This window comes from Balaenoptera physalus (genome assembly GCF_965194825.1).
Source record: "Balaenoptera physalus genome assembly, contig: SUPER_5_unloc_1, whole genome shotgun sequence".
Classification (NCBI taxonomy): Eukaryota; Metazoa; Chordata; class Mammalia; order Artiodactyla; family Balaenopteridae; genus Balaenoptera; species Balaenoptera physalus.
The window spans coordinates 556,804-623,936 of record NW_028126538.1 but is presented as its reverse complement, the minus strand read 5'-3'; the positions used below and the strand labels follow the sequence as shown (position 1 = coordinate 623,936).

General features: G+C 42.7%; 2 protein-coding genes and 2 long non-coding RNA genes across 7 annotated transcripts in view; 2 read left to right on the top strand and 2 right to left on the bottom strand.

The window, feature by feature from the left end:
* The first annotated feature begins 15,302 nt into the window (after nt 1–15,302).
* Nucleotides 15,303–23,909, top strand: LOC309662165. 2 transcript variants are annotated; one of them, XR_014264562.1, is made up of 5 exons: nt 15,303–15,893; nt 17,540–17,685; nt 20,202–20,489; nt 22,106–22,214; nt 23,269–23,909. It is a non-coding gene; the product is annotated as an uncharacterized lncRNA (long non-coding RNA). The 2 variants fall into 2 exon arrangements; XR_014264563.1 differs by lacking the exon at nt 20,202–20,489 and having other exon boundaries at nt 23,269–23,908.
* Nucleotides 21,568–33,946, bottom strand: LOC309662163 (stearoyl-CoA desaturase 5-like). Of its 3 annotated transcripts, none has more exons than XR_014264552.1 (2): nt 33,410–33,946; nt 21,568–21,667 (listed from the first exon to the last, which is right to left on the bottom strand). XR_014264552.1 is itself a non-coding variant. In XM_082478870.1 (2 exons), exons 1-2 carry the CDS (start codon nt 33,648–33,650, stop codon nt 31,923–31,925), a joined length of 249 nt encoding a protein of 82 aa, XP_082334996.1. In that variant the 5' UTR covers nt 33,651–33,946; the 3' UTR covers nt 31,907–31,922. The 3 variants fall into 3 exon arrangements, 1 of the variants encoding a protein (XP_082334996.1); XR_014264553.1 differs by having other exon boundaries at nt 21,577–21,670; XM_082478870.1 differs by lacking the exon at nt 21,568–21,667 and adding an exon at nt 31,907–31,930.
* Nucleotides 33,947–56,001: 22,055 nt separating this feature from the next.
* LOC309662172 (protein transport protein Sec31A-like) overlaps nt 56,002–67,133 on the bottom strand; it is a gene marked incomplete at its 3' end in the record, with an annotated part of 18,224 nt that continues 7,092 nt past the window's right edge. The window contains exons 2-7 of the mRNA XM_082478872.1: nt 65,996–66,034; nt 64,426–64,484; nt 62,661–62,924; nt 60,169–60,288; nt 57,670–57,741; nt 56,002–56,178 (exon numbers count right to left, since the gene is read on the bottom strand). Of these exons, the coding sequence (XP_082334998.1) occupies nt 56,002–56,178; nt 57,670–57,741; nt 60,169–60,288; nt 62,661–62,924; nt 64,426–64,484; nt 65,996–66,023 (720 nt within the window). The 5' untranslated portion in view covers nt 66,024–66,034. The remainder of the gene's footprint in view (nt 56,179–57,669; nt 57,742–60,168; nt 60,289–62,660; nt 62,925–64,425; nt 64,485–65,995; nt 66,035–67,133) is intronic.
* Nucleotides 60,297–62,369, top strand: LOC309662167. Its single transcript, XR_014264564.1, has 2 exons — nt 60,297–60,818; nt 62,312–62,369. It is a non-coding gene; the product is annotated as an uncharacterized lncRNA (long non-coding RNA).

The window sequence follows — 67,133 nt, the reverse complement described above, 5'->3', positions numbered from 1 at the left end:
GAGGTACTGGGGGTTAGGGCTTCAACATAACGGTAGGTTAAAGGAATTCCCTACCATTTGAAGTAGTTTAATGTTGAACTAAACACATATTGGTATCACTTTAAGTCAATGGAACTTCTTAATGAGAAATCTTCCTAAATTTTGTACAAATGACCCAATTTGCATATTACTATTTTCAACATATACAGGAGGCCACTGGGTTAGTGCTATTCTCCCAGTAGTCCTAAAACAGTCTAGACTCACAGTTAAATACTTTAATTCCTTTAATTTCATTAATTTATTTAATTCCTTGAAGCTGCTAATAGAATATGCCCACTACCCAGCACTCCTTTGAGGCATTCCTTAATAACACTAAGCATACTTCATTTTCTTCTTTTGTGTTACTCTTGAAGTTTAGAAGCCAATTCATTTGTCAGAACTAAATTTGTGCCATGTATCAAATAACATACTTTTATTTGCAGTGTTCTAGTATTGTATTCAACAGCCATATATTGATTTTGAGACAGGCTGGGACCTGGGACCCTTTGCTGGGACCTGGGGCCCTTTGCTGCAGTGTTGCAGTGCTTGCACCTCGACACACCTCTCCTCGAGCAACAAAATAACAAAGAAACTGTATGGGACTAAAAATAACGACGTGCATGCCCAGTTGGGGCAAATTCTGGACAAAAGATACAAAGAGACCAAAAAACCCAACTGCCACTTTTGAAGATCCCAGAGCAAAAGCAGGGTACTGCACGTGCCGCCTGCACACAACACCACCTAAGCGGTGGGCAAACCACCTAAGCCACCCTTCTGGCCCGACCCCTGGAGACACCCCTGCCCTCACGCCATGTAACAGGGGTCCCCAACCCCCAGGCCGCAGCCTGGTAGGAATCAGGCTGCACAGCAGGAGGTGAGTGGCAGGGGAGCGAGTAAAGCTTCATCTCCTGCTCCCCATCGCTCACATTACTGCCTGAAACATCCCCCCACCCCACCCCCTGCCGGTCCGTGGAAAAATGGTCTTCCATGAAACCGGTCCCTGGTGCCAAAAAGGTTTGGGGACCACTGCCATATAAGCAGCAAGCTCGCCCCCGCTTAGGGAGCACGCAAGCAAAGGAACCTGTTGTTTGTTCTCGCTCCCCCCTGCTGCAGCAGGGGCCCCAATAAAGCCTTGCCTGAATTTCTTGTCTGGCCTTTGATCAATTTTTATTGTTTAAGGACGCCAAGAACCCTGGTCGGTAACAATTTCAAAATACGGTCTTGATGTCACTGGAAGTAATTTTTTTCTGACTTTTTCTCTGTTTTCAACATCTTTGCCAGCAAAAGATATGTTCCCAGATGTCTTCTAAAATGTTTTCTTCCTGATCATTTAGAAAGATTGGGAACGAAAGAGTATTGAGAAACTTGAGCTGTACTTTTGCTGCACAGGAAGGGTGAGCTGTGTTCCATCCTAGATTAATAATATTTCAAGCAGGAGGGAAAAAAAAAAAGTAAAAGCCTATAACTTTAGCAATGTGTTTGAAAAATACTTGATTTCAATAATATTTCTATCATGCTTACGTTGCAGCTGTCTAAACAATACAGATAACAAAAGCATGTCAATTAAAAGCAGCATTTAGGACCCAGTTTCACAGATCTGCATTGGCCCTGGGGTTCGGATTATTTCAGGGCCAGGCGCTGTGAGTTCCTGTGTGGTGTAGTTGTGCTCAGCCATGGGGCAGGTGGGTTCCCTCTTGCTGTAGGAGAAGGTGGTGGGACACACGGAGATGGTTATCTCTTTCTGCTTTTGACTCTCCTGACTTGTTTCCACCAAGAGGCCATAAACCCAAACTGGAAATACTGATTAAGTGCATACTTTTTCCAACACATTGACCACAACTTGAGATTTTCATGGCGGAATATATTACCTAAATGTCTGGAAAGCAAATATTTTAAGTGCACTTTAGGTAGATGTTTGCTTACTTTAATCAAGCAGAAGGAGAGATTATTCTTTTACCTTCTGGAACGTGTTGAGGTAAACTTATCTACAGAAGGGAAAACTTTAGAGTTCACCTGGTACAAAGCACCCGCATCCGGATAAACTAAGGTTGTTACCGAGTCCAAGCTCGCTGTGCTTGCCCCACGACAGGCCAATAAATCAGAGATGACGCATTGAGGGAAAGAATACGACTTTATTCGGAAAGCCAGCAGACCGAGAAGACGGCAGACTAAAGTCTCAAAATAACCATCTTATCGGGGTTTGGATGCCAGTTTCTTCTATAGCACAGAGATGGGGAGGAGATGAGGCGGTAAAGTAAAAGGGCCATAAGTTTTGCGAATATCCCCTGGAATGGCCAGCCTCAGGGAGGGGATGTGTTAATTTCTTTTTAATTGCAGCCATCCACAGGTGGACAGAGTCCGTCTGTTTCTCTGAACAAAGGCACTTTGGATTAACATTCAGACAGAGGAACAGGGTTCCCAGAGGCAGGCCATTATGTATCCTTTTAGTGAACAAAAGCAGCGGAAGGCAAAGGTTAAAGTAAAAGAAACAGATCCACCGTGTAGTCAGATTTGGTTCTTCCCTGTAACAAGGTCTCAAAGAGTGAGTGACTCCCTCCAGGTCACATATAATAATAATATATAAAACAATAAAAATTATTCTGGTAGAGAAAAGAATGCAGAACTCTAGCCACTCTAACTCCTTCGTTAAAAAATGAGATTTATTTGCAGGATAAGAATGATGCTGCTGTTAAAAACAATAATAGAAATAGCAAGTTTGAAAACTTTCACGTGGACCTATTCAGGTGCTTAATTGGCATTTAAGGCCTTCTAAGTATCTGTACTAGCCTCCTTCAGGTCAGCCTGTGTTGCTGGGAAACTGCTTTTCTCACTACTCTCTGGACAAAACTCTGGGTCTAGTTTCCATTATTCCGTGGAGTGTTTTTAGATCCCACCCGTTGTTAAACACACACACTTTTGTTATTAATACAAGAACAGATTTTTCAGAGTTTTTTCTTTGTCTTTTATTGTTAAAATTTTTTTAATTGAGGTATAACTGATGTAACATTACATTGGTCGCAGGTGTACAATGTCATGATTTGATGTTTGTAGATGTTGCAGAGTGATCACCGCAATAAGTCCACTTAACATCCACCACCTCACATAGTTAACAACACTTTTTGTCTTGTGATGAGAATTTTGAAGAGCCACTCTTCTAGCTACCTTTAAATATGCAATACAGTATTATTAACGTACATAGTCACCATGCTGTGAAAGTTCCATCCCCATGACTTACTCATTTTATAACTGGAAGTTTGTACCTTTTAACCTCCCTCACCCATTTGGCTCACTCATCCCCTGCCTCAGGCAGCCACCAGTCTGTTCTCTGTCTGTGAGCTTGACATTTTTTTGTTTGTTTTTTAAGGTCCCATATATGTGAGATTATATGGTATTTATCTTTTTCTGTCTGGCTTATTTCACTTAGCATAGTGCCCTAAAGGTCCATCCATGATGTTGCAAACAGCAAGGTTTCATTCTTTTTTATGACTGAATAATCAAAAACAGATTTTGTATTGGTTCTTTAGTAGATGCCAGCTTCTGATATCAGCTTTTAGGTGAAATTCTTGTTAATCTTTTTATGTGTGATTTTATGAGTCAGAGTTCAGAAGACCATTTGGATTTGCTATTGTAGGCAGATGTTGAAAATTCAGTATTTTAATAGAATCTTGTACTGTTTTGTAGATTTTACTTTTTGGATTTGATTCTCAAAAAGAAATCTTAACCTGTAAAATGTTTCTTACTTCCTTTTCTTACCAGGAAGAGATATTAGGAATCATCTAGGAAACAAATGTAGCAGTTTTATGCAATTTAAGCAATAAAAATGAGTTTCAAAATCCTCCTTTACTACCAGTAAAGCTTGAATTTTGTACTTAAATATAATATTTTCCCCCTTCCCCTTTTACCCAAGATTTACCCGCCTATTAATGTGCTGCCCTCGTTGTCTCGGTGAATGAAGTGGGCTATTGGAGAAGGTATGACCAGAAAGGATCATGCCGATGTATCTAACCAGCTGGTACGTATGTTTTCTCCAGGATTGTGTTTAAAGAAATGAATACTTTCTCAGTTCATTCTGTTGTCTTATACCTCTTGTCTTTCTTCCATATCACTTTTCTTCTCCCCCCATCAAAGTAGAATTTTAATATAGAATATATAATACAGAAGACTGGAATACAGAAACATTCATTAGAGCCAAACAGTCTTTTTCATAAGGATAACTGCTCATGACAAAGATTAAAGATCACATGCTTGAAACCCACCTCTAATGCTGTATGAGGTAGTTTTTAAATAAAAAAGGCATAAGACGATTAAGTTTTTAGTAGTAACCTTTATTATAGAGTATTTCTGAAAGACTATTCTAACTAATTTTTTGTTTAACATATTAGGCAATCACCAGAACGCTAAGGGATACAGCTGTGTATATTCTATGAAATCCTTGGTTTCTATAGTCCTGAGATTGTATACCAAGCATAATTAAAGAAAAATACATTTGACCTTAAAGTAGAAATGATAAATAAACCTACTGATAACACAGATATTTTTTTTTGAATAGAATTTAGAGATGGATTTCTCCTATTGTGTAAGTTGTGATTTTTAAATGCTCTACAAAATGGAAGCTCATTGATATATTGAGGGAGTGTATTTTTTGTAGAGTGTTAGTAATGTCTATGTATTGCATGCCTGAAGACTCCTTTCTTAGTGAGACTACTGTATAATAAAGTCTTTCCAGTACTTGCATATGTGAATTATGTTTGGAAATAATGTGAAATACTGTGAAGATAGCTACAGCAATACACTTATATAGCCCAGAGTACCGTTACCATTTATAAAGGTTCATGTAAACCTTCTTTTCTCTTTAGTATGCGTGCTATGCTATTGGTAAGGATGTGCAGGCCATGAAAGCCGTAGTTGGAGAAGAAGCCCTTACCTCAGATGATCTGCTTTACTTGGAATTTCTGCAGAAGTTTGAGAGGAACTTCATTGCTCAGGGTAAGATTACTATTTTCCTATGAATAGAAACCGCATCATATGTAGTTTTGAGGACTTCTTTCCTAGTCTGAGAGAATTTACATTGGTCTCCATACAGTTTTCCTTCTGATGAGAGAAGAGGTTCTTCCAGCCGCCTGCCATGTCTTTGTTCTTAGCCCTCTGGTTCCTTCCCCTCTACCTTCGATGTCTTTATCCCTTTATTTAGCTCCTGTCTTATTTTTTATCTTCCTTACAACCGGCCTTCTGCTCTCCTACCTCCATTGCCGCTTCTCCTCCCTCTTAACCTCTCTGCAATGCTCTCCTCTGGCTTTGGGGGTTTTGGACTTTCCCAGTCCATCTGTTTTCATCCTCCTGATTTCTTACCTTCCTGCTTCTTAATTGTTAATGTTCCCAAAGGCTTAACTACCTGTTCTTTCTGCGCTTTTTTTCCCCTATGCTGACGACTAACTTCCTGTGTATGAGCCTTTACCCTCTTTCTGAAGCTCTAATCCCACATCTCCAGCTAGGAAGCCTGTGTTTATGCCACCATCCTCTCTGGCTCAGCGTGGTGAGAGCCAGAGTATTTTCCCAACTGACCACCTGCCTAGCAATTCCCTTTTCAATTTCTGTCTACCTCTGGCATGACCATTACCCTAGTTAGCCCAAGCTCAGGAATTGGGCATTCTTAAGCCTCTTCATGTATTCTCCAGTCATCAAATATTTGCTAATTTGCATTGTTCTCCTTTGAAACATCTTATCCTGTTCTCTTTTCATTCCTATTAAAAAAACTTAGGCCAGTGTTTCTCAAAGTTGAATATGCTTTTGAATCTACCAGGGATCCTGTTGAAGTGCAGATTCTGATTCGGTAGGTGTGGGTGGGGCCAGAGAGCCTGTATTTTGACAAGTTCCTGGGTGACGTTGAAGCTGCTGATCTCTGACCACTCTTTGTGTCCCAAGACCTAGTCCAGACCTTTGTCCCATCATCCTTGACCGTTAGTGCCAGCATCTTCACCAGTCTCCCTGACTCTCTATGTGCCATTGCCGGGGTAAATTTAGTATTAATTTTATTGATTGTCCTTCTGTTAAAAAGTCTATAATGGTTTTTATTACATAGCATGTGTAGGGCTTTCAAGCTGTTTTGTTTGGTCTCTTCCCTGCCACCCCTGCTAATGCTGGTAAACTCTATTTTTGACCTCAGTGATACTTACAAACGATGTGTTTGTTTATTTTGGAATAATGCATCAGCTGCACACTTAGGATTTGTGCACTTTTCTATTTGTGTGATACATTTTTTAAGTAACATTAAAATCCCCAGAACATATGATTGTTGGGTTTTCTAAAAAAAAAAAAAAATTTATGCAGAACCTTAATATCTTAAAAAGATAAAAATTATTCTGGTAGAGAAAAGAATGCAGAACTCTAGCCACTCTAACTCCTTCGTTAAAAAATGAGATTTATTTGCAGGATAAGAATGATGCTGCTATTAAAAATAATAATAGCAATAGCAAGTTTGAAAACTTTCACATGGACCTATTCAGGTGCTTAATTGGCATTTAAGACCTTCTAAGTATCTGTACTAGCCTCCTTCAGGTCAGCCTGTGTTGCTGGGAAACTGCTTTTCTCACTACTCTCTGGACAAAACTCTGGGTCTAGTTTCCATTATTCAGTGGAGTGTTTTTAGATCCCACCCGTTGTTAAACACACACACACGCACGCACGCACGCACACGCCCAACGTCTCGCCTGCGGGCTTTCTCCCTTTTCTCTGATTCCCAGGGGTACTTACTGTCTAGACCCTCATTTCCACATTTGGTCACATCCAGTCCTGGGAGACCTGACTGCTTTGTGTCTCTTTTTTATACTTCATGCTCACAGTGCTAGACCCATAACAATAAATTTTGAATAACGCTGATAAGTTGGAGGTACTTGGCCTTTATTCACCTAATCTCAATGTTTTGTAAGGTCCTTAACGAAAAGCACACTGTCTATGAGACTTTGGACATTGGCTGGCAACTGCTCCGAATCTTCCCCAAAGAAATGCTGAAGAGAATCCCTCAGAGCACCTTGAGCGAATTCTACCCTCGAGACGCTGCAAAGCATTAGCTGCTACTTCATCGCTGGCTCGATGCTCTTGTGAAATACTGGTTCTGTTTTCTTTATTCCTTTTGCACTCGCCCATCCCCACCTTTGTGTTGGAGTTTACTGTGTTGCCCTGTAATTAAAAACAAAGAATAGGTAACATATTGTGCCAGTGTTGCAATGTTTCAAACTGCTAACAGACTTTAAAATATCCCCTGTTCAGAAAACCTGGACCTGCAATGCTTTGTTTAAAGTAGCTGAGGGTTGGAGGTGAACTTTTCGTACTGATGTGTGTATTTGTACGTAGTGGTGTAGTTAGCTGCCTAGTGTCCTCATTATTTGGGTCTCTCAGACCTTCCCTGTCCACCCCCTCCAGAGTATCACTATCTGAAGTTCTAATGCTTTGATCTCCAAACTAGGGACAAGATAGGGTCTGAAAGACGCTTCCTCTCTGAGCCGAGACGCTTTCCTGAGCACTTGTTTTTAGATTTCGGTGTGCCTCTGGGTCTGCTCTAAGCAGACGGCTTTTCCTGTCCACCTGCTGTTTCCTGTTTAATGAATAGGTTAGAAAAGGAGTTTCCTTTTCCTCTTTGGTACGGATAAGTTTCAACTCCCGTGTCTTACCGTTCTCCCTCCCTCTGAGTAACACAGAATCATGCAGCTTTTGCCCAACTGGCATTGATCTGATAGTAGTGAGATGCCCTGTCTTGATGATCCCTTACTGGGTTTCCATGCAGAGGAATCATAATGAAAATAATTAATAGAATTGTTGGTTGGAAAGAGTTGGGATACAATTTTTTAAGAGAGAAAAAACCTATATCGGTTCTACATTCGGACATGCTAACAGTGGTTTTAAGTTTCTAAAGTGTTGACCGGATGCTAGAGGCAAGGTGGGGAAGAGAAAGCTCTTCTGTGTATGGAGTTTTATATATATATATAATCTATGGATATTTTAAACTCTGTTAGATAGCAGCCTTTGGAAAATCCCCTGTTTGGTCCTGCTTTCTGACCTATCTGCCTTTTCAGGGTAATCTTGTGGCACAAGTGATAGCATTTAAAAGCTTTAGTCTTTTAATTCCTCCTCCTTCCTGCTGCGAGCCCTGAGCTGTCTTCTATGCACTTCTGACATGTCTACTGTTTGGTCTCTCTGTGTTCTTTGTTACTTGGGTGCAATAGCAACTTCTCTGTGCATTCCATCTTTCTTTCAAGTTGTGTAAAGTTCTTCACTTTTTTTCTCTGAGGGTGTAGGGGGTGGGGGGAGTCAGCATGATTTTATATATATATATATATATACTTTTTTTATGATTATATTTTAATGTAGAAAATGTGCCCCAGATATAAAATGAAGATAAATATTAAATTAAATGGAAGTTACCTAAAGTGACTCTGTATCTTCTAATCAGAAAAGCAATAGCAACAAGCAAATATATAATAATGCACCTCTCTTTGATTGACAGTTTTGAACATCATAACCAGTATTGTGAACCAGCCGCTTGATTCACAATATTATGAACCATGTCCCCTTTACAGGGACATGGCCCATGTTCTGTACCCTCTGCCTTTTAGGCTGCCCTTTCAAGCTCTTTTCAGTAATACCTCTTCCAACATATTGTAGTTTGATCCAAGGTTGAGAGTTGCTAGGGTGTGGGGTTGTTTGTTTGTTTGTTTGTTTTGCAGATCGTTAGTGGCTGTAAGTTCTCTGAAACTTGAAGTTTTGGTTTTTTTTTTCTGTAAAAAATTGACGTTTATTGATAAGAAAAAGCCATTTTTCCCTTGAAATGAAGACTCAACTTTCAACCTACTGGCAAGAGATTCCCTGCCCTGCTTTAATCAGAAAATACAAGGCATTAATGATTAATCCCGCCCTGTTGTGTACCAAATTTTGGCATACCAAAATAATGAGATGCTTGTGACCATAAAACTCTATTTTACTATAAAGTGATCTTCTAAAAGAACAAGGGCATAAAATTCACAATAAAAACCAAACAATTACTACAGTTAATATTTGCAAGAGTCATAAAGAAAACAACCCAACTTCTCACTCTAAAAGAAACACATTTCTTGGAAAACAAAAATTCACAGTAAAAATTAAAAGGCTCATAATAACATTCACAACTCTAAACTAAGGAGAAACCAAGTAAAAAAGAGCTTTGCTAGGTTTCTAGGTAACTCATATCTGTAAACTTCTTTCTTAGAAGATGCTTCAAAACACAGTGAATAAGCATTTTAACTAAGATAATTAATATTCACTCTGCAAAGTCATGGCCAAATCAGGTCAGTTAAGTTCAACCTTAGAAGAAACAAAGTCACTTAAAACTGCTCCAAGTTGAAAAGTGATGTGTCATGATACAATTCTGACAGAAATAAACTATTTTTAAAACCAAAGATAATTGTTTTTAATTCTTCAGAGAATAATGACCCAGAACTGTTAATACATGGGAAAGAGAACTTCTGAGACTGTGCAACTAGAGTGCTCACATGTAACTTCATCAAAGATCTCCAAAAACAAATATTCTGCAAGTGCAGTGCTCAACTCTTCACCATGGACCCACAGCATAGGCCAACAAAGCCTCCTAAATTAAATGCGAGCCAAGCTTGGAAATCTCTTCTTTCGAAAACTCAAGCTTGGCCTTTAATTAAAGATCTAAGCAATGGTTCCTCTAACCAACTTGGCAGACCCAGCAAACAGACTACACAAACAAAGCCTTCTGCTTACTCAAATCCTTTCACAATACAGTACTCTTGGAACAAAAAGCTATACACAGGAACTGGGTCATTCAGCTCAATTCAAAGGTAAGGGCTGTCATTTTCCAACCTACTATTTCTCCTCTAGACAAGTCATATCTCTCTGAAGTTTTCTCTTTAAAAGGTTTGGTCATTTCTGATCATGTTTATCCTGACATGTTGGCATTTTTTTTTTAAATAAATTTTATTTATTTATTTTTGGCTGCGTTGGGTCTTCGTTGCTGCGTGTGGGCTTTCTCTAGCTGCGGTGAGCGGGGGGCTACTCTTTGTTGTGGTGCGCGGGCTTCTCATTGTGGTGGCTTCTCTTGCTGCAGAGCACAGGCTCTAGGCATGCGGGCTTCAGTAGTTGTGGCACGTGGGCTCTAGAGCGCAGGCTCAGTAGTTGTGGTGCACGGGCTTTGTTGCTCCCCGGCATGTGGGATCTTCCTGGATCAGGGCTCGGACCCGTGTCCCCTGCACTGGCAGGCGGATTCTTAACCACTGCGCCACCAGGGAAGCCCAACATGTTGGCATATTAACAGAAAGTCCTCAGGCCCACTTAACACAAGGTTTCTAACAGAAAACTTCAAGAAGAGATTTAGCTCCTATAAAGCCTCTCAACATTCCCAAATGGCTCCCATTTGGATTCTGTTTAAGTAAGGACTTACTATTGCTGTTTTGTTAATTGTCTTATGTCTGTTTTGCACTCTTTCTCTGTAGCTTTATTTCATTGTTGTTTGATTATTTTTTTGTAGTGATTTACTTTGATCCTTTTCTCTTTATCTTTTGTTTATTTATAGTAGGCCTTTTCTTTGTGGTTAGCTGAAGGCTACATAGAAATCTTGTAGTTCTAAACATCTATTCTTTTACTCCCACCCAAACTTTGTGTCCTTATAGTCAGTTTCCTTCTTTTTATATTGTTAACAAATTTTAACTTTTATCTCAGGATTAAAGTACTTTATACAGCACCATTACAGTGTTATTATGCTATATTTGTGTGTGTGTGTATGAGTTTACCATTGAAATTTATGCTTTTGTTTGCTTTTGCATTTCTGTTCACATGTTTTCATTTCAAAGTGATCTCCCTTAAGCATTTCTTATAAGGCAGGTCTAGTAGTGATGAACTCACTTTGATTTTGTTGACTTTATCTCTCCTTTATTTTTAAAGCATAATTTTGCTAGGTATGGTCATTTTTGCTCACAGGTTTGTTTTTTTTTTCAGTACTTTGAATATATCATCCAACTCTCTCCTGGCCTGTAAGGTTTCTGCTGAGAAATTCACAAATTGTTTTCTGGGAGTTCCCTCATATGTGCCAAGTCACTTTTCTCTTGTTCCTTTCAATATTCTCTCTTTGTACTTCACATTTAACAAGTTGATTATAACGTGATTGCGTGTAGTCTTCTTTGTGTTGATCCTATACTGAGCCCTTTGAACTTCTACTGCTACACTATTTATTTTCTAGATATCTTATATCCTTTTTGTTCTTCAGTTCCTTCATTATTGCATTCTTTTGTGGTTGATGTTTTTCCCAGTTTACCATTTTGATTCTCTTCTTATTTCTTTTCTGTATACTTGTGAGGTAGTTTTCTTAGTGCTTATCCTAGGGGTTAAAGTAAACATCTTAATTTTATGAAAAAACAAATTTGAAGTAATAACATTTTTATTTAATAATAACAAAAATTCTGCTTATTTACATCCCACATCCTCGTTTACACTGCACTTGTCACAAATGACATCCTTATGTATTGTGTGCCCATTAATAGCCTTATAATAACTATTTTATATATTTGTCTTTTAAATCACATTTTGAAAAGAGGTGTTACAAACCCTAACTGCAAATGTGTTGGCCTTTTAAACTTAGTGTAGTTACCTTTACCATTGTTCTTTAATTCTTCATATGGTTTCAAGTTACGTTTCATTTCAGCCTGAAGGATTCCTTTAACAGTTCTTATTGAGCAGATCTACTAGTAATGAACTTCGTCAGTGTTTCTTTATATGAATGTCTTAATTTTCCTCTATTTAAAAAAATTCTGGTAAAATATACATAACATAAAATTTATCATCTTAACAATTTAAGAGTGCAGGCCAGAGGCATGAAATATATTTACACTGCTGTGCTATCATTACCATCATCCATCCACAGAACTTTTCATCTTGCAAAACTATAATAGTCTGTACTCATGAAACCACAACTCTCCATTTCCCTTGCCCCCTCACCCCTGGAAACCACCATTGTACTTTCTGTCTCTGTGAATTTGATTACTCTATGTACTTCATATAAGTGGGATCATACAGTATTTGTCCTCTTGTGACTGGCTTATTTTACTTAGCGTAATGCCTGAAGGTTGGTCCATGTTGTAGCATGTGTCAGAATTCCCTTCCTTTTTAAGACTGACTATTGATTTATTGTTTGTATAGGTCACATTTTGTATATCCCTTCATCCCTCAATGGACCCTTGAGTTTTTTCACCTTTTGCCTATAGTGAATAATTCTGCTATGAACATGGGTGAACACATAACTCTTTGAGTTCATAATTTCAATTCTTTTTGAGTATTTAATAGGAACTCGAATTATGGGATCATATGGTAATTCTATTTTTAATGTTTTGAGGAACCACCATACTGTTTTCCTTTCTGTGTGCACCATTTTCCATACCCACCAACAGTGTACAAGTGTATACATACTGGATATTAACCTTATCAGCTATAGGATTTGCAAATATTTTCTCCCATTCAGCAGGTTCGTTTTATTTTTTGATGAAAGAAGTATTTTTAAATTTTGAATACCTAGTTTATCTATTTCTTTTATTACCTCCACTTTTGGTGTCATATTCAAGAACTCTTGGCCAAATTTCATGTCATGGTTTTCTTCCCAGAACTTTCTTCTAAGAGTTTTATAGTTTTAGGTCTCACATTTAGGTCATTCATTCACTGAGTTAATTTCTGTATGTGGTGTAAGGTAAGGGTCTACCGTCATTCTTTTGAATGTGGATATTGTTTTTCCAGTACCATTTGTTGAAATCGCTATCCTTTCCCCATTGGGTGGTCTTGGCACGCCTGTTGAAAATCATTTGGTGATGTATATACGGGTTTACTTCTGGGTTGCTGTTTTGTTCCACTGGCCTATTCTCCGTCCTGTATGTGTGTTTATGCCAGTACTATTTTGATTACTGTGGTTGTGTAGTAGGTTTCGAAATCAAGAAATTTGAAACTTCAAATTTTGTTCTTTTTCCACATTATTTTGACTATTCAGGCCTTTTAAATTCCATATGAACTTTAGGGTGAATTTTACTACTTCTGAAAAAACCTCACTGTGATGTTTAAAGAGATTGCTTTTAATCCGTACATCCCCTTAAGTCGTGTTGACATATTAACAACATTAAGTCCTCCAATCTGTGAACATAAGATGCCTTTACATTTGTTGGTGTCTTCATTAATTTCCTTCAGCAACGTTTTCTAGTTTTCAATGTACATGTCTTTTGTCCCGCTGGTTAAGTTATTCCTCGTCTTTTACTATATTTCATGATATTTTAAATGGTATTTTTTTTTAACTTTCCTTTTCAAACTTTTCATTCTTAGTGTATAGCGAAACAACTGATTTTTGAGTGTTGATTTTGTATCTGGCAAATTTTCTAAATTCATTTATTAATTCTAACAGATTTTTTTTGGTGCTTGTGTGTTGTCTCTGAACAAATACAATTTTATTTCTTCCTTTCCGATTTAGATGCGTTTTATTTTTTATCTTGCCTTATGTATTTGGCGAGGAATTCCAGTACTTTGCTGAATAGAAGTGGTGACAACAGGCATCCTTCCTTTGTTCCTGATCTTAGGGAGAAAGATTTCACCACTGAATATAATAGCTGTTGGTTTTCTATCTGTGACCTTTGTTATGTTGAAGTCATCAACTTGTATTCCTGGTTTGTTGAGTTTTTTTTTTTTTTTTTAATCATAATATGGCATTGAATTTTGTCAAATGTTTTTTCTGCATCAATTAAGATGATCACATGGAGTTTAGTCCCTTCAATCTGTTTATGTGCTATACTACATTGATTGATTTTCATATGTTGAACCAACCTTGCCTTGCAAGAATAAATCCCATTTGGTCATGATGTATAATCCTTATAATGGGCTGTTCTGTCTCTTATTATTTTAAAGGGTTTTTGCATCAGTATTCATAAGGGATATTGGTCTGTACTGTACTTTTCTTGTAGTGTCTTTAGGTTTGTAATTGATGTAATGTTAACCTCATAGAATGAGTGAAGATACATTCTCTCCTCTTAAATTGTTTGGAAGAACTTGAGAAGGATTGGTGTTAATTCTTCTTTAAGTTGTTGGTAGAATTCACCATGAAGATACCTGGTGCTGGGCGTTCAGTTGTTGGGAGATTTTTGATAACTGATTCCATATCTTAACTTCTAGATCTGTTCAGATTTTGTATTTCTTGGTACGATGTGTGTTTCTAGGAATGTGTTCATTTCATCTAAGTTATCAAATTTGTTGGTCTACAACTGTCAATAGTACTCTATTGTAAGCCTTTTTATCTCTACAAAATTGGTAGTAATGTCCCTTTCTTCATTTCTGATTTTACATATTTTGTTCTTATCTCTTTTTTTTTAATAGTCAATCTAACTAGTTTTGTCAATTTTGTTGATCGTTTTCCTCTTTCTACAGCTATTTTGAGGCATAACTGACAAAACTGTAATATATCTAAAACATAAAATGTGATTATTTGATATACGTATATATTGTGAAAGGATTCTCACAATCAAGTTAATTCACATACCCATCACCTGTCATATATTTACTTTTTGTGTGTGAGGACACAAATTCTACTCTCTCAGAAATTTTCAGTTACAGAATACAGCATCATCAGTTAGTCCCCATGTTACACATTAGCTCCTCAGACCTTATTCCTTCATTTTATCCCTCATGTTATAACTGAAAATTTGTATCCATTTACCAGCGTGTTCCCATTTCCCCCCATGCCCAACTGCAGGCAACAATTTCTGCTCTGTGTTTCTATGATTCCAACTTTTTTTTTAGATTCCTCACATAAGTGATACCGTGCAGCATTTGTCTTTTCTCCATCAGGCTTATTTCACTTAGCATAATGTTCTCCAGGCTCATTCATGTTCTTGCAAGTGTAAGGATTTACTTTAAGGCTGAATAATATCCCATTGTGTATGTTATATATGTATATTTGTGTGTGTGTGTGTGTGTGTGTGTGTATGTATCAGATTTTGTTTATCCATTCATCTGTGAGAGACAGGCAGGTTCTTTCCATACCATTACTGTGAATAACATTTCAAAGTTTGTTTTTGTTTTTGTTTTTGTTTTTTTCCCGTACCACGTGGCTTGTGGGATCTTAGTTCCCCAACCTCGGATTGAACCCAGGCCCTCCCCTCAGCAGTGAGAGCACGAAGTCTTAACCACTGGACAGCCGGGGAACTCCTAAAAAAATATTGTTTCTTTTTGCTATATGACCAGAAGTGGAGTTGCTGGATCACATGGTATTCTAATTTTATTTTCTTGAGGAATCTCCATACTGTTTTCAGTACTGGTTGTACCAATTTACATTCCCCAAAACAGTGCACACAGATTCCCTTTTCTCCACATCCTCACCGGCATTTATCTCTTGTCTTTTTCATAATACACATACTAACAGGTGTGAGGTGATATCTCATTGTGGTTTTGATTTGCATTTCCCTGATGACTGGTGATGTGAATCACCTTTTCCTATACCTGTTCCCCAAATGTTTGTCATCTTTGGAAAAATGTCTTTTTAGGTCCTTTGCCAACTTTTAAATTGTGTTATATGGTGTTTTTGCTACTGAGTTGTATGAGCTCCTTGTATACTTTGGATATTAACTTCTTTTTAGACACGTGATTTGCAAATATTTTCTCACACTCCATAGGGATGGGGAGGATCTAAGTTGCTTGTCTGAGGTCACACCGCCGGAAGGGAAGGCTCTAAGAGTCCCAAGTTTCTCTTCCTCGCCCCTCTTGCTTCCTGCCCCTGGAATGTGGGCTCCCCCCAGATGGAGCAAAGTACCTGTCAAGCAGCATCAAATATCCAGTGCAATCAAGACAAGTTCTATGATATGAAAGCAAGTCCTCAGGGCCAAGGCCCATGGTCCTGCTAACTCCCTGGGAAAGAGGCCTCAAACATCACTCGTGATATCAGAGAGAGCCAAGGACACACACAGGGAACGTTGCCCTGGGCAGTGGCCACTTCATGCTTCATGGTGTGTGACCAGTGTGAGAACGCAAGGCCGTAGGAGGGCCCCATGCTTGGCTAAATACTCTGCCACCACCATCTTGAAATTCTTGATAATTATTGAACAAGGGCCCTGTATTTTCATTTTACACCCAGCCCTGTAAATTATGTAGCTGGTCCTGCTTCTGGGAAAGTTGCTTGGTCACCTTCTCCCTGCCTTCCCTGTCCCCAGTCTCAGGACTTTGTGCAGGGCCAGGGCTGCACACAGTCACTGTAAGAGATGCTTTTCCGACCACCGTTTGGAACCAAAACAAAACCAACAAAAGCCCCAGATCCATGCAATTAGCCAATATCTCCTCACCAAGACAAAGCCCCTCTGCCTGGAAAGATGCTGCTACTGGCTTGAGACTCCTTTTCCCCCTGAACATCCTACCCTCCAAGGTCTTGCTGCCATTTTCATGTGACACAAGTCAAATGACCAGGGGCTTTTTTCCCCTCTGCATTTTCCTGCATAGATTTGCACCTGTTTCTGTGGCTAATGTTACTGTTGGGTTTCTGTTTTCCCATCTCTGTCCTCTCATCCCTGCTCACACACTGCACACACAATCATAAATTATATTCCAGACAGGCCAGGAATCTCTCCTCACACACATCCCTAATAAAATGTTTATCTGATGGTTTCAAGACCCTAAGCTGCCTCCAGCCAATTTTTGCTAACATACGTCACCCCTGGGACTAGCCAGAGGTGGGCAGTCAAACGTTAGCATCAACACATCCTTTAGAAGGTCCCTAAGAGGGCTACATGCTCCAGGGCTATTCCTGGAAAGTTGGTCACAACCTGTGGGATGGCCAGACATTCCCCCCAGTCCCAGGAAGGGGAGGATGAGGTCAGAGAACTTGCAATGTCGTGACCCTTTGATATGCCTCTCACAAGGACAAGCTCTCCTCGAAGGAAGGTTATACATAACTGAGTGTTTCTGTCCAGGTGGTACTTATAATAACCAAAGGAATTAATGCAGATTAGTTTTCTTTGGTGTCTGGGTGTGGTAGGCATGATGTCCCAAAGATGTCCACGTCCTAGTCCCTGGTACCTGTGAATATGTTACATTACATGGCAAAGGGGAAGTAAGGTTACAGATGGAATTAAGGTTGCTAATCAGCTGACTTCAAAGATGAGATTATCCCGAATTGTCCAAGTGGGACCAATGTAACCACAAGGGTCCTTAAAAGTGGAAGAGAATCAGAAGAGGAGGTCAGAGTGATGCTATGTGAGAAGGACTTGACCTCTAGGTCGAAGATAGCGCCTGGCTTTGAAGACAGAACAAGGGGCCATGAGCCAAGAAATGCAGGCAGCCTCCAGAAGCTGGAAAAGGCAAGGGAAAAGAGTCTCCCCTAGAGCCTCCAGAAAGGAATGTCGCCCTGTTGACACCTTGATTTTAACCCAGTGAGAACTGTGTCGGACTTCTAACCTATGGAACTGTAAGTTTATAAATTTGTTTTGCTGTAAGTCACTAACTTTGTGATAATTTGTTACAGCAGCAAGAGGAAAATCATGCACTACCTCCTTAGATTCTTATCACCGGGGTGTGTTTAACAAGCAGAGCTAAGCGGAGGCAGGGAAAGGCCCTTGGAGGAACCACCACTGCTTCCCTCGTGATGAGAAGACCTGGCAAAATTATGAAGTAAGCAAAGTGATGAAAAACACCCTTTGTTTTTTGTCCTTGGGTTGTGCCACAATCCAAGGGGATCCCTCATTTGGGGGACTCCAGGTAGACCTACCCCATAAAAGCCTATTGAATCCAGAAGCTCCCAAGTTTTCCTTTCAGCCTACCAAGGGTTAATTATCCTAGCTATTAACTAAAGCATGAAAGTGATCATATTGACTATAGATACACGACAGGATAATGGAAGAGAGTATATAAATGAACACTCATTTACTGTTTATCCTTTTGGGAAATGCTGACATGCTTAATGAGCCTCACTCCAACCCAGCAGCACTTAACCTTTTTAAAGTCACAGGCTCTGCTGAGAATCCAATGGAAGAAAAACGCCAACACACCCAAAACCTATTTCGGGGGCTCATGAAACCCCTGAGGCATCCAGCCTCAGCCCAGAACCCCTGCTCCAATTGCTAGGACAGCTAAGGAAGGTAATTTGAAGGCTGTTTAAGGCCTGTGTCCCTAAAATCACTTCTCCCTGTTGGCTACTTCCTGCCTGTACACAAAGCTGATCGTGGGGCCAACCTAAAAAACACCAGAATTATTAACAAGTACCTCTTTCCCACTGGTTGAAGAGACCTTAGGGGTAACAGACCAGAACCCAGTGATGGGAACAAAATGTTCAAAGAATGGAGACAAGAAGCAGTGAGAGATAACCTGGGCGGGGTGTGGTGGCGGACAGATTTTGACATGGCAACAGCATATCTTGTGGGCAGAGAGGCACAAAATCCCCATTCCCTGTTAAATAGGATCTGACTACCACCAGAGTGAGGTGGATGAGCCCGGGCCAAGGGGGAGACTGACACCCACATCCCCGTCACGGCCACCTGGGTACATCCCTGGGCAATGCTATCCGATCCATCCCCACTCCAGAGACACCCATGAGCCCGGTGCCCAAACCACTGCTGTGTAAGTCGGTGCCTCTCAAGGCAGTGTCACCTGAGGGTGTCCAGCAGGGCTCAGGCATCAGAAGGACATTCTCGCAAGGCCTGACTGCCCCTTACCAGCTCTGGATCTTGGGCAAATGAGTCCGCCCTGCATTCTGCCTCCTCAGATGCAAAATGCAGACGATACCAGGACAAGTCCACAGTCCCTCATCGAAACCCAAGGGTCAGATGTGCTTCAAGGTTCAGAATTGTTCAGATTTGATAAAGGTAATAGAGTGCCTATGCATTATAGTAATACCCATGGTGGGTCTGTCACACAACACATCAATACGAACATTCAGACTAAAAAGGATAAACAGTTTAGGTCAGATTTTGCCACCAAATGCATTCATTGGGTTAAGCTTACCCTCTACTTAGTTATGAAATAATTTTTTTGCAAAGTTTTGCTGTTGTTCAGAACAGCCGTGAAGACATTAAGGCCCTGTAGGATTATTGTTGTGTGGATTAAAACAGTTACAACACCCACCTCCTCTAGCCATCCCTGCACCTCAGGCCCACTTCAGTCCTCGTATTCATCACACTGAGTTACAATTCTCCTAGGTCTGTCTCCTCTTCTAGATCGTGAGCATTTTGTGGTCAGGAATGACAGCTTGCTCACCTGTGTATTCCCAGGCCCATGCTGGGCACATGTTCATAAATGTGTGCAAAACACAAGTTAATTAGTCATCTAAATCTCTCCACCTGCCTGCCTCCAAGCAGGTGGAAAAGCGCACCCCAGAAGTGCTCCCTCCCTTGCTCCTGAACCCGGGTACACATCAGAACATCAATCTGCCTACTCAGCATCATCACGACGGTGCGGGAACCTCCTTGGCACTTTCAAATACTTTTTTCATAAACCCAATTCATGTCCACTAGGAATGGCCCTGACCAGGGAGAGACTTGGGAGATTAGAACTTTTGCTAATCAGCAAAGTTATATCTGAGTCCAGACTCTTGCCTCCAGCCTTTAGACTGAAGAAGGACCTGGCAGCCCCAGGGGGCCAAGGAGGCCCACCTGTCTGTTTGCTTCTCCGGGAGCTGCTCCCACACATCGTGCAGTCTGGGCACAGCACCAATGCGAGCTCTGCTTTCAGGACTTTGCATCTCTCTTTCTCTGTGAAGACTCCACGCCTGCCTGGGTTTGGAAGGCTCTCGGCTGCCTCTTCACACTTATCTCTGAATGAGAGAAACCCAGCCCGGCTCCCCTGAGCAAGGCTGAATGAGCCCCGAGATCTAAACTGGCACGAGCTACAGCTTGAGAACCACTCGTGCTAAAATGGAGAGGGACTTGGAGAGCGCAGCGCCTTTTCAAGAGAACGGAGAGGAAAATTCAACAGCGGGAGGGACTGAAACAGCCACTTGGATTACTGTCCTAGGTGAGGGTGGTCCCCTGTGTCACGTGGTCACCTTTGTCACGTGGCCACATTGACAGGATGCAGGTTAGAATTAAGCCCACTGCCGCCCATCGGATGCACAGTGAACATCTAGAGCGTCTCCCCAATGGTTGTCATCTCTTGGTGGGTCAGAATCATTTACAAGGGTCCTTATATCTCAGGTAGCAGAGGAGCCTAGGTCCAGGACGCCCCTAAAGTGTGCCTTGTCCCAGGCAGAGCTGCACTGCCTCCCCGCCTGCCTGGTCTAAGAAGTATTTGCTCCTCAGCAAATGAAGACGACTGGAAAGCCCCGACCCTCAGAGATGAAAGGGGCCCGAGAGAAGGGCTCCACCGACCTCCATTCTTTGAATGGACACGTTTCCTGAACGCGGTCACGTCTATACAGCGGATTTCCTGCACCAACTCGCTGTCTGGTCCTGGGAGCGATAATAATGATGCCACCGCTACTCGTACTGGGGCTGCCTTCCCGGAGGGGAAGATCGGGCAGGGGAGGCGCTGAGGCTACGCAGTTGGCTGCCGCACCTGAGTCCCCTCCGCAGTCCTAAGAAAGGTTTCAGGGCCCTCTTCCAAGCAGGTGGAGGTTTCTGCCTAGGGCTGTTTGTTTGAGGCTTTCTCCTGAGTTTTTTTCACCTCTTCTGAACAGCCTTCCACCCCAGGGATGACCCAAGCACCTACCCCCACCCCGCCCCGGGGAAACAAGCTCACTCCACACCACAAAGCATTCCGGGTCCGGGTCCGGTCCGATCACAGGTTCTCCTTCCGCTTTAACTCTCCTCTCTCCAGTGAAACTCCCACCCCCTCGGGCTCAGCCCTGTGTAAGAAGCTGTGTGCTGAGAGAGGAGCCCCTGCAGCTATTCCCATTCCCCAAATGCTGCCTCTTATCAACCCTAAGGAATCTCGGGCTAGTGGAATTGGAGGCAATGTAACAGCCTTGCACCTGTTCTGAGACGGGGCACGTGTGTGGGGATGTGACATTAAACTGCTAGGGACACAGCATCACTCCCAGGTCACCTGCCTCCGGGTCAGAGCACCTCCAACCCACAGGGTATAAGAGCTACCCGTGGCACCTGTTAAAATGCAGAGTCCGGGTCGCTCCCAGAGGTTCTCATCCTGTAGGGCCTGGGTGGAGCTCCCGTCTGGGTAGAGCCCCCTGATCTGCACGTTGCACGAGCAACTCAGATGACCCCCAATACACAGTCCGCAGACCAGCCTGAGAACTACTGCCTCGCTCATTACCTATGTCTGCTTCTCAGTTTCTACCCCTTCCCGCTTCTGAAAACTGCCCCTCACAAATGTTTTCCCGCAAAGAGCTGGGGGCAGTTGGTAGGGGAAAGGTGGCCCCCGAGGTTTTCCATGAGGACGATGTAGCCAGAATTACCCCAACTAATACTGGATACTTAAGTATATACAGATGCAATTGTCTTGAATTTGCTTCAATCTAATCCGAAGGGGGGGGGGAAGCTATAAAGGACATTGCTAGGGTACCTGATGACATTCGGCTATCCACTGTGGATTAGATAATATCAAAAAGTTGGGACTTCCCTGGTGGTCCAGTGGTTAAGACTCTGTGCTTCCAAAGCAGTGGGGGCCAGTTCCATTCCTGGTGGGTGAATTACGATCCCATATGCTGCTGGGCATCGCAAAAAAAAAAAAGATAATATCAAGGTTAAACTCCTGGTTTTGAACATTGTACTGTGGTTGTATTCTTATTGTTAGGAAATACATACTGAAGTATTTAGAGATAAAAGGACACAATATCTCTGACTTATTCTCAAATGGCTCAGAAAAAATAGTAGTCACACATATGTATACATATACACATAGAGAATATGATAAAGCCAATGGGATAAGATGGAAATTGTTCAGTCTGCGTAGAGTAAATGGGAGTTCCCTGTACTGTTCTTACAACTGTTCTATGTATCTGAAATTATATATCAAAGTAAAAAGTTACCAAAAAAAAAAAAAATCCCCAGGTGAGGGGTGGGTGTGGGGATAGAGACTCCATTCTCTTTACTTTTATGTATGTTTGAAATTTTCTATCATTAAAACGATTCCCTGTACCAAGCCTCAGGTATGGTTTGAGTGGCACCGACCCTGGGCTGCTGGGAGCCTAGACACCGTCCACAACATCACGGGCAATGACCTGTGAGCTAGGAGTACCGCCTGGATTAGCGGTAAGGTCCTCCACGTTCTGTCCTCCCAACTCCCAACACTTAGCGATACACCTTCACAATCTGACTTTTCCAATGTTATTTTTTTCTGATGATTAATATCAAATCTTTCGGGCGGAATCTTACATAAAGGCAATTATAAACTAGAAAATAAACATCACCTTTTAGACACACATTGCCTCTATCACAAAAGAAGTTTTTATTAGGACAGGTGATTTACTTTCAACCCCAGAACTTAGATTGGGCCCTAATACCTTTCCTTACATGATTTAGGATATAAATTTAAGCCAGAATGACTGACTGATTTTTTCAAAGTTCTCATTCAGTTAAAATAGAAAAGGATAGAAGCTGAAGATTATATGAATCATATGATAACAAGAAAATGCATATGCAGAGATGATATTAAAAATATTTGAGTACACCATAGGGAACTATATTCCATATCTTATAATAACCTATAATGGAAAAGAATCAAAAAAGGAATATATATATATATATATATATATATATATGTATCTCCAAATTACTTTGCTGTATATGTGAAAGTAACACAATATTGTAAATCAACTATACTTCAATTAAAAAAAAACTGACAACCCACAAGGGCACCAACCAATCAAAACCAATCAGAACAGATTTATTTTTAGATTTAAGCCCTGCAGCTGAGCCAGGTATTGGCCCTTTAGCTCTTGGATTGTTGGGAATTCCAGGAGCACCAGGGAAGGCACAGTTATCCAATGATTTTAACCACTGGGCGAACACTGACTGACTACCAGCTCTGTGCAGGAAGGAATATTAGCTCTAATAACTATGGTTTATTCCAACCCTCCTGGGAGCTCTGCCAAGTTTAGGTTCATACCCAGTCTATGCTCAGAGGGTAGCTCCAGATGGAGTCAAGACCCTGGAGTAATTCAAGCAGAGCTCAAAAATGTTAATGACTCACCCACTTGTCAGGAGCTAGGGAGCCAAACACAATGGATTTGGAGGTGGGAGATGGGAGGGGGAGATATGTGGGCATTATTCACACTTGCTAATAAATACCTTCTTTTGCTTATAGAGACTCTAGGGCAAAACAAATGCTTTCAGGGACACTCCAGTGACTCACAGGCTGAGAATAGAGACGATCTTCATTGTAACCATCTGCAAAAGCTTCTTATGAATGTATTTATTAGAGGAGGGAACCGACAAACTACTCCAGGAAAGTTACATTTTAGAAATTCATTTCTAATTTCATGCATAGAACTTTTAAAGAAGTAAGAGTATTTTCCACTTCTACTCATGCCAAGAGAACATTAAGTTGGATACACTACTTGGGGAAAATCACAGCTGTTCCTCTGAGTTATAAAAGGTAGGAGGGTAGAGACCAGGTCTCTGTTTTTTTACACAGTGCCTGGCTCAAGACCATAGCAAATTAATTGCCTGCTTGATAAATGTTTTTTGACGATGAGGTGGAGGATGCTTTGGGAGATGGCCTTGCTCATTCAGGTCACAGGCTGCATTTACAGCCATTGTCTCTTTAGGGAACCGAGCTAAAACCCATACAGCCAAATTGCCAGGGCATGATGGTATGCATACAACAGACAGTGATACAGGAAGAAAACAAATTTAAACCTGAGTTCTAAACTCTATTCTTGTAACTCTTCATTTCCAAGTCCACTGGTATTTGATTTTTTTTTTTTTTTTTCCCATTTTAAGGGCAGGGCTTCCCTGACAGCGCAATGGTTGGGAAGCCGCCTGCCAATGCAGGAGACACGGGTTCGAGCCCTGGTCCAGGAGGATCCCACATGCCGCAGAGCAACCAAGCCCGTGCGCCACAACTACTGAGGCTCGCGCGCCTAGAGCCCGTGCTCCGCAACAAGAGAAGCCACCGAAGTGAGAAGCCCACGCACCGCAATGAAGAGTAGCCCTGGCTCGCCGCAACTAGAGAAAGCCCGCGTGCAGCAGCGAAATCCCAACGCAGCCAAAAATGAATAAATAAATTAATTTTTTTTAAAAAAAGAGTACCTGCTGGGTGAGATTAAGTGGACTTTTTTTTTAAGTGGACTTTTAAATGCCCTTTTAAGTAAAATTTGAGGCAAGAGAACAGAAATCTGACCGTGACGTCATCACTGACGTTCTGCGTCACCTGAACGATGAAGACAATGACCAGCCAAGAAAACCATTCATCAGTCTGAGGAAAGTGTGTCACCATGGAAAAGCTTGGTAAAGAACACATTCTAAGTCACTCACTGTCCATCTTTTTCTTTTTAAATCCATTCTCCCACAAAGCATTTAACACTTCCCTGTGCCCAGAGCAACCTTCCCCAGCCCCGTCTCACCGCATAAAAACCCAGAGGAGTGATAGAGAATTCTGCAAGCTCCCCACTGAGGTCAGGGTGACTCCCAGATGGACACGGGTGCAGAGGGGCATGCAGATTCCTGGGGCACTGAGAAAGGCTTCTCTCTCCCCAGTCCTTTCCCCAAAATCACATGGAAAGTTCTCTTACAGGGGCAAAAACATCTTTAAAGTTAAGAAACAACATGAAAACTTTCCTTAGAAAGAAAGGCCACACAAAGATTAAACTCATTCATTCGTCTCCTCCTGCATCCATTCCCCCAGCACAGTGTATGTTGAGCAGAGGCCATTGCCAGGCTCTGGGGAGGCAGATGTGCCATGGGAGAGCTCAGAGCCTCATGGAAAAGGCAGACATTTACAACTCGCTGAAATGACAGCAGGACTGGAGACAAGCGGAGCGGGTAGGGAGTAGAGGGGAAGAGCGTGCTAAAATATGAAATCAGAGCCTTTCCAGGGAATGGAGGTGACACCAAAGAGGGAAGGTCATGAGAGGGAGTAAAGGCAGGCCCTGGAGCAGAGGTGTTGGCTGTCCCAGCAGCCATGCCCTCTTCTCCCTTCCCCCAGAGCCTGGGTTTTGTTTGGCTCTTAACCCCCGCCTCATGTGGCATGTGGCTCAGTGGCTAACACTGATTATCCTGAATCCCTTGCCAGTGATGGTTTAACAAGGGACTTGGGACACAATCCTGCAAGTGAGACTTGAGGAGACATCAGCTGTGAGATGACCAGGAGAGAGTTTCTCTCTGATGAGACTTCAGGAAGGGGCAGCCTCTCTCTTCTTCTGTAGGACACTGTTGTAACTCCTGGAACTCTGGCAGCCATCTTGTAACCACAAGGAAAACTAAATTCCACAAGGCCACCATGGCAGAAATGAAACCTGCACTTTGATGTTATTACTGAGTCATCCCACAAGTGCCCTACCTTAGGATTACCTACCAGTGAAATTAGAAATTTTCCTCATCTTTTAAGCCATCCTAAGTTGAGTTTTGTGCTACTTGCAGCCAAAAGCATCCTTTGTGGAAGGTGGCCCTTTCCTGAGGCCCCCTCGCCTTTACCAGTTCATCTGGTAAATGAACTGTTAACTGTTTTACCAGTTAAACAGACATGCTGAATTCCCAAGGGCCATGCACAGAGACTTCCTGTTATTTTTCTCCAGCTCTACTCATGAAAATAAAATTAATTTTCTAGCCCATGAATTAAACATCACTGCTGCCGGCTGAAAGATTTTAGCAACAGCCTTTTGTTGGCAAGAGAAGCAGGATCCCGACATGTTCTAAAATAAGCTACAAGGAGGCAGGAGGGGAGGAGGCCATTAAACGGAAAAAGAAAGAGTTGCCAAATCCCACCCATGTGCAGCTTCTCTGACCCGTCGGCCTATGGCCTGACTTGAGGGAGTGATTCTCTAAGTTCACTGCAGATGGGTCACCTGGAGACCTTATCAGTGCAGGTAGTGATTCAATAGGTCCAGGGTGGGGTCTGAGAGTCTTTCTTTTTAACAAGCTCCCAGGTGATGTTGCTGGACCACAGCCTGCAGGGACCCACAGAGCCCTCCGTAATAAGCTGCAGAAATGGGAAGGAGGACATTGAGGAGGGTAGTGAGAACCAGCTGTTTAAGCTCAGGTTCAAGGGAGGAAGTGAGGTGAGAAGAACTCCCCTACACACCTGTACCTTTGAGAAACAGAGGAAAGAGGAACACAGGAGGAGGAGAGAGCCCTGGGTCTGGTATGCCTGTGCTATTATACCCTTGGGGCATTTTAGTAATTTAGTCCTGGGACAATACCCCTGAATCTGTGAGATCAAAGGCCCAGCTGAGACATTATTTCTAGCTCTCCCTCAGCTCTGGCCAGCCTGAGGGAGGTGCCCGGCCCCACTGCACACCTGCTCCAAGGCGTCTGCCTCAGGGTCCTTCCCGAAAATCTTCAGACTCACTCATCCCGCTGCCATGTGTCTGGTCTAGAAGTTATACACCAAGAGCCACTGGTGTGTGTGATGGGTGAGAGGAGGTGAGAGGCAGGTAGAGGCTGCAGGGCAGCCCCTCCGAAAGCCTGATCTCCTCCCAGTCTTCCTGGTCCTCTTGAATCTTCCTGCCCTGGATCTGGACCCTGATCACCTTCAGCCTCGCTGAACCACCAGGTCCTTGACTGGCTCTCCCCTCTCCCCTGGGGAGCTCTGTAGCCTGTGGCTACAGTGCCATCTCACCCAAACCCCTTGGCCAGCCAGCCTCGGGCCTCCTGGAGGCTCAGTCCAGCCACCTCCTCCCCCGGGAAGCCCCCCCAACTCCCCCAGGCTGGCACCTGCAGCTCATGCTGCCTTGGCGGTTCTCACCTGTGCACCCGTCTGTCTCTCCAACTGGCCTTAAGTGCCGTGAAGTCAGGGATGGTGTCGGTGCCTGGCAAGTAATGGGTGAGTAATAAGCATAACTGAATATGGATAAGGGAATTAAATAATGGTTCTCAGCCCCGCTCTGCATCAGAAACACCTTAATGCCTTTTTCAAAAAAGCCAGGACCTCACTCCTAGAGATTCCAGTGCAGTAGGTCCGGGTGGGGGGGGCGCCCAGGCTTCTGAATATTTTAAAAGATCCCCAAGTGATTCTGATATGTTTTGACAATAGTTGAAAAGGAAAAGAATGAATGAATTAGTGGACAAGTGAATATGTGACTGCACGTGCAACTGTGAGGCTCTCTCGTGGCCGTTCACACTCAGAGTGAACAAACGGCAGACGCTGATGAAGGAGGATAGCGGGTCCCTGCTGGGATGGCCACCAACCCATTGCCAGGGAAAACAAAGTCAGAAAGCAACTGCTTTACCCCTGACCAGGGCTTTCTGACAACTGGGGGGTAGCCGGAACAAGTCCCAGCCACCAAAGGGGGAGCTAAAGGAAGGGAAGGCGCGAAGGGAAGCACCGAGGGCCAAGTGCCTCACTCCCGTTCCTTTCACTCCAGCTGCGACATGCTGCTGGTTGTACCGCTCTTCTCACTGTGCAGCTGGGGACGCTGAGGCTACGGGGGGTGAGCGATCTGCCCAAGGCTATAGCTGGGGGGCTGGGCCTTGAACCCAGATCCTCTGACTCTAACGTCCATACTCTTAACCCCAGGGTGGCACTTCCACAGAAGCAGGACATGTCACAGCAGAGGGATGGCGAGACTGCACACCAGAGACTACAGAATGTCAAAATAAATGCTCAACAAGAATAATGCCAACCAAAGACGATGTTGCCTTTTATAAAAATTCAGGGAAACCACCATGACTGTGTCACCCTTTTGTAAATCTCTCAGTGACTTTTCCAAGCAATTATTATGATGTTATACAATACACAAATCAGGACAAGATGAGAACTAAATGTTACATGAGGTCAGGATAATCTATTTAGATTTAAAGGCTATGCTTTATATTTGAGCCACAAGAACTCCAAGTCCCAGACAAACAGACACGGAAGCCCTGCAGGTTCCCTGATGCCTGGCCCACGGTGGGGTTGGTAGTAACAGAGAGCACTGCATGTCTATCCTCTGGCACCAGTTTGACATTTGCCCCGATTCTTTTTTTTTTAATAAAGCTTTTATTTATTTATTTATTTATTTATTTATTTATTTATGGCTGTGTTGGGTCTTTGTTTCTGTGCGAGGGCTTTCTCTAGTTGTGGCAAGCGGGGGCCACTCTTCATCGCGGTGCGCGGGCCTCTCACTATCGCGGCCTCTCTTATTGCGGAGCACAGGCTCCAGACGCGCAGGCTCAGTAATTGTGGCTCACGGGCCCAGCCGCTCCGCGGCATGTGGGATCCTCCCAGACCAGGGCTCGAACCCGTGTCCCCCGCATTGGCAGGCAGATTCTCAAGCACTGCGCCACCAGGGAAGCCCTGCCCTGATTCTTAAAACAACTTTCAGATCAGTATTACCATCCCTATTTCAGAGACCAGGAAACCAAGGCTCTCACACTGGAAAGGGGCCTGCCAGAATTTGAACTAAGTGGCAATGCTGGGATTCCCGCTCTGGTTGCCACTCTGCAGAGCGACTTCACATTTCAGGATGACAGTGCAGTTGGCAGTGACCTTGACCAGTGTTAGAAAAAAACCGAGTTAATAATGTTAACCTCAACCTATACTTATACTTGTTGGGACTATTAAGCCAGCAAAAGCACACCATTCTCTCGGGTTTCGCTGCACTCCACCCAGCCTTGGGTAGGGCTCTTAGTGCTTGCCTGGTTATTAAAAATGCAAGAGTTGCAACCATGGGCTGGGAATTACAAGATTTAAAAGGAAGATTCATTTATGTTTTTCAGTTTTTTAGTAGTTTGAGCGTTAAAGATTTAAAAAAAAAAAAAGAATGGGGCTTCCCTGGTGGCGCAGTGGTTGAGAATCTGCCTGCCAATGCAGGGGACACGGGTTCGAGCCCTGGTCCGGGAAGATCCCACATGCCGCGGAGGAGCGGCTGGGCCCTTGGGCCACAATTACTGAGCCTGCGCATCTGGAGCCTGTGCTCTGCAACAAGAGAGGCCTTGCTAGTGAGAGGCCCGCGCACCGTGATGAAGGGTGGCCCCCGATTGCCACAACTAGAGAAAGCCCTCGCACAGAAACGAAGACCCAACACAGCCATAAATAAATAAATAAATAATTCCCATTTAAAAAAAAAATAAAAAAAAGATGATTCAAGGAGACAGAAACGGGGAAAAAAGTCAAAACTGAGACCCTAAGACATTTAGGAGAAATGATTTGGCCCTGTTTTTACAGCAATTTAACTGGCTCTGCTCAAAAAGCCCCAAAGAAAACACTAAAGACCAGGTGAGTTATCAGCTGAACAAAAAGATTCTTCTTTACAAAATAATGGCCTTCTGGAGGAAAATAGGAGGAAGAGAGGATGAAAGAGAAGGGAATGAGGGAGGGAGGAGGGACAGGGGGATCTGTGTTCATTTCTCTTTGGAGACTTTGAGAAAGAACCCTTGTTTCCCAAGCCAAAGCAATCTTTTCTATGCAAGAGAGGCAACGAAGCCATGTTGTGTGCCAGCTTTGTAGAATTGATTGTGCTGCAAGACGGCCTTTTTTCCTTCTAGTAAAGAAAAAAAGCCAGTATCAGGACCAATAATAATAAGAGCAGCTAACAATTACTGGACATCAGCCAAGGTCCAGGCACTGTGCTAAGTAGTTTACACCTATTATCGAATTTAATTCTCACAGCCTCATGAGCAAGAAGTATTGATATACCCATTTTACAGGTGAGAAAGCTGAGGTCTGGAAATGTTCATTTGCCCAAGGCCATGCAGCTGGTACGTAAGTAGGAGAGCAGGGATTCACATTCTCAGTTGTTTCTCTTCTGAGCTGTGCTCACCCTAGAAAACCGGGAGGTAAAACAGAAGTCCATGGCCACGCATTCTGGGAGGGCGTCAACAATGTTAGGGATTTGGTGGAAAAAGAAGCCCAACAAAGACATCAGGACCATCGAAGGTGTGGATTCAGGTTACCCAAGGCCTGACAGAAGACAGCTCATCTTTGGGCAACTCTCCGAATTGGACAGAATCTGACTGATGGACCAGTACCTTCCACACCCCAGCCTCTCCTGACCCTCCCTCCTGCTAGACTGCCTCGTCAATTCCTGCCACCGCTCAGATTCCTCGCCATAGGCTGTGTGCCAGCAACCTGAAGGGCACCAGAGAATCCTGTCTCTTCCTTAGCAATGGTCACATTTGCCCTGGGGCAAGATGGAAGGGAGCAGGGCATGTTAGTGTTTTGCATGCCTGATACTGTCACTGAAATGGTCATGATGTCACCAAGGCATATTTAGGGGACTCGGATGACATTTCAAGGGAAACCAGAAAAGTCCCTCATGTTTTTGGAAACCAGTGGCCAGAATGCCTGGAGACAGGGCAAAGCTGCTGGGAAGGGGCACCAGGACTCTGACCTCGACACCACAGCTGCAGCTCCTCACTCCCCTATTCCACTCGTCTTGGGAGTCAGGGCATGAACGAACTGCCCCTTTGGCCAAAAACCCTCAAAGCAGGCACTTTTGTGAGCTCAAGGCTTCAGGTGAAGATTTTTCCTCCAGCTGGAGGGCGTGTTCTGTGCTCAAAAGTCATAAACTCATCCCTCAGGACCTGTGGGCACCAAGAGCATTCCGTTCTGACAGCCTGCCCACTCAGAAAACTGCAAGGGTAAGAAGAGAAAACAACTTGCTCTGGGCCCAAGGAGAGTCATAAAAAGGTGGGGAGTGAGGCAGTGGAGGAGGTCTGGACTGAACAACTTGATGGGATCTTTCACGGATGACATTTTACTGCCACGCAAATTACTCTTCGCACAACTGAACACCTAAAACATCCTCTGCTGGGTGCTCTGCATGGATGCCTCCTGTTTCCAGGGCAACCATACCTGGGGTGGAGGGTGGCAAGCAATAATAGATGGGCTAGTTAAGCCTACTGCCTTGACAACTCAGGTCCCTGAAGTGGACGAACAGCCCACTGGTGCATGAACTCAGTCCGAACACTACACAGAGCCAGTGGGAGAGATGATGAAAAGGGCATCCAGTGGGGAGAAATTTGAAGCTCAAGGCACCAGGGCTTTCAATGAAAATAACCCTGATCAACAGTCTCCCTATAGATTCTAGCCATCAGCACACTGATCTTAGCTGTCTCTCTCCCTCACTTCTTCTCTCACAAGCTATCCATCAGATAACATTCACTTACTTGGAATGTTTCTAAGTCACAAGTTTGAATCTTGAAACTACAATATCCACCACTGTCGGCTCTTTTTCTGTTTGTTTGTTTTTTGGAGGGGGGCAGCAATGAAACCCAGGTAGGAAGTGAATCAAGATTCAGGGAATGGAACTGATGAAAAGTAGCTAAGGCAATAGACTATGCAGGAAGGCACAAGGATGGGCTTGGCAACATCACCCACAAAGGGGAACCCAGAGTCCTGCAGTGTGTTGACTTCTCCGGGGAAGCTAAAGGATTTTGAGGCCGAGGACGGTGTCTTCTGGCCGAGGTCTTTCAGAAGAAAGATTCTGTCTCCACCACAGTGAGTGGCCTGGAAAGGGCAGAGGTGACTGGCAAACCTGGAGAGGAGGCCTTGTCCTTGTGGCTCCTGGTGGGATGCCAGAACCAGCAGGTGGGTGGCTGTAAGGGATGGAGCCTGTGGGTCTGTGGAGCTCCAGGCATGTAAGACAATATTTTAAGTGCTCACTTCTCCCTGAGCTCTCTGACACTGGGCTATTAAAGCTAAGCCCCAATCCCCTGGAGGCAGGTGAGCTCTGAAGTCCAAAGGCACAGTCCTGCCCCTGCAGGGAGAAGGAGTGGGGTGGAGAGGGAGCAGCTCCCTGGAGGATCCAGGGTAATAAGGGTTTTGGTTGGCAGGTGGGGGGAGTGTGTCCATGAAGCAATGACTGAGCATCTCACGATCTAGTCATCTGGAAGTAAAGGAAGAAGGAAGACAGGGAGAATGAAACCAACACATAACAGTAAAGAAGATGGTGGAAAGGACACTGAATTGAGGCGGTGTACTGAGCAGGGGAGGGCTGAGCAGGGAGGTTACCCGAAGCTTAGGGGGCTCTGGGAGGCTTCACAGATGCCCACAGACGCCCCGCCCCTCTCATCATTCCTCAGCTCTGCTCAGCCACACTCCCCTAAGAGGCCCCCATCTTCTGGAAGAGTTTGCTTCCGAGAGCAGGGACTGCAGAGTTTCAGGGGAAGGCTTGGAAACGAGCGGCCCCATTATGAACTCAGGCATTTGGAGCTGGCACTATGCTAAATAAGACGCCTTGCAGAAAGAGGTTTTCTTATTTTCTTCCTTCCTCTTCCCCTCTGGGAATAAAAGTAGGTTGTGTTTCTCCTGCCCCCGTTCCTTGGCGATCTCGGAAAGGAGAGCTGAAAGGGCTTCTTGGATCATCTCGTCCAACTCTCAGCCCAGGATATCAAGGCCAGCGCCTTTTGTCCCGGCTAATGTGGCCACTGCAGGGACTGAGGCCAAAACCAGTTGCTGGGGCAGGGGGTGTTGGAAGTGGTTCTGAGGTCAGCCACTGGAGTCACGTAGGGCAGGCACTCGGCCCCCGGGCCCCGGGAGGTGGGGGGCATTGGGGGGGGGGCTCCTGGGCTCCCTCCCATGCCGGCAGGGTTGCGGGTGCTAGGAAAGAGGGTGGCGAGAGGGAGAGCTACAGGTGCGGTGACAGACAGGCACTGGTCAGAAGGGATAGGTCCCAGAGGGGATCTGCTCTGCCACGGTCTAAGCTTTGTGCTGGGGAGCAGAGCGTTCTCGCCGCGGGGTTGGTGTGCTCGCCGAGAAACTTCTGGGACCTTAGAAGTGCAGCTGGGCACAAGAGATCACGGAGCGGGCAGGGATGGGGGCCTTGACCGGGCAGGAAGGGAACTGGTGTCTTCCATCTCCTGCGCGAACATCAAGACTGATCCGGTGCCGGGTCTCTCCACCCCCGCTGCAACTCCCTTTCTTGTCCTGAACTCGGCCCCAAGGTCCGTGGCCCACAGAGGAGACTGAGAAGCCGAAGGGCGGCAGAAAGGAGCGCCGCTGGGACCCGCCTGGGCGACACAATCATCCCATCGGTCTCCCCGCCCTGGAACCCGGGTTCAGCCGGTGCGCCTCTGCGCACAGCGGTGGCGCCGAAGGGCCCCGAGTCCGTCCAGGAGCCGCCAAAGGCACCTACTCAAGCAGACAGCGGAGGAGGCAGAAGTTGAAAATACCAGCACAGAAATACCTGCCTGTACCAAAGGCCGGACGACTGCAGGCCGGGGGGCCGGGGCGCGTGGTGGGGAGGCGAGCGAAGAGCGGAGGGGGGCTCCACACCGCCCGAAGCCAGCGGCGACCCGCGCCCCCGCGCGCCCCGCCGCCGCCTCGCCTCGGTGCCCCGGGCGCAGGGGCCGCCGGCCGGACTTACCCCACAGCAGAGTGAGCGGCTGGGCTTTGGGGATGAGCGCCAGGGAGTACACGGCCCCCAAGTGGAGCAGGCTCATCAGGAAGACGTTCCTCCAGACGATGTCCTGCCGCCGCCCGCGCGCGCCGGGCTTCTCCCGGCCGCCGCCGCCGCCCTCCGAGCCCTCAACCCCGAAGCCCACACGGATTTCCTCCTTGGCGGTGCGGAAGGGGACCTTCCCCTCGTTGGCGGCCGGGCCTGGCATGGCTGGGGAGAGGCGGGCGCTCGTGGCAGCGGCAGCAAGCAGGCGAGCAGCCGGCGCGGAGCTCTCTGGTGGGGGCGACGGCTTCTGCCTTTTAGGAGGGGATTTCCGCACCTCCCGTCCCCGCCTTCCCCGGGCTTCTCTGCTTCCTTCTCTCTTCTTCTGGCGTTCAGCGCGGCTTAAGGATGCAAATCTTGGCGCCCGGCATCTACTGCTAGCGAGTCGCCCCTACCGCTGCCGGGGCTGAACTCTGCGGCGAGGAACTGGAGGTGAGCGCCAGGGGCTGGAGGGGACGCAGGGGGGTGGGGGGAGGGGGCGTGGAAAAAGCCGAGAAAGCGGCGGGGGTGGGAGCGCTCCGAGGGAGGGAGCTGGGAAGAAAGACCCGCATAGCTACAGCCAATCAGGATCGCCTGCGGGGCTCTTAAAGAGAAAGGCGCCCCCTGGGCCTCCGCTGCCCGGGCTCCCAGGGGCCGGACGGGGCAGCCTGCTCGGCAGGCAGCGTGCAGCCTCCGCCCGCGGGTGGGTGAGCGGTGGCTCCCGGGTCAGGGAGCCTGCAAAGGGGCTCACAGCACTTCTGCAGCTGTTGTTGTGTGTTTCTCCGGTTCCCAGAAATACCCTTCCCTTTTGAAAAGACTTCTTTTTGCTTTGAAGCTACGGGCTGGAGGATTTACAATACTTGCCCCAGGTCGCAACACAAGCTAAGGCCAGATCTGAGTTGAGAATCACAAGTCCCTGTGTCTCCAGGTTCCTATGGCTCCTTGGGCCTGGCCGGGGCGGGGGGGGGAGGGGGTGGTGTTGCAGGCAGCCGCTCAACTCTTTTTTTTTTTTTATAAAACACCTTTATTGGAGTATAATTGTTTTACAATGTGGTGTGTCAGTTGCTGCTGTATAACAAAGTGAATCAGCTATACGTATACATATATCCCCATATCCCCTCCCTCTTGCGTCTCCCTCCCACCCTCCCTATCCCACCCCTCTAGGTGGTCACAAAGCCCTGAGCCGCTCAACTCCTTATTGGACAGCTTGCAGCCAGACACACAGTAGGTGCTCAAATAATGCCTATTAGATGATGAATAAATGGTTTGGGGGCTGGTTAGTATACAGTAGTGCGCCGCCACTGCGCGGCCCATCGGCCACGCAGCTGTTTGTGGCAAATTCTCCGCTAACCAGTGCGTTTCTGGACTGTCTCCTAAGCCTCGAAGTCAGCACCGTTGAGATGGAGCTTTAGAAAAACATCACCCAGAACGTTCCAAGGAAACTTAACCTCAGAAGAATCGTGTCTGCTCATTCCTCCTCTCCCAACGCAGATAATTTAGAGCTATCCAGAGGGAGCCCTGATCGCACAGAAGTGTAGAGGAGGGTGAGCTGGCCGTGTCCCAAGCAGCTGTGGCTGCACCTGCGGCTGATAGCAGAAGGACAGGGGCCAGGAATGGAAGCTAGGGGCTCTGGATTCTACTTCTAATTCACTGTGACCCAACTCAGTCCTCTGGGGACAGATTTCCTTACCAGGATCTAAGCTTTATTCTTCTTTCCAGCTTGCAAAGTCTATAAATGTGAGTTTGAAAGGATACCATTATGTTGACAAAGAAAGCTGATTTTTGGATCAACTTGTTAGGAATCCTTTCCAGCGTCACAGGAGAGGGAAAAACATTACCAAGGATTGACTACATGAAAGGACCATACATGAGCATCTCATTGTTAGTAGACCAGAATCAGTCCAATCAGCCAGAAAAAACAATACCTAATTTAAAACTGAAGCAACGTATGTGGCTTGTGGAATGGTGGCCACTGAGCCAGTGTTACGGTGTTGCTTCAGTTGGAGCTGAAATTATAGAATGAAGGGACACTTGCCCGGCGCCCAGATAAATGCCGGCCCTGTCATTAGACCAGTGAGACAACAGAACATGAGACTTGAGGGCATAAACTTCATCAGCCTGCTCAACCTTGGCTTTATAATGAACCACTTTTTCTTCTCATGCCCCCTCTGCTCCCCACAGCCACCAGACCCACATCTTCCCTGTGGTTCTCTATTCAGACTGTCCTTTCTCTAGGGGTGGAGTAGTTGCTCTGTCAAAAGCCTCTCTCTGGGTTATTGTAATGACTCACCACACCCTCACTCTAACCATTCAGTCATTTGTTGGGCAGGCTGTGTGCACCAGTCCTGCTATGTGCCAGCACTGGTGCACACTGGGGATACGAGGACGAATAAGGTGTGGTCCATGCCCTAAAGGAGCTCCTCATCTAGGAGGGAAGACAGATCAAACAAGTGTTACCTCTTGGCTATGAACTGGGAAGGGCAGGAAGGTCCAGTCCGTTATCAGAAAAAAATAAATAAATAAATTCTTGTTAGGCATCAAGTGTACCTACAAAGAGTTCAGGGGAGGCAGCAAAACAGTTCTTTATGTGGCCCCAGAGTACCTTATCTGTTACATAAGCTACTTCATCTTGGCTCTATCTTAAATGAATATCTTCCTCTCTTCCTCCCAACAGGTCAGACTGGGTGTGGCCAATCATTTCAGTTGGTTGGACTCATGATAGAGAAGGAGATGTTTTCATCTGTTGGAGGTGGGAGGACGTGCTCTTCAGGCCTTTCAGATGCTGCTTACAGAAGGATGGCTGAAGGACATTAGCCCCTCCAGATCTAGCCTCAGAGTGACACCTCTACACATACAAGGTATAGTCTTGAATATCCCCTGTGGCATATTATGCCGTCAGGGCTACTGTCTCTTTTCTCCACCTTACTAAAGACCCTAGTATATTTTCTTAGCTTCTGGTCAAGACCCTAGAAGTGGATGGGTATTCATCTCACTCATGGGACAGTAACCCTTATCCTGTCAAACAAAGAATTACCAAAAATGTGAGAAGACCTATTAGAGGTATGTGCAGGAATTAAGTGGGGCCATGAAGAAAGGAGTAGTTAATTCACACTAGAGGGGAGGAGGCGGGTGATATCTGGATAAGGGTTTTTTTTTTTTCTTTCTTTTTTTTTTTTTTTTTTCATGTAATGTCTGAAACATTTATATTAACATATTTCCATACATATTTCCATACAAATACAAATATAAGATTTTTAGAAACTTCATGTAATGTCTGAAACATTTATATTAACATATTTCCATACAAATAACCCAATGAAAGTTTAGTATTAGTTGTTTTGTTTGCTTTTTTATACTGCAGGTTCTTATTAGGCATCAATTTTTTACACATCAGTGTATACATGTCAATCCCAATCGCCCAATTCAGCACACCACCATCCCCACCTCACCACAGTTTTCCCCCCTTGGTGTCCATATGTCCATTCTCTACATCGGTGTCTCAACTTCTGCCCTGCAAACTGGCTCATCTGTACCATTTTTCTAGGTTCCACATACATGCATTAATATATGATATTTGTTTTTCTCTTTCTGACTTACCTCACTCTGTATGACAGTCTCTAGATCCATCCACGTCTCAACAAATGACTCAATTTCGTTCCTTTTTATGGCTGAGTAATATTCCATTGTATATATGTACCACATCTTCTTTATCCATTCGTCTGTTGATGGGCATTTAGGTTGCTTCCATGACCTGGCTATTGTAAATAGTGCTGCAATGAACATTCGGGTGCATGTGTCTTTTTGAATTACGGTTTTCTCTGGGTATATGCCCAGTAGTGGGATTGCTGGGTCATATGGTAATTCTATTTTTAGTTTTTTAAGGAACCTCCATATTGTTCTCCATAGTGCCTGTATCAATTTACATTCCCACCAACAGTGCAAGAGGGTTCCCTTTTCTCCACACCCTCTCCAGCATTTGTTGTTTGTAGATTTTCTGATGATGCCCATTCTAACAGGAGTGAGGTGATACCTCATTGTAGTTTTGATTTGCATTTCTCTAATAATTAGTGATGTTGAGCATCTTTTCATGTGCTTCGTGGCCGTCTGTATGTCTTCTTTGGAGAAATGTCTATTTAGGTCTTCTGCCCATTTTTGGATTGGGGTGTTTGTTTCTTTGATATTGAGCTGAATGAGCTGTTTATATATTTTGGAGATTAATCCTTTGTCCGTTGATTCATTTGCAAATATTTTCTCCCATTCTGAGGGTTGTCTTTTCGTCTTGTTTATGGTTTCCTTTGCTGTGCAAAAGCTTTGAAGTTTCATTCGGTCCCACTTGTTTATTTTTGTTATTATTTCCATTACTCTAGGAGGTGGATCAAAAAAGATCTTGCTGTGATTTATGTCAAAGAGTGTTCTTCCTATGTTTTCCTCTGAGAGTTTTATAGTGTCCAGTCTTATATTTAGGTCTCTAATCCATTTTGAGTTTATTTTTGTGTATGGTGTTAGGGAGTATTCTAATTTCATTCTTTTACATGTAGCTGTCCAGTTTTCCCAGCACCACTTATTGAAGAGACTGTCTTTTCTCCATTGTATATCTTTGCCTCCTTTGTCATAGATTAGTTGACCATAGGTGCGTGGGTTAATCTCTGGGCTTTCTATCTTGTTCCATTGATCTATGTTTCTGTTTTTGTGCCAGTACCATATTGTCTTGATTACTGTAGCTTTGTAGTATAGTCTGAAGTCAGGGAGTCTGATTCCTCCAGCTCCATTTTTTTCCCTCAAGACTGCTTTGGCTATTCGGGGTCTTTTGTGTCTCCATACAAATTTTAAGATGATTTGTTCTAGCTCCGTAAAAACTGCCATTGGTAATTTGATAGGGATTGCATTGAATCTGTAGATTGCTTTGGGTAGTATACTCATTTTCACAATGTTGATTCTTCCAATCCAAGAACATGGTATATCTCTCCATCTGTTGGTATCATCTTTAATTTCTTTCATCAGTGTCTTATAGTTTTCTGCATACAGGTCTTTTGTCTCCCTAGGTAGGTTTATTCCTAGGTATTTTATTCTTTTTGTTGCAATGGTAAATGGGAGTGCTTCCATAATTTCTCTTTCAGATTTTTCATCATTAGTGTATAGGAATGCAAGAGATTTCTGTGCATTAATTTTGTATCCTGCAACTTTACCATATTCATTAATTAGCTCTAGCAGTTTTCTGGTGGCAGTTTTAGGATTCTCTATGTATAGTATCATGTCATCCGCAAACAGTGACAGTTTTACTTCCTCTTTTCCAATTTGTATTCCTTTTATTTCTTTTTCTTCTCTGATTGCCGTGGCTAGGACTTCCAGAACTATGTTGAATAATAGTGGTGAGAGTGGACATCCTTGTCTCGTTCCTGATCTTAGAGGAAATGCTCTCAGTTTTTCACCATTGAGAATGATGTTTGCTGTGGGTTTGTCATATATGGCCTTTATTATGTTGAGGTAGGTTCCCTCTATGCCCACTTTCTGGAGAGTTTTTATCAGAAATGGGTGTTGAATTTTGTCAAAAGCTTTTTCTGCATCTATTGAGATGATCATATGGTTTTTATTCTTCAATTTGTTAATATGGTGTATCACATTGATTGATTTGCGTATATTGAAGAATCCTTGCATCCCTGGGATAAATCCCACTTGATCGTGGTGTATGATCCTTTTAACGTGTTGTTGGATTCTGTTTGCTAGTATTTTGTTGAGGATTTTTGCATCTATATTCATCAGTGATATTGGTCTGTAATTTTCTTTTTTTTGTAGTATCTTTGTCTGGTTTTGGTATCAGGGTGATGGTGGCCTCATAGAATGAGTTTGGGAGTGTTCCTTCCTCTGCAATTTTTTGGAAGAGTTTGAGAAGGATGGGTGTTAGCTCTTCTCTAAATGTTTGATAGAATTCACCTGTGAAGCCATCTGGTCCTGGACTTTTGTTTGTTGGAAGATTTTTAATCACAGTTTCAATTTCATTACTTGTGATTGGTCTGTTCATATTTTCTGTTTCTTCCTGATTCAGTCTTGGAAGGTTATACCTTTCTAAGAATTTGTCCATTTCTTCCAGGTTGTCCATTTTATTGGCATAAAGTTGCTTATAGTAGTCTCTTAGGATGTTTTGTATTTCTGCGGTGTCTGTTGTAACTTCTCCTTTTTCATTTCTGATTTTATTGATTTGAGTCCTCTCCCTCTTTTTCTTGATGAGTCTGGCTAATGGCTTATCAATTTTGTTTATCTTCTCAAAGAACCAACTTTTAGTTTTATTGATCTTTGCTATTGTTTTCTTTGTTTCTATTTCATTTATTTCTGCTCTGATCTTTATGATTTCTTTCCTTCTGCTAACTTTGGGTTTTGTTTGTTCTTCTTTCTCTAGTTTCTTTAGGTGTAAGGTTAGATTGTTTACTTGAGATTTTTCTTGTTTCTTTAGGTAGGCTTGTATAGCTATAAACTTCCCTCTTAGAACCGCTTTTGCTGCATCCCATAGGTTTTGGGTCGTTGTGTTTTCATTGTCATTTGTCTCTAGGTATTTTTTTATTTCCTCTTTGATTTCTTCAGTGATCTCTTGGTTATTTAGTAACGTATTGTTTAGTCTCCATGTGTTTGTCTTTTTTACGTTTTTTTCCCTGTAATTCATTTCTAATCTCATAGCGCTGTGGTCAGAAAAGATGCTTGGTATGATTTCAATTTTCTTAAATTTACTGAGGCTTGATTTGTGACCCAAGATGTGATCTATCCTGGAGAATGTTCCGTGCGCACTTGAGAAGAATGTGTAATCTGCTGTTTTTGGATGGAATGTCCTATAAATATCAATTAAATCTATCTGATCTATTGTGTCATTTAAAGCTTCTGTTTCCTTATTTATTTTCATTTTGGATGATCTGTCCATTGGTGTAAGTGAAGTGTTAAAGTCCCCCACTATTATTGTGTTACTGTCGATTTCCTCTTTTATAGCTGTTAGCAGTTGCCTTATGTATTGAGGTGCTCCTATGTTGGGTGCATATATATTTATAATTGTTATATCTTCTTCTTGGATTGATCCCTGGATCATTATGTAGTGTCCTTCCTTGTCTCTTGTAACATTCTTTATTTTAAAGTCTATTTTATCTGATATGAGTATAGCTACTCCAGCTTTCTTTTGATTTCCATTTGCATGGAATATCTTTTTCCATCCCCTCACTTTCAGTCTGTATGTGTCCCTAGGTCTAAAGTGGGTCTCTTGTAGACAGCATATATATGGGTCTTGTTTTTGTATCCATTCAGCCAGTCTATGTCTTTTGGTTGGGGCGTTTAATCCATTCACGTTTAAGGTAATTATCGATATGTATGTTCCTATGACCATTTTCTTAATTGTTTTGGGTTTGTTTTTGTAGGTCCTTTTCTTCTCTTGTGTTTCCCACTTAGAGAAGTTCCTTTAGCATTTGTTGTAGAGCTGGTTTGGTGGTGCTGACTTCTCTTAGCTTTTGCTTGTCTGTAAAGCTTTTGATTTCTCCATCAAATCTAAATGTGATCCTTGCCGGGTAGAGTAATCTTGGTTGTAGGTTCTTCCCTTTCATCACATTAAGTATATCATGCCACTCCCTTCTGGCTTGCAGAGTTTCTGCTGAGAAATCAGCTGTTAACCTTATGGGAGTTCCCTTGTATGTTATTTGTCGTTTTTCCCTTGCTGCTTTCAATAATTTTTCTTTGTCTTTAATTTTTGCCACTTTGATTACTATGTGTCTCGGCGTGTTTCTCCTTGGGTTTATCCTGTATGGGACTCTCTGCGCTTCCTGGACTTGGGTGGCTATTTCCTTTCTCATGTTAGGGAAGTTTTCGACTATAATCTCTTCAAATATTTTCTCTGGTCCTTTCTCTCTCTCTTCTCCTTCTGGGACCCCTATAATGCGAATGGTGTTGCGTTTAATGTTGTCCCAGAGGTCTCTTAGGCTGTCTTCATTTCTTTTCATTCTTTTTTCTTTAGTCTGTTCCGCAGCAGTGAATTCCACCATTCTGTCTTCCAGGTCACTTATCCGTTCTTCTGCCTCAGTTATTCTGCTATTGATTCCTTCTAGTGTAGTTTTCATTTCAGTTATTGTATTGGTCATCTCTGTTTGTTTGTTCTTTAATTCTTCCAGGTCTTTGTTAATCATTTCTTGCATCTTCTCGATCTTTGCCTCCATTCTTATTCCGAGGTCCTGGATCATCTTCACTATCATTATTCTGAATTCTTTTTCTGGAAGGTTGCCTATCTCCACTTCATTTAGTTGTTTTTCTGGGGTTTTTTCTTGTTCCTTCATCTGGTACATAGCCCTCTGCCTTTTCATCTTCTCTATCTTTCTGTAACTGTGGTTTTTGGTCCACAGGCTGCAGGATTGTAGTTTTTCTTGCTTCTGTTGTCTGCCCTCTGGTGGTTGAGGCTATCCAAGAGGCTTGATGGGAGGCTCTGGTGGTGGGTAGAGCTGACTGTTGCTGTGGCGGTCAGAGCTCAGTAAAACCTTAATCCACTTGACTGTTGATGGGTGGGGCTGGGTTCCCTCCCTGTTGCTGTGGCATCAGAGCTCAGTAAAACCTTAATCCACTTGACTGTTGATGGGTGGGACTGGGTTCCCTCCCTGTTGGTTGTTTTGCCTGAGGCAACCCAACACTGGAGCCTACCCGTGCTCTTTGGTGGGGTTAATGGCAGACTCTGGGAGGGCTCACGCCAAGGAGAACTTCCCAGAACCTCGGCTGCCAGTGTCCTTATCCCCACGGTGAAACAGAGCCACCACTCGCCTCTGCAGGAGACCCCCCAACACCAGCAGGTAGGTCTGGTTCAGTCTCCCCCAGGGTCACTGCTCCTTCCCCTGGGTCCCGATGCACACATTACTTTGTGTGTGCCCTCCAAGAGTGGGATCTCTGTTTCCCCCAGTCCTGTCAAAGTCCTGCAATCAATTCCCACTAGGCTTCAAAGTCTGATTCTCTAGGAATTCCTCCTCCCGTAGCCGGACCCCCAGGTTGGGAAGCCTGAGGTGGGGCTCAGAAGCTTCACTCCAGTGGGTGGACTTCTGTGGTATGTGTTCGCCAGTCTGTGAGTCACCCACCCAGCAGTTATGGGATTTGATTTTACTCTGATTGCGCCCCTCCTACCGTCTCACTGTGGCTTCTCCTCTGTCCTTGGACGTGGGGTATCCTCCTTGGTGAAGTCCAGGGTCTTCCTGTCAATGATTGTCCAGCAGCCAGTTTTGATTCTGGTGCTCTCGCAAGAGGGAGTGAGAGCACGTCCTTCTACTCCGCCATCTTGAATTTCTCTCTTTCTTTTTTCTGGAACTTGATTTTTAAAAATTTTAAATTGTGGTAAAATACGCATAACAATGACCATCTTAATCATTTTTAAGTGTTCACTTCAATAGTGTTAAATATATTCACATGGATATGTAACCAATCTCCAGAACTTTTTCACCCTGCAAAGCTGAAAATCTATACGCATCAAACAACTCTCCATTTCTCTGTCTCCCTACTCCCTGGCATCCGCCATGTGGTACTTACTGTTTCTATGCGTTTGACTACTCTGGATATCTCATAATATAGTATTTGCCCTTTTGTGACTGGTTTACATCACTTAGCATAATGTCTTCAAGTTTCATCTATATTGTAGCATGCGTCATAATTTCCTTCCTTTTTTAAAAAAAATTAATTAATTAATTAATTAATTAATTAATTATTTTTGGCTGTGTTGGGTCTTCGTTTCTGTGCGAGGGCTTTCTCTAGTTGAGGCAAGCGGGGGCCACTCTTCATCACGGTGCGCGGGCCTCTCACTATCGCGGCCTCTCTTGTTGTGGAGCACAGGCTCCAGACGCGCAGGCTCAGTAGTTGTGGCTCACGGGCCCAGTTGCTCCGCGGCATGTGGGATCTTCCCAGACCAGGGCTCGAACCCGTGTTCCCTGCATTGGCAGGCGGATTCTTAACCACTGCGCCACCAGGGAAGCCCTCCTTCCTTTTTAAGGCCAAATAATATACCTCTCTCTCTCTCTCTCCCTCTCTCTCTCTCTCCATCTCTCTCTCTCTCTCTCTCTCTCTCTCTCTCTCTATATATATATATATATATATATATATACACACACACACACAAACACACACACACTACATTTTGCTTGTCCACTCCATCAATGGACACTCGGGTTACTTCCACCTTTTGGCTATTGTGAATAATGCTGCTGTGAACATGGATGTACTGTTATATCTGCTTTCAATTGTTTTGGATATATACCTAGAAGTAGGATTGCTGGATTTTATGGTAATTCTATATTTAATTTTATTGTGGAACTTCTATACTGTTTCCCATAGCAGCTGCACCATTTTACATTCCCACCAACGGTGCACAAGAGTTCCAAATTCTCCACATCTTCACTAACACTTGTTATATTCTGTTTTTTTATTTTTTTCGATTACAGCCATCGTAATGGGTGTGAGGTGATATCTCGTTGTGGTTTTGATTTGTAGTTCCCTAATGATTAGCAATGTTGAGCAGCTTTTCATGTCATCTTTGGAGAAATGTCTATTCTAGTCTTTGCCCATTTTTAAATTAGATGTTGTTTGGTTTTCTGTTGTTGAGTTGCAGGAGTTCTTTATATATTCTGGATCTTAACCCCTTGTTAGATAAATGGTTTGCACATATTTTCTCTGATTCCATACTTTGCCTTTTTACTGTTGTGTTTTTGATGCTGAGAAGTTTTAAATATTGATGTAGTCCAATTTACCTATTTTTACTTTTGTTCCCTGTACTTTTGCTGTCGTATTCAAGAACTCATTGCCAAATCCAATGAAGCTCTCTCCCTGTGTTTTCTTCTAAGAGTTTTATAGTTTTTATCTTTTATGTTTAGGTCTTTGATCCATTTTGAGTTAACTTTTGTATATGGTGTATGGTAAGGGTCCATGTCATTCTTTTGCATGTGGATACCAGTTTTTTAAACACTATTTGCTGAAAAGACTCTCCTTTCCCCACTGAATGGTTTTGGCATCCTTGCTGAAGATCATTTGACCATATACTTGAGGGTTTATTTCTGGACTTTCTATTTTATTCCATTGGTCTATATGTCTGTCTTTTTGCCAGTACCACATTGTTTTGATTACTGTTGCCTTGTATTAAGTTTTGAAATCTAGAATATGAGACCTCCAACTTTATTCTTCTTTGTCAAGATTATTTTAGTTATGTAGGGTCCAGTGAGATTCCATGTGAATTTTAGGATGTGTTGTTTTCTGATTCTGCAAAAAATGTCACTGAGATTTTTATAGGGATTGCATTAAATCTGGAGATCACTTTGGTTAGTACTGACATGTTAACAGTATTAATTCTCCAGTCCATGAACATGGAATGTTTTTCCATTTATTTGTGTCTTCTTTAATTTCTCTTAGCATCATTTTGTAGTTTTCAGTGTACAAGTCTTTTGCCTCTTCAGTTAAGTTTACAGGGTAAGGATTTTGAAGAAGTACTGTCTAATAGAAATATAATGCATGCCACGAATTCAAGCCACTTGTGTAAATTTAAATTTTCTAATAGCCACATAGAAAGAAACAATAAATTTTAATAACATTTTACTTAACCCAATATATCCAAAATATTATCTTTTCAATAGGTAATCAATGTAAAATTACTGGGACATTTATACTTTTTTTCACACACTGTCTTCAAAATCCAGTGTTTATACTTACAGTACAGCACATCTTAATTCAGATTAGCCTCCTGTGGCTACTGGCTACATATTAGAGAGCACAGTTTTGAAGGATGAGTAGTTTACTAGACAAAGAAATGGAGGAGGGCAACCCAGGCAGAGAAAATAGTGTGAGCAAAAGCTTTTGCATTTGTCACTCAGAGAGATGTCTGGAATATCCGAAGTGAAAGTAGAGAAATGGTGGGAGATGAAGATGAAATGTCATGCAGTGGGCAGCCCATGAAGGTAGGTGGGTGTCTTTCATGCCCAGCAGAAGTAGCATGTGAGGGGAGTCACTGACTGGCTTTATGCAGTGTAATAATATGATCAAGTTTGCATTTCAGAAGGACCACTCTAGAAGAGGTGTGGAGAATGATTGGACTGCAGGTAGACAGAGGTAAGACTGAAGGCAAGAAGAGCAGTCAGGGCACCATTTTAAGAGTCTGGTCGATTGATGAGGAGGGTCTGAAGTAAGACAAAGGTACAGATTCTGGAAAAGATGTGTTAGAGAGGAGACGATAAAGCCAGAGGAACTCAAATAGAAGAACCAACAGAATTTGATGCTTGACTGAAAATGAAGGAGGAGAAATAAAAAGTACAGGATTCTTTCTGGGTCCCTGGGTTGGATATTCAGGTGAAAAACAGTGTCACTTACTGAGATACTAAATCGTACTGTGTTTATTACCACTTTTGTGAAACGGGGACGATAGTACCTCCCGTACGGTATTTCTATGGTGACTGAAGTTTAGAACAGCGTCTGGCATGTAGCACGGAGTCCATAAATATTAGTCATCTTCATCACCATCACATGGGTCATCATTTCTGAGAAGGGACTGAAGACATATTCAGTATAGTCAACACTTGGTAAATATGCATATAGGCCTGGAGCCCAGCAAAGGTCTAGGCTGGAGAGAGTAACTTAGTGGTAGTTCAATTTAGTAAAATCCATGGCAGTGGAAGCAGTTGCCCAGGGAAGGTAAGAAAAGGACTCAGGATAGACTTCTAGTGAACTGCTATTATTTGTGAGAATAGCAAAGAAAGAGAAGCCAGTGGTGAGGACAAAGCAGGACTGATGAGAGATGGGGAAGAAGGTGCAGAGTGTGGGAGAGCAACCTCGAATATTACAGAAAGGCTGGGGAGGATGGGAATGAAGAGACCACTTCATACAGAGGTCATCGCTGACCTTTGCCAAGGCCTTTTCATTGAGTGATGGGAACAGACCTTACACAGAGGTGTGTTTAAGAATAAGGAGGAGGAGGGGGACTTCCCTGGTGGTCCAGTGGTTAACCCTGCACTTCCAATGCAGGGGGGGCAGGTTCGAACCATGGTTGGGGAAATAAGATCCCACATGCTGCGCGGCTCGGCCAAAAAAAAAAAAAAAGGAATAAGGAGGAGGAGACAAGCATGGCATACCTGTGTAAATTAATTTTCAAGAAGTTTGGCAATGAAGAGCCGAAGGACAGAGAGGTGAAGCTGAGTGTGTTTCTGAGGAATCTGAATATATCTATTGGGTTAGGGAATGATAATGAAAGGTCAAAGTTCAAAAATATAAGAACGAGGATGCTTGATGGAACTATTTTCCTAGGGTTGGGGGTTAGACAGAATGGGATCAGGTGATCAGATGGTTGGCTGAACTTTGAAGAGAGGGACAGCTTTTTCTTGACACTGGAAGGAAATGAGGATGAGGGCAGATTTAGCTTGCAGAGTGAGCCAGTAAAGTGAGGCAGGGTGCTGTGATTCAGGGCTGGTTTGCTCTGAAGGGAGGTCAGATCACCTGCTAGGTAAGCAGAGTGGGAATTTGGTAGAAAGCTGGGGAAAAGTGATGAAAGATTCCAGGAGCTGTTGAGCAGAATGAGAGAGGAAGCTGACCAAGACCCCTAAAAGGTTGTAGAGCCAAATTAAGGGCCCAAGTAAGAACGGAAGCCACAAGCTCGTAAGGCGCCAGTCTGCACAGTCGTGGTGACACAGCCTCACTCGGCAGTCGGATGGGATCTCCAGATGGAAGTGGGGATGGGGGCTTGATGGGAGGACAAGAGAGCCGGGTGACTGAGGTGCTGGTGAGACAGAAGTTTGTGAGGAGTCCAGGCTGGGGAAAGGGGGAGGAAATGTGATCAGAAGGAAGTGAAGGACTCGCAGGTAGTGGAGGAAGCAAAGGCATCGAGGTTTGGAGGAAGCTGAAGGGTAGATTTCTATCTGTCAGGGAATGAGAGTAAAGGAAGCAATGGCCACTGTGCACCGAGTGGGATTCGGAACTTAAGACCTATGGTGGTCGAAGAGTTTCCAATGATAAACTCCAAGGTGAGGCCACAGGGTTATATAGGAGGTGGCGGTCGCTGGAGCTGGGGAGGCTGAGGTATCTGGACAGCACCTCCACGAAAGGCTGAAGTCCCACAGGGAGGCATATGGGTTTAGCTGGAGAAGATTGTGAGCCAGGTGCCCAAGGGCTGTGGGGAGGCTTCCTAAACAAGGACAGGTAACAGTTCTCAAATGTCAATGAACAGTTATACAAGTTTATAAACACAAACTACAAAAGGGCAGCTCTGAGATGTACTGGGAGAAAACCGTCATAGCCAGAATGCCTAGGTTCTGGCCAACAGTATGTGCCTCGGAGTAGAAGTTGCTTCAGGTAGGGAGAGAAAGAGGACAGGAGATGAAAGTGTTGGATGGCAACACTACCTATAAAAACTGTGTGTGAGACTTGCTTGTGAGGTGTGTGGGCTGGCGTGGTCAGTAGGGCTTCATGGAGATGGTGGCAGCAAACAAGGCCCTGAAAGATAGAATGACCTGGTAGCAACTCCCAGTTGGAACGCTGTGCCAGAGAAGTCTCAGAGATGGGAGTGAGCCTGGCAAAGTATCTAGCTAAAGGGTTAATACAAGATTTTTAAAAATTGTATAAGAAATGTTTGTGGAGGGACTTCCCTGGTGGTCCAGTGGTTAAGACTGCACACTCCCAATGCAGGGGGCCCTGGTTCAATCCCTGGTCAGGGAACTAGGTCCTGCATGCCGCAACTAAGACCCGGCACAGCCAAATAAATAAGTAAATAAATAAATTTTTTTAAAAAAAAGGAGTTTGTGGAGAAAATGCAAGCTCTGGGGAGGAAGGAAAGAGGAAGAAAAGATCCATTCTTGAAGTAAGAGATTTACAGTGATTCTCATGCCTATGGTTTTCTTAAGGAAATTTAGATTTTGGCTACAGGAACTACAGTGTTGTGAAAATGATCCAGGTTTGGCATCTGAAAACCTGGCTTTGAGTTTGTCTTCACCCCTCTGAATTAGCAAGTCTGAGTACTCTGTGATTTGGGGACCATGACAGTCTCTTAGATCTTCAATTTCATCCTACATAATGTAAGAATTAAGACAGCTCCATTCTGGGAATACTCTCTGTGCAATTTACCTAATAATCTAACTTTGGTTTTTTCATGTGCTAAATGGATATACCACTTACCTCACAGGAACAGAGGTCAGGACAATGTCTGATACCTAGTTAAGTGCTGAATAATGTTGGTATTTTATCGGTTTTTAATCATACCAGAGAGATAGGCTCCACACAGTTATGAAACCTGCCTGGCCAGGACGCCAGGATGCTTCTGGGGGCCCCAGACTGGGAAGAGACGCATCCCTGGGTGGGCTGGAGGGATTCAGACCTTGAAGGAAGGGATTCTGGCTGCACCAGGATTCGTTTGCTCTGAAGGGAACTATGAAATAAAATAAAATCTCCTGCTCTACTTTATCAAGGTAATCATTTAAGGCAACTCCTTTGTCTCAGGAAGGAATGAACTCTGCAGCTCTTGCGGATTAAAGGACGGGGGGTTGCCTCTTGGATGAGATGCATGGACAGCAATTTCAAATGTAAACCTCTTTCTGCTCCCAGAGTAAGAAAACCACTCAGGCTTTAGATTAGAGTGATCTCAGGAGAGCATAAAGTTGGGAAGTTAGCCTCCAAGACTATGGGAGGATCGGTTTTGAGACACAGCAACACCACGGCATACTAGAAAATTAGTCTTCTCAGCTTCCTTCAATCACAGGAGTGTTGTCATCTCTGCTTCTGTACTAAATGGATTGGAATATTTTCCCCATTAAGATTTTATAGCAGTGGATGAGGGGAAGCTGTTCCTCTGAAAGGAATGCGTCTATTGCTTTGGCTGCGAAGAGAGGAAGGGGTTTTCTTTTAACAAAACCCCAGCCTTACTGCTTAAGACTCTTCCCCCATTTCCTGACCACTCTTCATAGAGTGCTCCAGTTTGGCAGCAGGAAACTGGCCACTGGAAATAGCCAGATCTGAAGACCCTACTTCCTAATTCATAGATAGGAGAGGGTCTACTTAGTGAAAAACCCAACCCAAACCTGCCTCTGATATCACCTGTCAGTGACATGCTGCCCCCTGCATCTTTCCAAGTTATCTTCAGTTTGAATCAATTAAGAGTCCTTCCTTAAGCATCTATCGATTTCGCCTCCTCTAGAAGCCAGCACCGAGCTCAGCTCCACGGACAGAGGAGTGCATGGCTGTGCTCCTGGAACTCCCAGCCCGGGAGGGAGGCAGAGAGGGATCAAATAATCCCTACAGGGCGTGCATGCACAGACGCTAACCAGTGCTACGGAGGAGTCACTCCTTTTTACGACCCAGCCGTGACACGTGAACATTTGTCAGTACCTACGCCACATCCCCCTTTGACCAACAGCTGTCTAGAAACGAGGTCTACAAACCAAAACAAGGTCCACACTCCTCCCCACTCTCTCTCCCTGCTCCCAAATCCCAGCTCTCTGAATGAACAATCCCTATTGTTGTGGCAGAAGAAAGACAGAGCTGATGAGGTTTTCTCCCACATCTCTTCCCACTCTCCCGTCCCCGTCCTCCGACAACACCCACCTTTCTTTTAGGATAGTTATTTTGGTTTCCAAGGGCAGATGAACAGAGAAGCTCTTATTTACTTCTCAGCATTAGCTGCTGTCATTGTTTCTGTTTCAATGACCTCTTTCTCTTCTTGCTGTGTCCGTTACCACGGACTGCTCTTAAAGCAAAGGCCCTGTGGTTCTCTAGCTGGGAGAGGGCATTTGTCAATAGAGTTCAGGAATGTCAAAAGGGTGACCCAGATTTGCAGCACCAGAGGGAAAACTCATTCATTGTTGAGTGTCCTGTGTAATCAAATATAGCGTATTCTTTTTTTAAAATTAATTAATTTATTTTTGGTTGCGTTGGGTCTTCGTTGATGTGCATGGGCTTTCTCTAGTTGTGGCGAGCAGGGGCTTCTCTTAATAGTGGTGCACGGGCTTCTCATTGCACTGGCTTCTCTTGTTGCAGAGCACGGGCTCTAGGTGCATGGGCTCAGTAGTTGTGGCGTGTGGGCTTAGTTGCTCCACGGCATGTGAGATCTTCCCGGACCAGGGCTCGAACCCATGTCCCCTGCATTGGCAGGCGGATTCTTAACCACTGCACCACCAGGGAAGGCCTAGCGTATTCTTGATGTGGGGAACGGGTGTGTAGAAAGGTTAATTTCATGGAAATATTTATCATTGCTGAGGGGGACTCACTACTTAAGGACCTCAAGGCCAAGCAAATATATCTGTCCCAAGTCCTCAAATTAGAAACTTATTTCTTAAATGCCCGCCTATTCATTTCCAACCAAGGAAAGCACTGCATTGATTGTTCTTCAGAAAAATCAATCAACTCTTCGAGAGGAAAAAAGGTATCCAAATATAAATAAGCTTGAGTTGTTTCTGTTATCTTTCTTCAAAGCTTTGGTACTATCCCAAAATTGTCTTTGGTTCCTTCTGAAGACTTGTAGGTAACATACAAAGACACTGTGGGACAGGTAGATGGGTCATAGACTTCCAGAGCTGTAAGTGAAATTAGAGATCATCTAGTCCTACCCCCTCATTTTACAGGTGAGAAATGGAGGCAAAAGGAAATGGGGTGGTTTGACCAACAGTAAGTGGCAGAGAACACACTAGAACCCAGCTCTTTGACTCTCAGATCGGTGCTCTGCTTCACTGTCCCTCGTGAAGATGTAATTATAGCAACTGGGATAGAGCGGGCTCTCTAGTAGCTTTTTCTTTTACACGTAGATATTCTTTATTTTTTTTTAATTTTTATTTTACATTGGAGTATAGTTGACTTAATTAAACTTAAGAACTTTTGCACAGCAAAGGAAACCATAAACAAGACGAAAAGACAACCCTCAGAATGGGAGAAAATATTTGCAAATGAAACAACAGACAGGATTAATTTCCAAAATATACAAACAGATCATGGAGCTCAATATCAAAAAAACCCAAACAATCCAGTTAAAAAATGGGTGGAAGACCTAAATAGACATTTCTCCAAGGAAGACATACAGATGGACAAGAGGCACATGAAAAGATGCTCAACATCACTAATTATTAGAAAAATGCAAATCAAAGCTACAATGAGGTATCACCTCACACTGGTCAGAATGGCCATTATCAAAATCTAGATAATAACTATCTAGATTGATAGATTGATAACTATCAAAAAATCTAGAAACAAAAAATGTTGGAGGGGGTGTGGAGAAAAGGGAACCCTCTTGCACTGTTGGTGGGAACGTAAATTGATACAGCCACTATGGAGAACAGTATGGAGGGTCCTTAAAAAACTAAAAATAGAACTGCCATACGACCCAACAATCCCACTACTGAGCATATACCCTGAGAAAACCATAATTCAAAAAGAGACATGTACCCCAATGTTCACTGCAGCACTATTTACAATAGCCAGGACATGGAAACAACCTAAGTGTCCATCGACAGATGAATGGATAAAGAAGATGTGGCACATATATACAATGGAATATTACTCAGCCATAAAAAGAAACAAAATTGAGTTATTTGTAGTGAGGTGGGTGGACCTAGAGTCTGTCATACAGAGTGAAGTCAGAAAGAGAAAAACAAATACTGTATGGTAACACATATATATGGAATCTAAAAAAAAATAAGGTACTGATGAACCTAGTTGCAGGGCAGGAGTACAAAGTCAGACATAAAGAATGGACTTGACATGGGGTGGGAGGGTGAAGCTGGGGTGAAGTGAGAGTAGCATCGACATATATACACTACCAAATGTAAAACAGTTGGCTGGTGGGAAGCAGCAGCATAGCACAAGGAGATTGGCTCAGTGCTTTGCGATGACCTAGAGGGGTGGGATAGGGAGGATGGGACGGAGGCTCAAGAGGGAGCGGATATGGGGACATGTGTATGTATATGGCTGATTCTCTTTGCTGTGCAACAGAAACTAACACAGTATTGTGAAGCAATTATACTCCAATAAAGATCTATTAAAAAAAAAAAAAAAGAATCCACCTGCCAATGCAAGAGACATGGGTTTGAGCCGTGGTCCACGAAGATCCCACATGCCACAGAGCAACTAAGCCCATGCACCACAACCACTGAGCCACAACTACTGAGCCCGCGTGCCACAACTACTGAAGCCCGCGCGCCTAGAGCCGGTGCTCTGCAACGAGAAGCCACCACAATGAGAAGCCCACGCACCACAACGAAGAGCAGCCCCTGCTCGGCGCAACTAGAGAAAGCCCACGCGCAGCAACGAAGACCCAACGCAGCCAAAAATAAATACATCTTTTTTAAAAAAAAGAAATGGACTAAAAAAAATCAACAGGGTGTGCAGCTCCACTAAAAAAAGGATCTCAGACATTACTGAGTAATGATGTTTATAAAAAGTTATTCTAGGTGACTAACATTGTTTGCTAAGTAAATACTTTAGCAGGTCTCTGGAAACATTAAACCAGAGTGTAAAAAACATGCACCACGGTTAAACCAAAGTCTATTTCCTTTTGTTTGATTGTATTAGGTTTTTCAAGGTCTGTCCCAACACCCTAAAACCCACACATTCCGTATCTCCCAGAGGGGAGAGAAAGCAAACAGCTGGAAATTTAGGAGTGGTGCAGTCTGACCCCAATCAGCTCGTAGGGGCACTACTCAACCTGAGCCTGAGTGAATGGTATGGTCACCAAAGCCCTGAGCAGAGCAGATGCTACAGAAATGTATGTAAAACCAGTGTGCCAGGAAAAGTGGAACTATAAAACTAATTTGATCACTTTTTCTTTGTAATTTAGTTTGGTTAAAAGATTTGGAGCATTTATCTGTTAGAGGAAACAGTTAAGAGCTTCTGTGCATAGGCAGTCCTTCTTCACTGAATAATTGGAGATGCTACCTGCCTGTGACTTCTTCAGCATCTGATGAACACCCTGATAGATTTGTCAGGGGTGACATTTGGGAATGCTGCCACCGCAGCAGTTGAACGACAAAGAGGGGTGCATACGTATATATGTATGTGTGCATTTGTAGATGTCCATTCCAAATGAAGTCTCCACCATGGCTGAGCAGTCAACAGATGGCCTTGCAGTCGTTCTTAGGTGAACACAAATCTGGTTCAGGAGACAAGCGGTTATCAGAAAAGTGTTAACCGATCACCATCCCTCCCTTTATCTTTCAGGCAGGTGTTAAATAGAGTACATCTGCTTGCCAGGAATCCTACTGCATCTTTCCGTCCTCCAGCATACATGGGAATTTTTTGAATCCAAAGGAATATACAGGCTTGTTGGGCTCTCAACTGTCAGATGCAGAGCAGTTGTTTCCAACTTTCTCCTGCTGCCACACTATTAGAATGAACCACCATCTCCATCAGCCGTGCATCCCACACACATAAAGCTTCTCAGACGGGGCCTAAGGTACCTCCATCCCATCCAGCCCAAAAGGTCATACGCAGAGTGGAGGAGAGGAGCAGGTGAAGTATGAGAAAGCACGTCCCAGGGATCTGCTATGTCTCCCAGCCAACACCCAGCCCCACCTACCAGTTTCCCTCGCACCCCTTTCTTTGTTCGCTTTTCTTCAGGAAAACAAACTGCTCTCTTCCCATAATCTCCTGTTATCTTCATACTGCAAGACTAAACTCTATTTTGGGTTCAAGTCTTCTTACCTCCATCCACTTGTAACAGCTGCTCAGATGTCAGTGGCAAATCGTTTGTTTATACTCATACTTGTAAAATCTTTGGGGTTGGTCAGGGCTCCACTGCCACCTATTCCTGTTTCTCATCTTTTGGAATTTTTTTTGTAAAACGCTGCCAGTTATGCCATTGTCATGTCAAGGTAATCATGCAGCCATAACACAAATCCTAACTATAAGGGCAATACCTCAAAAAAATTACTAGAGGCCAGCCTGCTGTTCAGATGGGGTCTTGGGCTGACACCACAGTCGAGGGTCAGGTCCAGAAGGTCAAGTCGCCGCTTCAGTGAGTCATAGGACTGACTCAGACCACCAAACTCCCAGGGAGCTGATATATCACCCCACTCGTGAGGCTCCAATGCTCATTCATGTTATTAAGGTTCTCCTTTTTCAGTTATAAAACTATTTTTATTTTTTAATGTCTTTTTTTTTTTTTTGGCTGCATTGGGTCTTCGTTGCTGTGCGTGGGCTTTCTCTAGTTGAGTCCAGTGGGGGTTACTCTTTGTTGCAGTGCGCGGGCTTCTCATTGTGGTGGCTTCTCTTGTTGTGGAGCACAGGCTCTAGGCGCGCGGGCTTCAGTAGTTGTGGCACGTGGGTTCAGTAGTTGCAGCTCGCGGGCTCTAGAGCGCAGGCTCAGTAATTGTGGCACACAGGCTTAGTTGCTCCGCAGCATGTGGGATCTCCGCGGACCACGGCTCAAACCTGTGTCCCCTGCATTGGCAGGTGGATTCTTAACCCCTTCGCCACCAGGGAAGTCCCTATTTTTACTTTTAAAAGAGGGGTTTTATTTGGTGAGCAGGGAATCCCAGCAAAGGAAATTAAGAGGGTCTTGCAAACTATGTCACTTAGGCTGCAAAATGCCTGATGAGCTGCACTTAGTCCTTGAAACAGCACCTGTCTTCACAGTAGTCACACTTTTTATCTTCTGCTTTTCCAACTCACTTAGGTAAAATTGCTTAAACAACGAAAATTATTAGTATCTAATTCTCCTCAAGATTCTATGGGGACCATTATCTTTTGTTTACCACACTGTTCTTCAGACAGATTACAATAAAATCATTTGACGAAAATACTGTCTGAAAATATGTCAATTCAGGAGGCTGACAGAAGTTAAAGCTTTCTTTCTGAACTTAAATACCTCAGAGAAATAGGTAACTTTTAAAAAATGGATGAATAAGTTTCTAAATATAAAATGGAGACAATTCAATCTTAAAACTCAAACAGAATATTGAAAACATTAATAGAAAAAAGTTCAATGCATCCTACAGAATGAAAATGCTCAATCTTTTCCTATAGATACTTAAAACTAGTGATCCCACTTTTCATTAATATTTGCTAAAATCTATGTAGCAGCCTCTAGATTTAGTTATTTGTTCAGGACCAAAGTGAAGCCAAAGCCACAAAAAATAAAGATTAAACTAAACTGTGAGTAGCCGTTTCAAAAAAAGACTACATACACATAAATAGGATTACACACTTTAATCTGATTGACACGGAGGAAGTAAGGAGGACATGAAAGAAATTTAGTTGCAGCTCTGCTTTACACATTACCAAAGGCTCCTTCTCCAAAAAGTAAACCTGAGGTTTCAAAAACCATATTTTATCAGAATACTTCAGGAAAGCATAGTATGTGTAATCCAGGAAATACATTATTTGCAGAATAGGAAAATCATCACAGGCAATAAAAGATTACAACAAAAGAAAGCACCAGGGTTTTGAGCAGGTCTAAGGTGAGTATATCTGCAGAAACAATGTAAATGTTCTTGAGTGGCTGCTATGGAAACATGCTAAGGAGGACTGGTCCACATCTTATCGTTTTTTAAAACATGTTTCTTTGGAAAAACGGCAATAGTGGCTGAGAGTGAAGCCATCCTTTAGACGCCCAGCTTATTGGCCTGGGTGAGAACCACTTGAACTGGCATGAAAGCAGAGGTCTCACTGAAGTTGCTGGTGCTGACTGTGTGGGTATGGATGGTCAATCCTTCTGAGTAGTTTCGAGTCTCAATGCTCCTTGCGATGTTGTGTAAACCATTGATGATTGTTGGTGAAAGCTGAAGTAAAGGTGGAATTGAGAGAGAGAATTAAATTAAGGAAGAATTTTCCATGAGACCCTCTATAAACATTAAACCCTGATATTTAAGAGGAGCTTGAAATAAACATTATTTCAAAAATGTATAAACTGGTGAGCATTTCTAGAAAGATTCTCGGAACAACCAACACTTAAGTTATAAAATAGAACCATGACAAAATGATTACGTAAGGAATTACTTACGAATTATACATGTATGATAAGCCAGGTATTTTCTTACAGAAAAGCCAGATTTCCTTCCCCAAGTTGAAATGTTAATGTCTCTCTCCACTTAAGAGCTTTCTTATTATTTTATTTTAGATAACTTAAATATTTTAAATAACTAAATTATTTTAGATAACTGTCTCACACTTTTTAAAAGTTTTCCTATGTACATGAAGGTGTTTCACGATTCTTAATCATGACATCTCGAAGTAGGGGCCCAATTTACTCTAAAACCTTGCGGACAATAAAAACCTTGCACTTCTGGTCCACTGCCATTAGGAGGGCAACAGTCCTCATCATGTACTCAATTTGCCAGCTCTTAACTGCTTTTCATAATCCTGTCATCTCTGAAAATCATAAGACCTCTAGTTTTTTTCCCCCCCATGTCATTACTTGGCATACATGTCCATACTTTCCAGAGAAGACTTTATTTTGGATCAGTCCATGGGCCACACCACTTCCACTGTTATATCAACTTTCTCTGGTTTGGTTCTCAGGAGACAAATGGTTATTTTTAGCTGATGGCATTGATATGGGGAATGGGGAAGAGAAATGCTAAAATGCAAAAATGTGAAAAAGTCCCAATTCTTTTTTTCTCTACTAGTGCTTTCATTAATAAAACACAACAATTCTAGAAAGGAATGGAGAGGTTGGGAGGGACAAGAGAACAGAACACACAGGGCATTTACTCCTTACTGCCGATCATCTTCATAGTTATACACATTGATCTGCTCAATTTGTGGCTACCTTTGGCTTTGCCTTTGTGTAATAGCTATTCTAAAAGAAAAGGATCAGAGTCTTAGACTACGAGAGAGATTACAGATTTGGTCTCTGGAAAACAGAGTATCTGCCCACTCTCTGATTTCTTAATTCAAGGGACATATAAAAATGAATAGAAGGCCAGTTACTGTAGCAGCAGTACAGGCCAGTTTGTAAATCTGCTCTTTGTCATAAAAAAGGTTAAAAATTCTCTCTCCCTCTTAATCTCTCTCTCTCTCTCTCTCTCTCTCACACACACACACACACACACACACACACACACACACACACACACACACTGCCCTATCCCCTTTTCCCCGGTGACTGAAATGTAAGATTTAGACAGAGAAAAGCCCATTCTATGAACTGTCACGATCATTTTGCCCCCAAGCATACTATATATTACATGCAAGTGCTGATGAGACACTTATTTTACTAGCAACCAGGAATAAATGATTATCATAAATCCTTCTTTTCCCCACAAACTTACTGTCTGTTCCCTAAGTTTATCATACAGAAACTCCAAACGTTTGCTGGCATCATCTAGCTTCCTCTTGGTTTGCTGCAGGAGAGAAAAAACAGGTATGTTATGTATGAACAATAACTTTTATCCCAAGAACTTGCCTTACGTCATTTCACTAAACCTTACAGTCATGATGTTGGACAGCTTCATTTTATAAAGAAATGGAGATAGCTAAGACCGAGGAACTTGAACAGATTATTAGAACAGAGATCAGTATCTATTAAGGCAGGGAGGGCAAGAAAGTGAGAGCCTTCCTCCTAGGGTGCAAAGTGGAGCACTGGCTGATTTCACGGGGACTGCGGCTCACGTGAGGTGAGTGAGTGCCCATCTACACTGTGTGCACAGGCAACACGAAGGGCCACCTGGAGGCAGCAAGAGGTCGGTGTACTACAGAAAGGAAGGTCTAACAGTTACTGTAAATTAAATAAAATGAACATTATGGGCGCTAGAAGGCAAACATACAGGTGAACTGTGGAATCTCAAAGTACTACTTATACGCTCAGTCACATTTGGTACATTTAATCCTGTCTTGTTCTGGGCCTTTAAAACACCAAAAAAAGGAGAAAATTATCTTTTGGTGGCTTAAGATTATTAAGAGGGAAGTGTTAAAATGAGTTCTTAAATTAAGGACTCCTCCTACCCTCATCCTAGTACTGTGAGTATAGTGAGAGAAAACTATCCTAAAAGTAAAGGTTTAAAATTATACTGTGATTAACTTAATATCTACATTATGCAACAGCCTTAAAAGTGACACTGCTTTTCAATATTTACTGAGTGACTACTACGCGCCATGCTGGGACAGTGTTGTGTCTCATGGATCTCATATTCTATTGGGTGGGGAAAGGATACTAAATAAACAATATATTGTATGTCAGATGGTGATGAGTGCCATGAAGAAAAGTTAACAGGGTAAGGGGGTCAGCAGTGTTGGCAGTATGACGTGGTAAGAAAGTCCTGACGGCTAATGGGACATCTGAGCAGACACCAGGAACAAGTGAGCAAGAGCTATGCAGCTCTGTGGGGAAGAGTTCCAGGCAGAAGGAGCCACAGGTACAAAGTCTCTGATGCTGACACGTGCTTGGTATGTCTGAGGAGGGAATGTCAGTGTGTCAGAAGAGGAGTGCGGAAGAGGTGACGCCATCGAGGATAACCTTACAAACTAAGCTGTGCTGCACAATTACGTTGTGCTGTTTGGACATAACTGAAGTGGAAATAAGAATAAAGCCATACTATAAAAATGATGTCAAGTATTGATTAAGATGGACTTTTGTGGAGGGTTCAAAGTTAATCCCACGTAGCTACCAGCAGGAGTCCTGGGCGGTATTTGAACTTCCTCCCCAACTAGTGACAGGAACAGTTTGTCTTTCTCTTCTGCCCAGGGGTGCTGGGTCACCAGAAGGAAGGTGATAGGGTGACCTGGAGGAGGGGAAGCTCAACACAAATTTCCTAAGCTAGGCCATGTACGAGGTGTCCTCCCAACCTCTATTTACATTAACTCATGCCTGAAGGAAGACTGGAGCTTTCCCACATTTTTATTAGGATTCCTCCAATTTGTATGATGAGGACCTGTCTGCCTAGGAGACACTGTACACTTACCTGTTTAACAGCTTCACCTGTTCTCTGTTCCTAGCTTCGTCTTTCCATCGCTCCCAGAATGCCAGGCGCTAAGGTTTATGTTACCTTTCCCCTGCCTCTGCTTTCCTGACACTTTCAGTGCAGAGAATTGCTTTCCAAAAGACTGGCAGAAGGCTGCACATATTAATACTCAATGTTTGATGAAACAACAAATTCCAGAAGCTGTTTTTCAAGCAGACAACTGGCCAGTGACTAAATAAACATATTCAATGTTTGTTGGCAGAAAGTGAAATTTCATCTAAAACAAAACTGGCTTTGTGGAATTTTTGTTGTTGCCAATACAGTCATCCTCTAATAAACTGAGTAAAATCAGTTACTTTGACTATGAATATGACTCCAATATCTAAAGCACTGAACTATTTTTAAGGTCTTAGCAAAGTTAAAGATTGTCTATCTACTTTTAAAAGCTTTGATGTAAGCTCAGAAAGAAACCCCAAATCTGAGTTTCACCGTTCTGTTGTATTTTTGTGCTAGGCATAAGGTTTGCCGATGAGACTCAGTGCCGCATAGTGGTGGAAAGCATGAATTCTGGAGCCAGACTAGGTTCGAATGCTGGCTCTGCCTTAATTATTACGTAACTGCTTTTTGCCTTAATTTCCTCCTCTGTAAATAAATATGACAAACCTACCTACCATGAGGTTGTTTTAAGGATTAAAGTTATATGTAAAAAGCAGTTGAATGTGTTTTTATATGTACAGCAAACTATATATAAGTGCTAGCTTTACTACTTTTGCATAAACTTTCAAAATACATCTTGTAAGACTTTAAGCAATCATTATAGAAGCGCTCCATAAGGGATTCTTTTAATTAAGCAAAATAAAAAATACATACAGGATCTGTGGCTGAAGAGAGGCAGCGCTGAATAAGATCCTCAAATGTGGTCTTTAGAATGAGGTGTTCATCTGGAATCGGTTTCTTGGTAATTTTTTCTGTTGGCAAAGACTGCACATGCTGGAATAAATAATACCATAAAATGACTAGAAATGACCAGAAGTTACCTATACACAAAGCCCTGAATCTGTGATAAAGAGAAACCAAGGACCTTGTAGGTAGGCTCTTCAAAATCAAATGAAAAATTAACATGTGAAATCACTTGGGATAAGCAAACATAAAAATCAGATATTCAGTAGAAGATACAGGTACTCTTTCTACAGCTTCTATTTTCAAAAATAGGATGGATATAAAGTATCTGATTAATTATGGAACATACATTGATCACTATTTCATATAACTGATGGGAAGGAGACCTGTGCCAGTAGGAAATGAAAAGAACAAGGCATTTACAAAGTTGGCTGGTTGGAGTGCCTGCTTGCTTTGCTTGTTGGCTCATTTTTGTTTATCCTGACGTTCTTCTATTCTTTGGTTTACTCTTGGAGGGTGTTAGCTGGGCTATTATCAAACTGCAAGATTACACCAACGGTGAGGATAGAAGAGACCATGATCTTACTGAATGTACAGATGGGAAAACAAAGAAGGAATGTGTAAGTGTTTAAAGTTTTGACTGATTAGTTCATTCATAGAAAACATTAGGCAATTATGTATTAGGCATTGGCTAGGTATTGGTGAGCCAATACGGAAATGATCTCATCCCACAGGGAGTTTACAGGCTGATGGAAGAGAAAGTTTTAAAATGTCATAAATGTATGTAAAATAGCAACTGTGATTAAGTTAACATCACTGGAACCAACAGACAATATAATTGGGATTTAACTGAGGGGAAGGCTCTTGAAGGAAGTTATATCAGAAGGGTAAGTAGGAGTTAACCAGTTAAATGGGGGAGGAAATGCATTCCAGACAGAAGAACGTGTACACAGTCAGGATCATGATACAAGGGACTGAAAGGGGGTCACTGTAGCTGGAGCAGAGAGAGCGAGCAAGGAGGAGTGTGAGCTGAGCGATTCCAGACAATGTGAAATACTTTGGTCTTTATCCTGGGAACAATGGGAAGCTGTAACGTTTTAAGCAATGAGGAGATAAGACCAGATAAGAGATGAGTCAAAGTCGATGCTGGCAGACCAACTAGAGGCTCCTGCACTGCTTAAGACTGGAGACGAAGGTAGCATGGACTAGACTGGAAATGTAGAGAAGGGATTTGAGAGAGATTTTAAAGTAATATCAACAAGACTCGGGGATAGCTCTGAAAAACAGGTTAAAGGAAAAAGAATATAAAGATGATGCCCAGGTTTTTGGCTGGATTAAATAGGAAGGGTTATGGTGCCATTCGCTGAAACAGGACACACCAAAAGACGACTAGGTTTGGGAGGAAGACGATGAGTTAGATTCTGGATATGTTAAGTGTGAGGTGCCTCAGAGACATCCAGGTGGAGAGGAAGCTGGACACTAGGGCCTGGCTGAACACACGCCTCCGTGCAGCTCTCCCTTTCAGCGGTAACTGGGGTTCTGGCCCAGATGAGCGCAGCTTGAGCACCCAGCTCTAAACAAAAGTGGACGGCTTCACAAACACCACAGACGTGTAATTATACAAAATTAACAGTGCGTCTTTGTAATTTTATATATTCTCGTGGAAAGAAGAAGGTCCTCCCATCTCCATCAAAACACTTGTTTTCATAATGCAACTGTTAATGTTTAGAAGTTCCTTAGGCAGAAATCTCTTAACAGCAAAACATAGTCTTGTGGTAGAGATATAACCTTTACAAATTTGACTTCAGAGAGTCAAAGACAGTAACAGACAGAAGAGCTAGTTTTATACTTGGGCAGGAATTGATTTCATCTTATGTTGAGCTGTGACTTTACTTTTCATGAATAGATCAAAATGTTTCTCTTTGTATGTCTAAGTCAGTTATATGGAAATATGATAGATTTTTCATCATCTAGAGCCCTGCCAACTAGCTGTTTGTATGTGAAAAGCAAGCACAAATCTATATCTCCATCTAAAGATATGGCTATATTATTAGCTCTTACACATACACAAGAAAATATATAACTCATTACATTTTTATTTTCTATTTTAAAGGAAAAAACCTTTGGAAACAGCTTCTGCTTAGCAACCTTGGATGCAAATATGGATTCAACTGCTCTTAAATTGTGGCTACTGATTAGATCAGATGAAACACTGTAATTGCCAAGTTACTGTTAACGTATACTAGTAAATACATAAGCTCCTTCTAGAAAGTTTGTATATGGCCTCGTCATTGAAAAATAATATACATACATGAACAATCTTAAAAAAAAAGGTATTATTTTTAAGTTGTCTAAATTGAAATCAAATTGAGGTAATAATAAAGGTATAACCATAAAAGTTAAAACGTTAAGAAAACATACCGAAATAGAGCCATCTCCCACTTCCACAGATTTACTGTTACCTGCATGGTATTTCCAATAGGAGCCCCAGGGGCACCTTCAATATTGGGCTTTGAAAAAGACGGAGGCATGCCTGGTTGACTGAGGGGTTGCTGTATGCCGTGGAAGGGCTGGCCACCTGGAAGGTGTGGCTGCGGGAAGGAAGCTTGGCTTGATATTGGTGCTGGAGCTGAAGGCTGTTGCTGCAGCATCTGTGACTGGGGGTCACCCAAGGGGTTCATGATTGGTGATGTGATGGGAACAGGAGGCGTAAAGTTCTCAGGCATCTTTTAAAAGAAATAAAAGGCACCAAGAGTAAGGAGAAAACGGTATGATGACAACATCTCCTCAGCTTTAAATAAGGGAGTTAGCCATTTGTAGCAACGTGGATGGACCTAGAGATTATCACACTAAGTGAAGTAAGTCAGAAAGAGAAAGACAAATACCATATGGTATCCCTTATATGTGGAATCTAAAATATGACACAGATGAACCTATCTATGAAACAGAAATAGAATCAGGGACATAGAGAACAGACTGGTGGTTGCCAAGGGGGTTGGGGGAGAGTTGGAATGGGAGGGTGGGGTTAGCAGATGTAAGCCTTTATGTATAGAATGGATAAACAACAAGGTCCTACTGTACAGCACAGAGAATTATATTCTATATCCTATGATAAACCATAATGGAAAAGAACATATTTAAAAAAGAATGTATACACACATACATGTATAACTGAATCACTTTGCTGTTCAGCAGTAATTAACACAACACTGTAAATCAACTACACTTCAATAAAAAAATTTAAAAAAATAAGTAAGGGAGTTAGACTATTCCATGGTTAAAAACATTTTTTTAATAACAGTAGAATACTTTTTAAAATGAAATTTTATGCAGAATTCTAGAGAAAAACATAAAAGTAAAGGTAATCTAGCTAAGAGGGCTGGGAGCTCAAACCTGGACCTTTGTTTCCCCTTTACCTTCCACACTTATCCCATAACGGGCCAAAACCATGGTGTTTTTGAAAGAGGATGTCAAAGTCTGGAGAATTATATCTAGCCATACTGGGATCAGATATGCCAAATATGTGTTTGTGTGTGTCACGTGATCAGATGTAATACCTTTTTCCCAGATCATTAAGTGATACCTACTTAGTGATCAATCACACTCAAAGCAGTAGATTAAATTTCTGATTATCATTGACCTAATTTTGGGGGGGCTTTCGTCATTTAGTATCTCCCAATTTTACATTCTGGCCTCTCATTACTATACTTGGGGGACAGAAATCACTAGGAGTAAAAAAAAATAAAAAGGCTTGGGGTAAAAGAAGGAAAGAAGAATCTTAAGTTATGCTCTAACAGCTCTCAACAGTTATTAACATCTAAATGATGCTCAGCTACAAGGCTATTTCTTTTCATATTGTATGTGATAGACAAAAATAGTCCAAAATATAATTACAAATTCATGATTACTGTTAGAACCCAAAACCAAAGTAACTCCTAAAAAAAAACCATTTGAGAAGCATGAAATTTTGTTTCCTACTCTTTGAAAAAGATCTGCTGGGAATTTACATCTTGCTTTTTAAAAAGGGTTTAATTCATACCACCATACTATTTTGTACTTTCCTTCCTTCCCTTCATGGATTAGAAGATGTAAGTTGAAATACACATATTAAGTATATTAGTCAGTCAGCTTTGCCTTTAAAGGAACAGTGAAGTGTGGTGTGCTTCAGGTGGCTACATGATTGACAGGACACCTGTAGGCAACTGAATAGACATCTTTTTCTAGTACCTTCTTCTTCTTGGGTACTCTGTTCAAAGCTGGAGGATCATTCCAACCATTCTGAGAACCTATAACAGATAATAGAGGGCATTTTCCTTTAGAATCCTGAAAAGAAGAAAACTAAATTGTATCCATCATATAATATCTTCAAATTTTACTTTCACCCTGAGATAACTGTCACAGAAGTTTTACCAGCTGAGCTGCTGGGATCACTATGTAGCCCTGGACTCTCAAACTCATTACCTCTAATAATCACAGGGCCTTGGCTTAGAAAGCAGCATATCTTGACATTATTTCCTTTTAAAGTGAAAGAGTTGTACTAAATTTAAGGATAGTGAAGTTTTTATGTCTATATTGGTATATAACCTTCAAACAATTCTCTCCTAAGAAAGAAAAAATAAATCCCCTGAGTCTGCTAAAAAAAAAAGGCTTCTGATATATTCAACACACAAAAAAAGAATAAAAGTGGCAATCTTCTATTTCCCCAGAGAGCAATTCAGCATACCCAAATCATCCACATGGTAGAAACACTGTTAAAAAAACAGAGCCCAACTACGCAACACCAGTATGTTTTTATCACCTTTGCGTTAAGAACAACCTATAAAGTAGAAAAAGGCATTCAAATATCTGTGGTAAGATTTTTTTTTTAATACACCCCTCCCCCCCCAAAAAAAATTTCCACGCTGGCAGCAAATATAAAATTAAACTACTGTCACCTTTAGGAAATTTCCTCCCCCCTCAAATCTCCCAAAACCTGTCATCTCAAAGTGAGAAATGAATATGAGTAGCAGAACTCATTAAGGTACTTAATGCCTGTATTTTTTAAAAACAATTTTTTAAAACATCTTTATTGAATGCCTGTATCTTTAAAGAAAAATGGAATAAAACATGCCAGAGATAAGATAATTACTAAATCAAAATATAATCATTTTACATCTTATTAAGTTTTGTGTATGTGTATATGTAAAAGCAAAAAATTCTTCTTCTTTCAATAAACATTCTTTCAGTATTTTACTTTTGCTTGTTTTATTGATATCTACGATATTAAATCACAACAAAATTGCTTAGCAAACCAAAGAACATAATGTCATAGAAATTTTGTAAAAACAAGATCTTCTCCTAACCAGCATGCACTCATTTGCCTTGATTTTAAAAGTAGAATTAATTTTCTACAAGGTGACTAGGAGACAGAACGCCAAATGAGCCTCAAAACATTCAAGAGCTAATCACAAAATATTAAACCACATGCTGCTATTTGCTTAACAAATTCTTAAAGTTCTCATTATACACAGACTAATCATTCAAACCTCTCCCATCACCTTCTAATCTTTCTTATATCTAAGACAATCTTGGTATAGCCTTGTCTTTCAGTCTATATAAAATAGACAACTTTTATGATTCAAGATCATTTGTGTCACTATGTTAATTCAGTCAGTTCTAAGATTTGATTCCATTAAGAACTGATCAGATTTAGGGTATTATCGGCTTTAAAGTTCACATGCATAATTGTGAATATCCATTCATTAATTATAGTCAGTGATTCAAAGATTTCCAAAGATATATTTTGTAACTAATTCACCTTCCAACATAGATGCCTGGTCTTGCATAGACTGATTTTCTGTAGACAAAATGTAAAAGTCACTTAAACAGTATTATCATCAAAGATATTCTAAACTCTACTCATTTTTTTTTTGAATTTTTGAATTTTATTTATTTTTTTATACAGCAGGTTCTTATTAACTATCCATTTTATACATATTAGTGTATACATGTCAATCCCAATCTCCCAGTTCATCACACCACCACCTCCCCCCCACCACTTTCCCCCCTTGGTGTCCATACGTTTGTTCTCTACATCTGTGTCTCTATTTCTGCCCTGCAAACTGTAAACTCTACTCATTTTATAATTGTTTCTCCTCCCTCCATCAACCCCAAGAAAGAACAAACTAATTTTATAAGGGAATAAAACTTACTTTTTAATCAAGTCACGTGAAATGGCTTCTATCTAATTAAGAAAGTAATCAGTTTGTGGGCAAAGTTAATTCATTCATGAGAGCACTTCCTAACATATTATAACTGTGTCCATTTTAGTATTTTTTAAAGCTGTGAATCCAAATCAGTTGAAGATCTTGCAAAAATGCAGATTCTAATTCACTAGGTATAGCGTAGGGCCTGAGATTCTATTGCTTCAGCCAGCTCCCAGGTAATGCCAATGCTGCTGGTCTAAATCCTCTTTAAGTAGTAGGGTTTTAAAGAGAAATGGGAGGATTTCTGCATTGTCGTGCAGACTTTAACACTACATTGTTAAAGATAATAAGCATGTTAGACGATCTTAACAAGGAGGTGCTACTTTACTGCTGGATTTGGGAGGCCCCAAGGATCTGCATTCTGGAGGAACTGTAATTTCTGGGGTCACAACATGAATATGAGCATAAATGGGAACAGGCCCAGTAAATATGTAACCATCTCATATGGTCTTCTCTATAAGAATATACAGATTTGCAGACTGTTTAGCACAAATCTTCCAGAAATCACTACTTCTCTTAAAAGAACTGAAGTTTCTGGCAGTGGACAAGAGGAAAGAAGGCTGAGAACTAATACAGCAATTCCAAAATTGTCGGATGTTCAGGATTGGTCTAGGCCCAGTCTCCAATCAAAAGCGTGCAGTGTAGATACATCATATGTACATACAACTTACGGGAATTCAACTTACGGGA

Coding starts and splice junctions, on each gene's coding strand:
- LOC309662163 (XM_082478870.1), bottom strand. CDS start 33,650: ATGCCAGGCCCGGCCGCCAACGAGGGGAAGGTCCCCTTCCGCACCGCC.